This window comes from Lactuca saligna, chromosome 8, assembly GCF_052625555.1.
Source record: "Lactuca saligna cultivar CGN05327 chromosome 8, ASM5262555v1, whole genome shotgun sequence".
Taxonomy (NCBI): domain Eukaryota; kingdom Viridiplantae; phylum Streptophyta; class Magnoliopsida; order Asterales; family Asteraceae; genus Lactuca; species Lactuca saligna.
This window is the reverse complement of record NC_136424.1, coordinates 89,229,393-89,301,481: the sequence shown is the minus strand read 5'-3', so window position 1 is coordinate 89,301,481 and position 72,089 is coordinate 89,229,393. Positions and strand designations below refer to the sequence as shown.

The 72,089-nt window shown below is 35.4% G+C and overlaps 3 protein-coding genes and 1 long non-coding RNA gene across 6 annotated transcripts in view; all 4 read right to left on the bottom strand.

Moving 5' to 3' along the window:
* Window positions 1–18,660: 18,660 nt before the first annotated feature.
* LOC145009874 (uncharacterized) lies at window positions 18,661–19,266 on the bottom strand. The gene has a single exon (XM_078968504.1). The coding sequence runs from the start codon at window positions 19,264–19,266 to the stop codon at window positions 18,661–18,663; it is 606 nt and encodes a 201-aa protein (XP_078824630.1).
* A 29,736-nt stretch (window positions 19,267–49,002) lies between these two features.
* LOC145009873 (uncharacterized) lies at window positions 49,003–58,413 on the bottom strand. Its single transcript, XM_078968503.1, has 5 exons — window positions 58,081–58,413; window positions 49,890–50,359; window positions 49,705–49,812; window positions 49,305–49,651; window positions 49,003–49,223 (listed from the first exon to the last, which is right to left on the bottom strand). The coding sequence occupies exons 1-5, from the start codon at window positions 58,411–58,413 to the stop codon at window positions 49,003–49,005; spliced, it is 1,479 nt and encodes a 492-aa protein (XP_078824629.1).
* A 6,817-nt stretch (window positions 58,414–65,230) lies between these two features.
* On the bottom strand, window positions 65,231–69,261 carry LOC145012277 (metal tolerance protein C1-like). 3 transcript variants are annotated; one of them, XM_078971071.1, is made up of 9 exons: window positions 68,866–69,261; window positions 68,466–68,784; window positions 67,839–67,939; window positions 67,673–67,757; window positions 67,018–67,162; window positions 66,825–66,944; window positions 66,641–66,721; window positions 66,135–66,371; window positions 65,231–65,443 (listed from the first exon to the last, which is right to left on the bottom strand). In XM_078971071.1, the coding sequence occupies exons 3-6, from the start codon at window positions 67,874–67,876 to the stop codon at window positions 66,883–66,885; spliced, it is 330 nt and encodes a 109-aa protein (XP_078827197.1). In that variant the 5' UTR covers window positions 67,877–67,939; window positions 68,466–68,784; window positions 68,866–69,261; the 3' UTR covers window positions 65,231–65,443; window positions 66,135–66,371; window positions 66,641–66,721; window positions 66,825–66,882. The 3 variants fall into 3 exon arrangements, with proteins under 3 accessions (XP_078827197.1, XP_078827195.1, XP_078827196.1); XM_078971069.1 differs by having other exon boundaries at window positions 66,135–66,721; XM_078971070.1 differs by having other exon boundaries at window positions 66,135–66,721; window positions 68,888–69,261.
* Window positions 69,262–71,092: 1,831 nt separating this feature from the next.
* Window positions 71,093–72,089, bottom strand: part of LOC145008681 (uncharacterized) — a 1,425-nt gene continuing 428 nt past the window's right edge. Inside the window, exons 2-3 of the long non-coding RNA XR_013663586.1 lie at window positions 71,645–71,965; window positions 71,093–71,144 (exon numbers count right to left, since the gene is read on the bottom strand). This is a non-coding gene — a long non-coding RNA (uncharacterized LOC145008681). The remainder of the gene's footprint in view (window positions 71,145–71,644; window positions 71,966–72,089) is intronic.

The window sequence follows — 72,089 nt, the reverse complement described above, 5'->3', positions numbered from 1 at the left end:
CTAGTATTTTTCCTAAGAGAATTTTGTTGTGTTACAAGTTGAACCAGTCGTCGCAGATTCGCTCCCTTTATCATTATACACTATTTTAATGTGCAATATTTAATGTATTTATTTGTTGGCTTCGACAACCACCACCACTACATTGCAAAACTATAATAAAAATGTTGAATTAAAATGGAAATTTAATTAAGTTAGGAGTTGTATATGATTATCTTAATCAACTAGCTGACATGTACAGATAATCAGTTCAAACTGATTTTGACATGAACAACTTTGAAATTTCCATGGAAGAATTGCATGACATGTTGGTATCTCCATTTTGGAACTAACATGACCAATCATTGAAACTCAAACATCAAATGCTCCTATAATCACTATCATTAATGGAACTATCAAGAATAAGAAAGTTAGTTTCCCATGACTTAAAATGCGATTAGTGTTTGTATACATAACTCGACCCTAAACACCAAGGACAATATGAAGGATTATTTTGAGACATGTTCTGATAGGCTATTTGTTTCCAAAACAAGAGAATGACCGATAGATCATAAATTCCCAATATATCTAAAGGAAAGTAAAGACTAAAACACGAAGAAGATAACTTGAACATGGATTATGAGTCCATGCTACCATCCATAGGATCAAAATAAAACTCGTTCCTGAATGTTTACTCTACAATAAGATGTATGAACTCAAAATACCATTAGAATATTACTTCTAATCCTTTGAATACTTTACTAAGGATAAACTACTATCATTTGAAAAAATGTGTAATGACCAAAAGAAGTATTAAGACTGAAACACAATGAAGATAATTTGATCATGAATACCGAGCCCTTGCTACTATTAATAGGATCAAAAGACAACTATTTTTCCTAAATGTTTGGTCTATGGTATTATGATTCAAATTGTTTATAAATGTATGAAGATATCGTTCCGACTTATTTAAAATTTTAACATGTTAAAAGAAAGTCAAGAAATTTGTGACACAAGTATATTGACAATAGTTCATAGTTGATTCAAATATTTGAATAAAATATATTATCATGAAATCATCTTTGTGGACATAGATGATAATTGCATTACCAAATATCCAATCAGATATGATTTTGTAATTCATTTGACCATAAGTCTTATGATAAATGCAAGTTTCATTTGTTAAGATGGATAACAAAAGCATTGTGCGATAGTGTGAATGTCTATTGGAATTAATCTAACTAATGTACCATTTAGATTAACCATAATAAATACAAATTCAAATACATCTAAAAGTTTCGGTGAAATGTGTTTGTGGAATCATATTCTTGGACACATAAACAAGAAATGTGTTACCAAGTATTCAGTTGGATCAGATTTTGGATATCATTTGACAACAAGTCTTATGATAAATGCAAATCTTGTTTATCAAGATAGATGATGAATACATCACTAGCTGATGCGGATATTTGTTGGAATTAGTTCACACTAATTTACCGTTCAGAATAACCATGATACATGGTAAGAACAACTTTGTATGATCATGTTTATATGAGTTGTAACACTCTGTTTTCACCTTACAATATAGACAACTAATTACGAAATTTGAAGTATTGATACATTGCATTTTATCCAATGTATTCTTAACAAAAGATGTAGTAATCTTAATTTGGAGAGCGTGAACATAAAGAACACCTAAACCCGACTTCGTACGAGGAAGTTATTATTTTTCGAAGTTTCAGAATAGTAGTTTGCAACACAGAAATCGAAATGAAGATCGGTTGCGTGTTAGCTAAAACAATCTAAACGAGAATCGAAGTGCTCGTAGATACCAATTTGTCGATATAGAGAACATTGAGAATGGATTTCATATGAATAAGTTTTGAATTTTGCATGGTCTTTTGCAGTGTAATCACCTTAGTTTGTAAATTTAAAATGGATTGAGAAGTAACCGACAAAGTCAAAATGATAGTTTTAGTACTCAAAAATACCTATGTGTGAATATAAAGAACGTTGAAAGGAGCTCGTTTGTGAATTATATGAGCTTTTTAAGATTCATGATTTTACCTGGCTAGGGCACCGCAAAACCATTCACACCGTGCCATGTGTTACGTCTAAGAGCCACCCTTGCTACCTAGCTTAGCCCCCTGCCCCCCTCAAAAGTCTATAAATAGCACCTTAAGCTCATTAACTCCACACACTAAAAACTCACTTATATCTTTCTCTAATTCCGACTTTTCTGGAGTTTTTCAGGAGTCAGGGAAGTTTCACTTTAGTGAAACTTTGGAGCATCAGAGAGCCCAGAGGAGCAGAAGCTTTCGGGTCAGATTCCTACCTCTGATCTTCTCAGTTTTCACTAAAAATTCGTGTAAGTTAAGCTGCACTTACTACGCTTTACTTGTAACTAATATTTATATTCATAGTCGTTGTTATGAATGTATAAATAAGATTTATCAGTGATTCCAGTCATACCACTAATTGATCTATTTACGGGATTGATGTTTAGGCTAGATCTAGAGAGGTGTTTAAAGTGGGATTTCCAAACAGTATACAAAAGAGGCCCTACCTCCGATATGATCCTACCTGGTTTTTCCTTATCTGCTATAGATCGGTATTCACTAGGATTAGTGAAAGATCTAGCTTCAATACCTGACTACTATAGAGATTAATAATTTATAGTATTATAGGTTAACACTTGTTTGGTGCATTGCTCACCAGTTGAATCACCCAAATATTTATATATATCCTTTGAGTAATTGTCCAGTTGAGTTTCTCACTATACTATGTATTACAATATATATCCATGTATGTTAGGATATAAGAGTAGAAAGTATAGCCTTTATGTCCATAACGTCAGGTTTCAATATCCTCCTAGGATGTGATATGCTGTGAGACTAATAAACTTGTTAGGTCGCTTCTTGTAATACTATTAGTTTATATGTAAATTAGATGCATTAGGAGGACTGAGTCTTCCCTACTTTGTGTGAAAGGCCAAGATGCATGCAGACCAACTTTATGCTGAAGGCCAAGGGTTGAGTTGATGGCAAGATCAACATTAAGAGTTGTAAGTTTAGATATTCACTAAGTAGCGGACCAACTTTATGATGAAGGCAAAGTAGTGGACTAGCTTTATGCTAAAGGTAAAACGGTGGACCAGCTTTATGCTGAAGGCCATTATGTGTATGCATTGTATACACATTGTGATCTATGGTATTTTGGGGAATTCACTAAACTTCATGCTTATGTAGTTAATTAAAAATGTTTTCAGGTACTTCTTCAAATCATGAGAAGGGCAAGGCTCAACTGTAAAGGCGCATTGGAAACATATTTTTCGTATAAATTAATTTTACTTTGATTTAATTGAATAACTAAAAATGAAAATTTTTATGGTGAAAAATCAGGACGTTACATGAATAAACATAAATTTGGAACTTTTCAAGTGTTCAGAGCTTTCATAAAGCGAGGTTGAGAATTAACTGGGCATTAGGATGAGATACACATATTTAATAGGGATAGTGAGCATCTTAGTCATAAACTTTATCGATCATATAAGGAATTGTGAAATAGTTTCATGAGTTTTCTCCACCCAGAACAATGTCACAAAAAATGTTAGTTTGAAAGAAAAACAATTCATTGTTTGATTTGATACCTGATGTGCCGAATTATGCTTCACAAAACAGTTCATACATTGTACCACAAATAGTTTTACAAGAATCCTTGGTTTTGAACCAACTAAGAATGTTCATGAAAGAATCTTTGAGATGTGGATTAGGGCTCATCCCTTACAAACACAAATGGAAGTCAACGATTAAGAGGCTTACACATGTCGTGAATCACTCGAAAATCTAGGACATAGTATAAAGATGCGTTATCTCGTTGAATATCCTAATTAGACTTTTAGGTAATTGTTTTATAAATCTTCTTAGAAAAAAATGTTTATTGCTCAAAGGACAATCTTCCAAGGGAGGGAGCTAATATCCAAAAGTGCTAGTGGGAGCCATATTGATCTTGATAAGATTCAAGAGTCAATCAACAAAGAACATAAAGTTAGCTCAAGTATTTTATTCGAGATTGAAAGAGCTATTGAGGCAACTGACGTATAGAAACCTCTTCCTTATAGAATTGATAGGAGAAGTCATAGACCTAGTAATATAAAATCTATATTACTAAGGATTATGAGACATTGGTAGATGGAAATAAGATTAGACCAGCTATCAGAAGCAATAAAAGACCCTACATGCTTCAAGATAGAAGGAGGAAATAAAGAGCGAGATTCAACATGTAAGTTTTGAAAATTGGTTGATCACACACTTAGCCTTAAAACATTGAGTTTAATTAGATCTCCAAGAAGGACAAAACGAAGATGGGAACAAACACATATTCAAATCAAGATATGTTGTGAAGATGTGTAGGCTTATGAAGTTCATTTATGAATTGAAACGAGCATCTCACAAATTGGAATTCTTGTTTCAATGAGGGAAATCAAGATTTGGAATTTTGAGAAACAATGATGAACCATATATATGTCAAAGCCAATAGGAACAATTGGAATTTTTTTTCAATGACATAATTCAGGAGTTTGAATTTCGAGAAACGTAGATGAGGCATATACATGCCAATGCTAGTCGGAGCATTGTCTTAACTTTGATCATATACATAAACTATGTACGAATTCATTGGAAACAATGTTCTAACTTAGAAAGTGTAAAAGCTTGGCTTGGTTTTGGATTTTCTTTCAATGATAAACATGGGATACGTAACACACATATATAATATAAGGATCTATAGAGATAGATCTAAGTGATTCATTGGATTAAGCTAAAGTACATAAAGTCTTGATGAAACTCAAGATGCAAACTCCAATAGAGTATGTGCTTACAATGTATGGCATTTCATTAAGCAATACTAATGTACTAGTTCTAATATCGAGCTAGAGAAAATGAGTAAAGCCCTACATGTTTATTCTATAGGATTGATCATGTATGATGTAACATGAGTTAGATCTAATGATTCGTATGCCTTATGCATGAAAGGCCGAATCAGATCCATTTGACAAGAATGAACGAATCGAAATCAAGAACATTCCGAAGTTTCCTAGAGGGAAAAAGGAAAATATATTGTTAGTATGGAAGATATCAATGTAAATGTTGCATTGATGCTAAGTTCCACACTAATAAAGACAATTTTATTTGTAGTCAGAATAGTCTTAACAAGAAACTTAGAGTATATTTCAGCTAGTTACTGAATGGTGAAGTATTAGCTTGGATGAGTACCAAGTAATACACCACAATAGATTTAACAAGAAACTTAGAGTATATTTCAGCTAGTTATACTGTAAACGACGACTATATGACTAAAAGAGATTCATTAGTGATATCGATATTAAAACTCAATCATTGATGGTCCTTTTGAAGTTTCTTTGTGACTATAAGGGTGAATTCACCTTAATTATGGATCTTAATTCATACAAGATCACATAACACATACTCAGTAAGTACAATCATATTTGATAGTTGTTTAAATGTGAAGACATGATAGTCAATAGAGTCGTATAGGAAGATAATCTTGAGCACACTTAGTTTAGTTTGGTGATTATTAAGTAAATATCTTAATATATGATGGAAATCGGTCATTTTATTTATCTTATCACCATGTTCTCCTTTTGAATGTTTAGAACCCACTTCTCGAGTATTAAGTTATTCAAACCTCCACAGTCGGTTATACTCTTGGAAGAAAGTAGTGATTTAAGACAATCATGAGTGTTAGTGGATTGTCCATAGAGTTTAGACATAGCATAGAGATTGCACTAACATTAATGAGTACATGAATAGAGATTTAAGTATTTGATCGGCTTGTACTTAGAGATTACTTCATTCATGAACGCATGAGTAATTCTTTTATAATAATATCTCTTATTCTTCAAATTTAGATGCATGTGGGATTTTTCTTTAAAAATATGTTGTGTATTGGTTTGCTCCAATGTTATCTGTAACTGGTAGTGATAAAGGGTATGTCCATGTATGATATGTTGAGTAGACAAAAACTATGAAGTTAAAGTTTATTTGTTCCTCTGCTTTAACAAGATAAGTGATATCTATAGGCCCCTTGATGATTTGGTGCTGATATCTAAAGTGCTCGGCCTAGACCCGACCTAAATTAACATGTTTAATTTAGTAGTTATATATGGTCGCACAAATCTTTATCGGTAACATAATCTTGAACACTGAGATTGACCTTTTTCCATGTCTCAGCTTCATACAAATATCTAGAAGAAAGGAATAAATGATCACTTATCTAAGGATTGATTCTTGATTAGATTAGAGTTTAGCAGTTGCATTGTATGGTATATGATGCTTATCAGGGAAGTATTGTACCACACATAGTTGATGACTTGTCCAAGTGGGAAACTGTTGGATTGAGTGTCCAATATCATTAATTAAATGGTAATATTTCTAATATTAATAGGGTCCTTTTGGGTTGTCCTCTTGACCCAATTAAGCATTAAGGAATTAAGATAAAAATAAGTTGTTAATTTATTATGAATTCCATTATAAGGATTCATTGTTGTTGTCACGAGATGTTAGAAGTCAAGAGATCAAAAGGTTTGTAATTCCATCTTTTGTTTAATCTCAAAGTAGGTTGCTATAACTAGTAAAACCTAGATCCTTGGAGTGTATGTATACATAGAGTTTGTTTTGATTATTTCGCTGTGTAGATCTAATGTGTTTAGAATGCCTTAATTCCCAACTATATATATATATATATATATATATATATATATATATATATATATATATATATATATATATATATATATATATATATTCCAAGGTGTATTGGTGGATCATCGGGTAACACTTGGGCACCCCCATAGGGGAGGCACCCAATAAGGGAGGTCCCAAGTTCATATTTTTGGGGTTTCAATCAAGGGTTGGCCGGAAGAAGGTGTGCGACGATAGGAGCTCCCTAGTATCATCGCCATATGCGGGTCTTCTTCCCAAACCTCACAATATCGGGGAGTCGCAGTACATGTGGGGGAGGGGGCCTTTTAAAGTTTTGGAAATTTGCTTACAGATGGATTAGACATAAGAATAAGGAAAATTTTATTATCAATTGGCAAAAATCAATATACCTTTCCACCATGAATGAATTCAATGGTAGGGCCACCACTGATCTCCACAGCAACAATGCCTGCAAGCTGCCAATAGACCACTTATTGTTCAAGTACGTAATTTAAACTACACATGAACCGAAAACCTTTAGTCACATACTGTCTAAGTCGTTTGTACATCCACGGAAGTGTAGTTTGTCTGACTTAGTTGGAAGTAAGTTAAGTGACCCGGAATCAGTTATCGACCCGATGAATACATTGCACTTTCACATTGTGCTAAAAAGGTAGGCAGGCACCAAAAGGAAAACACCGATTTTAATATATCACCTTGCTCATAATCGACAGATTGCTCTAATCTATTAAAAAACTTATATCAATAAGTAAGATTAAAATAACCTGATATATGTCTGCATATGAGATCATCGGATGCTTTAGCTTAATTTCTTCTGCAGTGGACCAAAAAAACGTCAATTAATAAATTGAACTAGTTTTAATTACATTGTTGTTGTAAAGGAAAGTTAACCATGGAAATGCAAATGCTAGCAGAAAATGTAAAACATTTGTATTGTAAACCATTTGATTTAAGCTAGATAAAGAAGTATCAAAAAATGTGGAGAAATTAACCAATTATTTATCGACTATAATTACTGATAAGGCAAGAGGCGATGAAGCGTGATGTTATAGACAGAAATTGGAAAATCGATTTTGAATAAATGAACAAACAAAACCTCTTTGTTTCTAACATCTGAACGAAGGATTTTCCTATGACACGGCTAGCAAATCATTTTATATAATAATCCATAGTAAATATCATCAACATATATAAGCATTTTACCACAAAAATCAATGGCTGTTTTTAGTCCTCTATTACAACTTTGTTCAAACTCTTCAGGCTTCCTGATGGAGCCATTTGGACCTCCAGTCCCCGTACGTTTGCAATACGTTCCAGCATCATGAAATCTACATACAATACAATCATCAATTTCAATTCGATCATCAATGACAATATATATGTGTGCGCTATACAAGAAGGATCTTACGCTAAACGAAGCATGATTGGCGCGCATTCTTTGCTGAAGATAAAATAACGTAGGTCTCTGCGAGCTTTCTCTATTTCTTTTCTGTACCAATAATCGGGCAGATTTGTTAAATCATAATTCATTTTCTGATTTGGAAGAGATCGAAGATGGTGAAGAACAACGAATTGTGTGTCTTTGTTTATGCAAAGTCGAGTTATTTATGACCTTTTAGATCTCACTTGAATATATATTTTTATTAATATTAATAACGAAGTATTTCATTATTTTAAAGTTTATAAACTATAAAGAGATTATGATTATGTTTCCAAAAGATTATAAACGAAATTCTTGGGTATACTAATATTAAATAATTAAATGTTCAGAATTTAAATATGATAAAACCTTAGAATTTTTTTTATAAAATGTTATACAAATACGATTTGAATTTCAAAAAAACTCACGTGGTGCTTGTTGCCGATGATCATGCATAATGAATTAGATGATTGATTGTTTTCTTATTGCCTAACAAGTGCTTGATCAAATGCATAAGACAGAAACATTGTCGTCGAGTCCGGGATCCGATTCGTCGAGTCAATCACTTAAGTCCCGCGTTCCGTCCCGCTTCTACTCGGCGAGTTGGTCCTTCAACTCGCCGAGTCCAAGGCCAAAAATGTAAAACACTTAAATAAAACAAAAAGAAATATGTACCAAGAATCGGGTGCTACATTAAGTCATTAAAGAAAATGACAATTCATGATAATAAGAATGGATTATTTAACTACAAATTTTTTTAACAATTCATTTAGTATTTTCAATATTTAATCTTTAATAATTAATACCCTTTTAGTTTCCAAAAACATTAATTATCAAAGTCTATGATCCAAGTTGCAAAACAAATAAATGGTTAGGTATCATTTATCCCATCCATTTGAATTCAACCCAGTAGATATCGATTATCAATTATATCTCACCATATAATTCCTAGATTTATGGGATCACTAATAACAAATTTGATTAGATATCTTTGATCTCATCTATGCCTCGGAACTCTCTTGCTTAGGTATCATTATCACAAAAGATTTCCGATCAAATCGTCCAATTTGAAAAACTTGTGTAATCGGCCTAGAAGTTGGTTATAGAAATCGCAAATACACCCCGGTCATCAAAAGATAACACTAAGCGGTTAGGTATCATTTATCCCACTAGTGCATACAAGAGATGTGCGAGTGTTCTTCAAAAGGATTACATATATTTGGGGTTTGTAAAAAGGGTCTCTACATGTTTTATAATTATAGTTTAAAAAACATATGATATAATGGTTATTACATGCATATAATAAACCATGGTATCAATTTTCAAAAGAAAATTACCTGTTAAAGGTTCTATATAAAATAGAGTAAATTACACGAATGGTCCCTATGGTTTGGGGTAATTTGCACGTTTGGTCCCTAACTTACTTTTTTAACTCGGAAGGTCCTTACTGTTTGTTTTTGTTACGTGTTTGGTCCCTTCTATTTGTTTTTGTTACGCGCTTGGTCCCTGTCTTACCTAAAAAGATTATTATTTGATTAGAGAAAGATGATGGGATAGGTAGGGTAAGGTGAGTGGAGTGAGGTTGGGAGTGTGTTTATTTAAATAAATTAAAAAATCAAGGGCAAAATAGTCTTTTTAGGTAAGATAGGGACCAAGCGTGTAACAAAAACAAACAGTAGGTACCTTCCGAGTTAAAAAAATAAGTTAGGGACCAAACGTGCAAATTACCCTAAACCATAGGGACCATTCGTGTAATTTACTCTATAAAAAAAACTATTTTTCATATAATTTGACGCAATTTGATTTCAATAACCGGTATTAAGTTTGAATGCATTTGAACCTTTTATATCTCTATTAAAACTTCATTTTATTAATTGTATATTTGGAGTTTATATATGTTATAAAAATCACCATTTTAAAACTTTTAATGAATTATTTCAAAATTTGCCGTTATTAACGATTTTATCAAACCGGGTTTTATTTTATTATTATTTTTTTTAAAAATAATAACTTGTTACATCTTATGTCTTATTTTGAAAACCCCAAACTCCATGTGATATTTATTTTATCCAAAATTATTTTAACATGTGAAAAACTAATTTATCAACCATGCATAATAATTGCATAGAATAAACAACACAAACATGCATAAAAAGATATGTGCATAAACATAACAAACTAATGATATTTTTGTGAGCCAACACAAAAATATCAAATCCATTCCTAAAGGGACATTTAAGGGGACCAAAAATCTTCTTGTAATGTTGTTATAGAAGCTCCCACTTGAGTAAACACTCATTGCTTGCAAAATGTTTGAAAAACTTCTTTAAAGGAAAGACTTCAGCTTTTATGACACTTTTCAGAAAGTGTCATCTTTATGTTCAGCACATGTGTAGCATTCATGACACTTTTCAGAGAGTGTCATATTTCTGCCCAGCAGTATGTACTCAAAAATTGCCTTTTTGTCCTCAATAATGGCTCCAACTTCATTTCTTATTATATCTTTGTACAAATAAATTATTTCTAAAAACTAATCTATTACTTTACAAAAATAAACAAGAAAAACTAATATATTTAATTATTACATACCATATGAATAAATAAATTATTACAACCATTTTTACAACAAACACAACAACATAACAACACATTGGTCCTTGGCTAATTTATGCACATCATACATCAACATATACATAAAACAACCTTGGTTTTTCTAAGACAACTTTAAATGACAAAAGATGCATGAAACTTTTGTCACATTAGTTAACAATTAAAAGTTGTTAAAGAAAATATGTATGAACTTATTTTTTATACAAAAACAAGTTATCTATATTCTCCAAACCAAACTTGCAAGATGGCTCTAATACAAGTTGTTGGGTTTTAGATCAAAATAGTTTCATAAACTAGAAAAATATGGCAACGGAAGACTTTAATTTTTGAAATAATATAAACATTTTATACCCACCACGGTTCTTCTTGCAGGTTATAGAAAGATTAAAACACCAACCAAAGAAGAGGTGATGAAATAACAAACTTTGTAGTTCTTTGGGTACTCTTGGGTGGCTTGGAAGTTGATGAAGAATGTGGAACCTTTGAGACACCAACAATGACTCAACTTGATATGGAATGCTAGTTCTTTGTATAAAACTCTTAAGTTTTTGAACCAAATCCAAGTATGGTTCAAAGAGAGCAAAATGCAAGCATCAAATCTTCAAGTGTTTAAAGCAAGAGAAGAGAGGAGGAGAGGGAAGAATGCTCTCGGCCATAAGCAAGAAGAATGGGGAAAAGCATTCAAGAATGCAAGCCTTATTATATAGTGTCTTAAAGTGAAGTCTTTACCCATTAGGTATTTCCACTTTAAACAAAAATGTCCCCTTGTCATAATCATGTCCAAGCATGCTTTTAAATCATGGTTTCTTTTGAATAAACTAATGGAAAAGCAATACTTTTCTTACTTTCATGCAAATATCGAAATTATACATAAAAAGAAGAAAGAAAGTCAAACTTTTATAAACTCCTTTATAAAATATAAACCTTGTCTTTTAGGAAAAAAAAAAACAAAAGGACTCAACTAGTCCAAAATTTTGTACATGACTTAATAAATCATACCATATGATATATTATGTAACTTGTAATGAAAATTATTATTTAAATGAAATAAATAATTTCCAATTTAATTATAAGAGTTTTATTGAATACTTATCAATTTCTAATAAATAATCAATTGTATCAAGTTGTTTTTAGTGTGACCAATTAGTATGATATGTTATTTAGCAATATCACTTTAATATGACTATTGAACATACTAGATCTTTCAGGCAAATTGAAGGCTTTCTGGTGATCAGTTTTATGTTCAAAGGAAACATCTCTCCCTTTCTTTTAGATTTTGGAAGCACTGCCTTTGTCTTCTTCTCTTTGATTTCTGACTCCTCATCATCGAGTGATACTTTCAGCCCTGTACCTACAACCAATTACGAAACACTTATCAGATTATGTTACAGACCTTCCACATATGTTACCTTCCAAATGGAGAATTTGTCATTCGTAATTATGCCATATCCTTTGATCTCTTGTGTGTCATTATTTTCGAACTTCACTTTGCCTTCGTCTTTCAGTGATCGAAATTCCATCAGCTCTTCTCTCCTTCATGTCATGTGACGTGAACAGTCATTGTCGATGTACCATTCCGAATCGTACTGTTCGTCACTGATCACCTACAAAAATCAGAGAGATTTAGGAACCCAAACTTTCTTGGTTCCTTTTGAGGTTTTCTTAAAAAGTTAAATTTGTATGAGTTTAGAAAGTTCTTTTGATCAAAACATTTTTCTCTCCTTTCAATATTTTGAAAACCTTCATTTTATCTTCACCAAGGTTGATTTCAACCAGATTTGATTTTTGTTAAATAAACTATTTGTACAATATTATAAGTATAAGCAGGTAGATTTTTCAATTTTATACGTCTTAATAAGACAGAAAGGACACTACAATGGCGTAGTACTATAGTAGATTTACATGAAAGTAGGGTGTTATTGCTATAATACCAGTGTGGATGCAGAACGTTTTAGTAGGGGTGACACTAAAAAAAAATTTCCGAAAAAATCTAAATTAGTAGTAGCCCTCGTATTTTAAGCCGGTGCACCTAATAGAAAAAAAACATTAAAAAAAACATAAATTTTTTACACTACGTACCGGAATCGAAGCAGTGGCCCGGGACCCCGGGCTCGACTAAGGTCTGCCACTGTATAATACATAGGTACTTAAAAGTGTGTGGCTATGTTTAATGTTTTGCATTTAGTCAGATTTCCTTCATTTGTTTCCTTAATTAATGTATATATTTTTTTTCTGCACGTTATGTCATTGTATTTATTTCAAACATGTCTAAATTGTAATCATAAATACTTTAATTAAATTGAGAAATTTAACCAACATTCTAATTTAAAACAATTTAAAATTTTTGCTAAGTATGTTTGTTAAAAATCTTTACTATAATATATATTATTTGCAGAATATATATATATATATATATATATATATATATATATATATATATATATATATATATATATATATATATATATATATATATATATATATATTCAAATGTGTAAACTGATTAATAATTTTTTTTTATCTAATATGCTTTACAAATATTTAAAAGCAATGGTATTTTAAACTAAAAGTTGATGCGATGAAACAACAATGTGTTTTTGTCAAATGACTTACGTAAGATATTTTTGAAAGGTAAAGTAACTAATACTTTCAAAAACGATGACTTGCAATAAAAATATATGTTCTCATGTATAAAAATATCTAATGTATACAAATATTTTGCTTTTCTATGTACCTTTCTCAATTCCTAAACTTAAAATTGGATAACTGTATGTATGATAGGCTTTAATGACAGGCTCTTCCAATTGGATGGGCGGGTTAACTGACGAGGGGGTTGGCCCACTAATTGTGTTGCAAACTTGCAATGTGATAATACTTATTCTTCATAAATATGGGGTTTTACTTAGAAAATTAATTTTCGGAAAATTTTTAATAAAGTTTGAAAAGTTTTTTTTTAACAGAAAAAATCATATATATATATATATATATATATATATATATATATATATATATATATATATATATATATATATCCGGTAAGAAATTTTTTTTGTAGGAAGGTAAGAAGTTTTTTTTATACATATTTTTTTGACGAACAAAAAAAATGAAAAAAAATGAATCACTAGTTGATTCATTTGTAAGATAATTCACAAGAAAAAATTCTCAAAAAAACATCTTTATGATTTATTTTTAAGTAAATTAAGAAAAAATTTACTTTTATGACATTTTTAGTGAATAACAACAAAATCATTATATAAATGAATCATCGAGATGTTTTTTTGAGATTTTTTTTCTTGTGAATCATTTTACAAATGAATCATCTAATGATTCATTTTGTTTGTTCGCGAAAAAAATATGTAGAAAAAAAACTTCTTACCTTCCTACCAAAAATTTTCTTCTTATTTGATATTGACTATATATATATATATATATATATATATATATATATATATATATATATATATATATATATATATATATATATATATATATATATATATATATATATATATATATATATATATATATGACATTTGTTCTATTAGTATTCTAAAATATCATTAAATCTCATTAAATGAGTATTAAATATTACACATGTTACCATTTCATTGGATAGGAGGATATGTACTAACAAAAAGTAGGAAGATATTTAATCTCTCATATTGAATATCACATAATCTATCATTTTTTGTTCAAATATAAAAATGATTTTTTAATTAATTTGGGTAAATGTTAAACAACCAGGACTTTTATGTTAAAAAAAAAAATAAAATAAAATAAAAACTTTTAGAATTTTATTAAAAAATTTTCAAAATAATTGAATTTTTCTGCATAAAACCTTTATAATTATTGCTATAAATAAATATATGTTTTTTGCATTTTCATAGAAAATATAAAATCTGTTTGATATCAAAAATCACAAAACTAATGATATAAAGGCAAAGAAACACGTAAATCAGTACATGTTTAAGCATGAGTATTTTACATATCAAAACGAACTTGTGGAATCTAAAGTCCACATATGAATAATTTAATTTGGCTCATTTGCCCAAACTCTTTTAAGACGTAACTATAGATACATTTAATGTTTATTAGATGAATAGATCGAGCAATTATATATCGTCTTCGGTCAATGAGAAGTTTAGAATAAAAAACCGCTTGGTTCCTAAACTAGTTTATCCAGGTTAGTTCAAAAATAAAACTGTTCAATTAAAAAAATAATTGTTATTTGACTAAAACCAACTTGACTCAAAGTAAGCCGATCTAAACCAAAGCTCAACAAACTTATGGTGGGAAAGTGTGAAAAATGAATTGTTTATCTTCTTTAATAAATGAAGGTTTTTTTTTACAACATGTCTTTTTCTCTTTCATTTTGCTATATGATATTTTCTAGAATTTTTGAATTTTTTATTTTTCACTTGTCATTTTATTGTATTTTTCATTTTATTAAATTAAAATTCCACATTTAATATGTAAGTTAATATATATATATATATATATATATATATATATATATATATATATATATATATAAGGTATTTATTAGAAATTATTTATATAATCATTTAGTCAAGGAGATATATATGAATTGCATGTTGAAATGGCTCAACATAAGGAAATTCTGTATATGGGTCCATTATTTGCGTTCTTAAATTCGATTATGATTACGGCATCCCTTTTCATAATCTGAATTATGAGAACTTGGCAAATAGAAATGGAAATGTTATAGCAAAAGACTGGTTTAGTCTTTATGTGAGACATCATGTATCGTGTCCCATATGCTTCGGATATAGGATCGATTACATGTGCTATATTCATCATTTCTAAAATTTTCCAAATGCCTGGGGCATTAAGTAGGGAAAAGGTTTAGAACTGGATATGACTAAAAGGATTAAACAATTGTCGAGGACAATCTAAGGTTTACCAAAGATTGGTTGCTCAAGGATAGTTAGAAGTATAGTGATAATTCTGGAAGGACCATATTGACATAATCTGTAAGGAGGCAACTCTTGTTCAGAAGTGATAGTCAAAATGGAATCTGGAAATGTTTCAAAGTTAGAATTTTCAATCTGTGTAAGATTAAGGAAACTTAATGCAAGAAGGATGTTTCCAAGGAATTGATCTCCTTTGGAATACTCTGTAATGATTGTTTCCAAGTCTTTGTGAATTTGTGCATAATCGTTACAAGAGGATCAATGCATATAAGTTTAGAATCTAACAGATTTCAGTAAATGGCATGAATTTGGAATTCTTGCATTTACAGTAAGGATTTGGGAGGGTGAAAAGAGAATCATTGAAGTTATGTTCAATGGATCTAGTTCACAAAGTAAAGATCATAGACAAACATAGTATGCATACTTGGTGTATGGCATGACTAGTGTTTAGAAAACATAGTGTACATGCTTGGAGCATGGGACAACTATTGTTGTAAATTCAAGAATAAAGTTGATAGCTGAAACAGTATACAATGAATAATGTGTAATCATATGGTGATAAATAAAAGGTGTTTTATTTATGTTCATAGGTTTTGATACCATATTGGATTCAATTATTATTGTGTTTCACTTTGCATGTTTTGACTTCCCGGATAAACTAGGTTATTCTTCCGGAATGACTAAGTTATTCAAACCATCCACAGTCGGTCATATGTTGGAAGTAGATATGAATTAAGACTGTCATGGGTTGGCTTGTAGAGGTCTAAGGTATTGGACAAAGGGCTACAACACTCATGAGTGCTCATAAGTTCTGAGTATTGGATTCAACCCGCGCTCATTGGAATCACTTCATGGATTTTATCACGAGTGATCATGAGACGATACTATCTTATATTCTTCAAACCTAGAGATATGAGTTGTTACTATGAGTTGATAGTACATTGATTGCACGAAAACGCATTGGTAACTCGATGTTATAAAACGTGTCTTTGTGTATGATTCAACAAGTAGTAGAACAAGCCATATGAGTCGAAGTTTATCCATTCCTTTTACCTTCGGGATAAAAGCGATATCTGTGGGCCCCTCGATGATTTGATGATGACAAATGGAAGTGCTCGGCCGGGCCAGGATTGATTTGATTTGTTCAATTAGTCAGTCGTCATAAATCGGAAATCGGGAAACAACAAATGGACAGAGAGAATGATTATAATCCATGTCTCAGTCCATATGATATCTAGAGTGGAGGAATATATGATCCCTTATCTAATGGACAAGTCATTGACAAAGGTCAGAGTTCGACAGAATCATTTGAGAGCTATGATTGCCAGTCGGTTCCTGAAGTCATACGCAATAATAGTTTTAGACTTATCCAAGTGGGAGACTGTTGGATTAATGTCTAAGTCCATAACTATAATTGGTAAGACTTGACCCGACCCGACATGGTCCATTTGGGTTGCATGGCATCATGCATTTGGATAGACTATAATGAGAGAAATAGGACACTTATGGTTATTAATATATTATAAGTTCTAGTATATTAACCATAAGAATAATAAGATTATTTAATTAGTATTGATCAAGAATTAATCTAGGATTAATTAAGTGATCAAAAGAAGACTAATTAAATATATGGGTTGATTGTGCAAATCATCCATACTTATATAGTGGGCTAATGCTCCATGGATTATCTAGTTGGGCTAAAACCCATATGATGCTCCATGGATGCTCCATGGTGTTTTTGTACCCATGGATCATGGAAATGAAAGGCCATGTCAATTAGGGTTTGCATGATGTAACCCTAACTATTAAAGCATCTTATTCTTGACCAAAATCGGTCACTAGAGAGAGTAAGAAAGGGCTAGCCGATTTTCATGAAGTGTAGATTTCTCTCAAGTTATTCCAAGTGTATTTGGTGTTGTGTGAACCATTTGAGGTGTCACACTTGGGGCACTAGGCACTCAAGCTTCATGAAGACATTCTACATCAAAGAGGTATGTATTCTATCTTGTTATATTGATAGTTTTGTATGCTGGATTAGGATAATACCTTGGATGTTCATATTTGCATGCATAATAGAGAAAACATAGATCCAAGGTATTTAGGGTTGCATGTACACTTAGGAGTGTTAGAATGCTCATAACCCAACAGTGGTATCAGAGCCTAGGCTTGTTTTCTTGTTATACTTGCAAAACTGCTTAAAAAATCGAAGTTGTTGCTGTCTGATCATCAGACTCGGCGAGTCCATCAGGAGACTCGGCGAGTCCATGCCTAAAAAGTGATCTAATCGATCCAACTCGCCGAGTTGGTTCATGCACTCGACGAGTTGACCCCCAGACAGCATATTTTCGAGGTTTTTGGCTAGAAATGGACTAGGAACATTACCCTAAGTTGTTTTGAACTTATAAACTTGTTTTTGAAGTGGTAATGTTCATGCTAATCCAATTTCAAAGATAATTATCAATAGATTCATGTTTTGTATTAGTTTAAGGTTTAGACTAATTACATGAAAAAGTTTGATTTGAATTATCTTGTTCTTATGAGTTGCTTAGATTAATAGAAAAGTTGAATGAAATAGTTGTTTTCAATCCAAATTAATCTAAGAGTTGATTCTAAAATGTGTTTTTGTAACTTGTCCTCAAGTTATATGAAAAGTCACATTTATACTTGCAAAACTGCTTAAAAAATCACATTTGTTCTTATGAGTTGCTCATAACCCAACAGTGGTATCAGAGCCTAGGCTTGTTTTCTTGTTATACTTGCAAAACTGCTTAAAAAATCGAAGTTGTTGCTGTCTGATCATCAGACTTGGCGAGTGCAGTCATCAATAAAAGTGACTACATACTTTTTATTCCCTAAAGAAGGAGTGGAATGAAAATCACACAGGTCACTGTGTACAAGTTCCAAAACAGCTGAATTTCTAGTGACACTAGGAAAGGGTTGTTTTGTCACTTTTGTAAGCATGCATGTTTTACATTTATCAGATGTCACTTTCCTTCGCACGAAGAGATTCTTCAATACGAATGTGGCTAGCAAGTTTAACCATTGACAGTTCCTCCTTTTGATGTTTCAAGTTATGTTTAAAGTCTTTCCAGGATGGAGGCAGTTTGTCAATGATAGTGGACACAGCTATGGATTCATCCATATTCATTTTGTGCAGTTTAAACTGTCCGTATATGCCAAGGAGTTCATTGTACTGTTCAGTGATAGACCTTGAATCTTCCATCTTATAATTATTAAAGTCACTAACCAGAAAATTCTTGCTAGAAGCATCCTCAGTAATGTATTTCAGTTCAAGGGTATCCCACAACTCCTTGGCACACAAGGCTTCACTATGGATATCAAATAAAGCATCAGACATACCGTTCAGAATGTGAGCTTTGCAGATGTAGTCATCATTGTCCCACTTCTGTCTCTTTCTTGTCTCTTCAGCCATCTCAACAACACTTTCCTCAGGCTCTGCTGGTCTTGGAGTAGTCAGCATGTATGGTGCTTTCAGAGTGGTCAGCATGAAGTGCATCTTTTTCTTCCAGCGCCTGAAATTGACGCCTTCAAACTTCTCCAGCTTGGCAAACTTAGTGGTCATCTCGCGGATTGAGTCACCCATCTCCAGAAACAGAATATTAGTTCGAATGTTGGGAAAATTAGGGTTTGTGGTGGAGATCTGGATACTAACTTGGATTGTGATATCACTTTCCGAACTGATATTTCTACCCTATGCCTGGGTTACACGAAATTCAGCCTAGGATAATCCAAGCGGACACTTACGTTTCTAGGCACAGAAAACGTAAGCCAATATGCTAAAAGGTTTTGTGAATGTGAAGAAAATGAGAGCTAAAAAACATAACCACCTTCTGGAAAGGAAGAGTTGTTTATATATTAAACACGATTATGGTTTCATTAGGGTTTGGTCGTCATTAGTTTCTTTGGAAGCAAATAATATTAATCCGGATTAGGGTTACCAAAAACTAACGAGTTTCGTTAGTTTTACCATAATCACACTCAAAAAATTGAGTTTTCCATTATGTTTCCACATGCAAAACTCGGTGAGGTTTTGGGGCGTTGCCCCAAACGCCCGCTGGGGCTCAGCGGGACCCCAGCTAGGGGCTCTGCCCCTTAGACCCTGCTAGGGGTGCTGCCCCTAGACCCCGCCAAAGGGGTGCTGCTCATTTGGAAACCTCGGACCCCCGATTAGTCTTCAAACCGGCTTCTGACTCGATCTTATACATGCGTGCACTCCGCACAACCCGTGTACATGTATTAGAGTACAAATCATGAAGCCCCTTAGCTCACATGTTAGTTCTAGTTACTTAAAATGACATGGTGACACTAAAATCACCAACATATTTGAGGAAATATATTTTACTAAATGTTCTCAAATCCACCTCTTCTTTCGTAACTCATAAGAATCGTTCATGCACAAACTCCTGCTTATTCCTATCAATCATGACGGACAAAAAGATGTTAAAAATCTGAAATTATAGATAGACGGAAAAATTACAATGAAAAATAGCTACATACATACAAACAAAAAAAAGGATGACATTTTACATACTTATTAACCTTAATCTAATCCATTAACTTTCATGCATACTCATGAGAGAAAAAAACACTAGAAATTTTACAAATGAAGAAATAAATAGTGAGTTAATTACCTGCTTCTTACTTACTTGGACCAATGTAGATGAAATTTGATGGATGCAACAACACGTTGGGAATGAGAGCAGCAACAGAAGGTCGAAAACAATAGAACAGAATTAAAAAGCAAAAAAAATCCTAGAACTCAAATCCATAGTAGTCTAATCTGCAACTTGATCATGTATAAATGCCAAATCCATTATAAATTTTGTAAATTGGCACCTCTAAACAACACCCATATATATTACAAAAGTCATAAAAATTCAAAATACAAATAGTATTATATTATAATAAGCACAATAGCATATCTAAAAAGCAAAACAATCATTGATGACATATATATTTGAGAACTACTTGCATTCCAAAGGATCTATGTAGCTTCTCGTTGTCTCTTGATTTTGGCAACTCTTATCATGACTGCAACATATATCTTGTCTACCATTTCCTCAGCAAACATGAAAAGTTTGTGTCTCCACCGCTTCTTGAACTACAGAACTCCAATAACCCCCAAAACCTTATTGCAAAACCACTCATGATGTCCACGTAAAACAAGAAGTCCGATTGCCCGAGATTGACAGCAGTAACAGCAACGCCAATGGTGGCGCCCTCTCCAGTGACCCTGCAGATCACTGATGGCTGGCAGGGCAAGACAGAGGCTTCGGTGGTGAGAAGACGAGCCTTCCAGTTGACTACCGAGGAGGCACACGCCACACCCAATGTGGTGACGGGTATGATTTCTTCTCCGTAGCTCTTATTATATGTTGCTTATGATATTTATGTGTCATATTATGTGTTTTGTTTTGGATCGTTCCATGTGAACAGTATTCCAGTTCAGGTGTTGTTTGATTCGGGTGCTACTCGATCATTTTTCTCTCTTGCGCTTAGCAAGGGGTTCCCTGAGTCTTCGAGCATGTTGGATTGCCCTCTAGAGTTCGAGATTGCTGATGACCGATCAGTACGAGCTTTAGAGGTTTTCAGAGATTGTGTTTTGAGGCTGTTCGAGGAGCTCTATCTGGTAGATTTGGTTCCCATACCATAGCGTGGGAACAAGGTTATCATCGGTATGGACTGGTTGACCCCTAATGGGGTTGTGATCGACTGCGCACAACAGTTGGTACGTGTCAGGACCCCAAGTGGGGGAGAGCTGGTGATTTAGGGAGAGAGGCCACAACGTGGACCGACTTTATGCTCAATAGCGAGGGTTAGGCGCTACCTTCAGTAGGGTTGCACCGAATATGTCACCTATGTCATGGATACTCGGGATGCGGGCAAGGCGTCTGTGAGTGATGTGCCAGTGGTGCGAGAGTACCCGGATTTGTTTCCAGAGGAGTTGCCTCGGATACCTCCAGAGAGGCAGGTGAAGTTTAGGATCGACCTAATCCCTGATGCAGCTCTGATAGCCAAAGTACTGTATTGGTTGGCTCCTCCCAAGATGCAGGAGTTGTTTACACAGCTGTAGGAGCTGTTAGACAATGGGTTCATCAGACTGAGCAGTTCACCCTCGGGAGCCCTGATTCTGTTCGTGAAGAAGAAGGACGAGTCGCATCAGATGTGTATATATTACCCGGAGCTGAATAAGGTGATGGTGAAGAACCATTACCCACTTTTGAGGATTGATGATATATTCGACCAGCTGCAGGGAGCATCTTGGTTTTCCAAGATAGATTTGCGTTCAGGCTACCATCAGATGAGGGTCAGATATGAGGATGTACAGAAGACTACTTTTCGGACTCGCTTGGCCACTACGAGTTTGTGGTGATACTCTTCGGTCTCATCAATGCTCTTGCCGCATTCATGGACCTCATCCAAGATAGATTTGTATGCCAAGTTCTCCAAGTGCGAGTTTTGGTTGCACGAGGTGCAGTTTCTGGGGCACCTTGTCAACCAGAATGAGATTTTGGTCGATCCGGCCAAAGTAGAGGTTGCGATGAGATGGGAGGTTCCGAAGTGTCCATCTGAGATTCGTTGTTTCCTTGTATTGGCAGGTTATTATCGGATATTCATTCAGGAATTCTCCAAGATAGTCGTACCTTTGATCCGGTTGACGAAGAAGGCTGTGGTCTTTCGTTAGGGGGTCTGAGTAGTAGGCAACATTCGAGACAATGAGACAGAGGTTGTGTGAGGCGCCGATCCTAGCCCTGCCAGAGGGCGTAGAGGATTTTGAGGTATATTGTGACGCATCCAATTCAGGATTGGGCGCGATATTGATGCAGAGAGGGCATATCATCACCTACACTTCGAGGCAATTGAAGCCTCACGAGGCGAACTATCCGACGCATGATTTAGAGTTGGGGGATGTGATTTTCACCCTCAAGATTTGGTGGCATTACCTCTATGGGTTCATTTTACCATCTACACGGACCACAAGAGTTTGAGGTATCTCATGGATCAGCCGAATCCGAACATGAGACAGCGTCGGTGGTTGGATGTGGTAAAGGATTATGATTGTGAGATTTTTTAACACCCGGACAAGGCCAATGTGGTGGTCGATGCCCTGAGGCGCAAGGCAGTACCAACTTCGATACAGGATATTTGTCTTAGGATGCTTCTGGAGAAAATTCCTAGAGGCGCAGGTAGAGGGCATGAAGGAAGAGCACCGGAAGTGTGAGCAGATCATAGGCCAGGTGGCCTCTTTTGACTATGATATTTGTGATGGGTTTTAGCCATAAGAACTTTCCTATGTGCGCATGCAAAACCCTAATGCTTGGATCTAGGCTTTCTAATAAACATGCTTTTGAATCCAAGACTTCTAATGGCTAATTAGGTTAAATAACAATATTGAAACAGATCTAGAATCATACCTTTGAATTCCTTGTTAATCTTGTTTGTCTTGGAGCTTCTAGAGTCACAATTGTCACTCCTCTAATGGCTTACAAACACCAATAGCAAGCAAGATGATTTAGGAGAGAGGAGAGGGGAGGAATTCGACCAGAGGTTCCTTGCTTAAGGTTGTGTGTCGAATTCCCTCATCCATAGGGTCTATTTATACTATTAGACTCCTTAAGGGTTTCACCCTAAACCCTAATTGGATAATCTTCTCTTAAGGCTATCCAAATCCATTCCATAGATAACCCTATGGACGATTTGAGCTATCCTAAAGCTCTTAGAATCCGTCCAAGGTATATCCTAATGGATTTACAGTCTAAAGTCTAACTATCAAACAATTGACAGTTTATACTCTCTTATTTAATTAATCTCTTTAAGTCTCCAAATTAATACCAATTAATTTATGACTTATATTAATCAAATAGCCAAATATTATTCCTTATAATATTTACTCTCTCTTAACAAATCATCCTTCAAGTTGCTATGGTGAAGGAAACCCAAAAGGACCATGCACCACCGAATATAGTTATAGCCTTAGACACAATTCCAACAGTCTCCCACTTGGATAAGTCTAGTAACTATACAAGTACAATACGGTTTGCAATCGTAGCTCTCAAAGACGCTGTCAACTCTGATCTAATCAATCTTGTCCTTTAGATAAGGGATCGTACAGTCCTCTGTTAGATATCATGCTGACAATCCTATGGAATGGTTAGTCTAGCATTTAGATTTCTCAATCTCCGATTTATTTGACATAGAACTTAATCGAACACATCAATTCAGTTCTGACCGGGCCCAGCACATAAGTAAAATCAAATCATCGAGTGGCCAAGATATCTCTTCTATCCTCTTAGGATAAAATTTACAGATAAACTTCGACTTATATGCATTTACTTATTCATTAACCAACTATACACAACAATGCGTTTTATAACATCAAGTTACTGATGCGTTTTCGCATTATCAATGCACAATCAATTAACAAATAATAAACCATATATCTAGGTTTTAAGACCATATGATATTATCGTCTTGCGATCACCTTTTATATCGTATTCCATAAGGTGATTCCAGCAAGCGCGGGTTTATTCCAATGCTCAAAACCAGTTCATAAGCACTCATGAACGTTGCAGCAACCCTTGCTATGTCTAACACCATTTAGACATTCTACACACCAATTCATGACAATCTTCATTCATACCTACTCCCAACATATGAACGATTGTGGACCATTTGAATAATTCGATTATTCCTAATAAACTCAATTATTCTGGAAGTCAAAACATGCAAAGTGAAACAATAGTTAAACAACTAACATGTGACAGTAACTTTACTCATAAATAACACTCCTTTATTTAATCATCAAATGTTAATTACATTTATCTATTATGCATTTCTAATACTATCTAATCTATACTAATATCATCCTTCAGCCCAATACTCCTAGCATGCTGCAAGTGCTTAACCCTACTCAGTCCCTTCGTAAGCGGATCTGCTGGGTTATCTTCTGAAGATATCCTCTTCACTACGAGTTGTCCTTCTTCTACACGATGTCTAATGAAGTGATATTTTCTGTCGATATGTCGAGATCTACCATGATCCCTCGGTTCCTTGGTCAAGGCAACCGCACCTTCGTTATCACAGAAAATCTCCATGGGCTCCTTTATGGCCGGCACAACTCCAAGATCACCGATGAAGTTCTTCAGCCATATTGCCTCCTTCGACGCTTCGCTCGCTGCGATGTACTCTGATTCGCACGTTGAATCAACTACGGTTTCCTGCTTGGAACTTTTCCATGTCACTGCTCCTCCATTTAGGGTAAAGACCCAGCCCGACTACGAACGGTAGTTGTCCCTGTCGGTCTGAAAGCTGGCGTCACTATACCCTCGCACCTTCAAGTCATCACTCCCTCCAAGGACTAAGAACCATTCTTTCGTCCTCCGAAGGTACTTAAGGATGTTCTTCACCGCAATCCAATGTGCTTTGCCAGGGTTTCCTTAATATCTGCTAACCATGCTCAAAGCGAAGGCTACATCAGGGCGAGTACAAGTCATAGCGTACATGATTGAGCCAACTGCGGAAGCGTATGGTACTCGGCTCATTTCTGCTATCTCAGCTTCGGTACTCGGACTTTGAGTCTTACTCAACTTGGCATTTCCTTGTATCGGTAGTTCTCCTTTCTTTGAGTTTTCCATACTAAAACGTTTTAGTACCTTCTCCAAGTAAGTATTCTGACTAAGTCCAATTAGTCTCTTACTTCTTTCTCTTACTATCCTTATTCCCAAAATGTAAGAAGCCTCTCCGAGGTCCTTCATAGCGAAGCACTTCCCGAGCCAGGACTTAACCTTCTGCAGAGTCGGGATGTCGTTTCCTATGAGTAATATGTCATCGACATATAGAACGAGGAAGCTTACTATACTCCCACTGGCTTTGACATATACACAAGATTCGTCTTCGCTTCGTACAAATCCAAACTCTTTGACTTTCTCATCGAAGCAAAGATTCCATCTGCGAGACGCTTGCTTAAGTCCATAAATGGACTTCTCAAGCTTACACACTCTATTCGGATGCTTCGGATCCACAAACCCCTCTGGCTGAGCCATGTAAACATCCTCAGCCAACTTTCCGTTAAGGAAAGCGGTCTTGACATCCATTTGCCAAATCTCATAATCATGAAATGCGGCAATTGCTAGCATCACTCTAATAGATTTAATCTTCGCAACTGATGAGAAGGTCTCATCATAGTCAACTCCGGGAGTTTGAGTAAAGCCCTTCGCAACCAATCGCGCTTTATATGTGTGTACGTTCCCATCCATGTCGTTCTTCTTCTTGAAGATCCACTTGCACCCTACGGTCTTACGTTCGGGCACGTAATCAACCAAATTCCAAACTTGGTTATCGTACATGGATTGGATCTCGCTATCCATCGCCTCTTTCCATTTTGCAGACTCCAGGCCTGCCATGGCTTCCTTATAGCTATTAGGTTCATCAAGGTTTACTAGTGTACCATCACTAATATACGTGTCCCCTTCGGTAGTAATATGAAAACCATAAAACTGAGGTTGAACTCTAACTCTATCGGAACGTCTAAGAGGTAAGGATTCGTCAATCGGTTCAACCGGAGTTTCCTCCTCGGGTTGAATGCCAGCGGTAGAGGTTCCTTCATCTATCGATTCTTGAATCTCTTCAAGTTCGATTTGCCTCCCACTGTCTCCTTGGCTTATGAGTTCTCGCTCTCGAAAAACTCCTCTCCTTGCAACAAAGATAACATTATCTTTCGGTCTATAGAAGAGATATCCAAAGGAAGTATGCGGGTAGCCGATGAAAATACATCGCTCACTTCGAGGTTCAAACTTGTCGTGAGTATCTCGTCTTACGAAAGCCTCGCAACCCCAAACCTTGATATGTGCCAACGAGGGAGCTTTCCCCGTCCACATCTCGTGAGGTGTTTTGGCAACCTTCTTAGTAGGGACTCGGTTAAGGATATGGGCGACAGTCTCTAAGGCATACCCCCAAAAGAAGATAGGTAGTGAAGCACGACTCATCATAGAGCGAACCATATCCAATAAGGTTCGATTACGCCTTTCTGCCACACCATTCAACTGCGGTGTCCTAGGAGGCGTCAATTGCGAAACTATTCCACACTCCTTGAGATAATCGTGGAATTCAAGACTTAGGTACTCTCCTCCTCGATCGGATCGAAGCATCTTGATTTTCCTGCCCAATTGATTCTCCACTTCGTTCTTGAACTCTTTGAACTTTTCAAAGGTTTCTGACTTTTGCTTGATTAAATAGATATACCCATATCTACTATAATCATCGGTAAAAGTCACATAGAAGCGGTTCCCATCGTTCGTGGTTGATCTAAAAGGTCCACATACATCGGTATGTATTAGGTCTAATAGTCTCTCACCCCTTTCACAAGTACTCGTGAAGGGTGACTTAGTCATCTTTCCAAGTAAACAAGACTCGCATGTGTCATCTTCCCTAAGGTCGAATGACTCCAACACTCCATCCTTTTGGAGTTGGGCTATGCGTTTCTTGTTGACATGTCCAAGACGACAATGCCACAAGGATGCTTTATCCATACTAGTGGAAGAATCAATATTCAAAACATCATTTGCTAAGTTATCAACAATCATAACAGTTTCATATATTCCATTACATGGTATAGCTTCAAAGTAAAAGACACCATTTAGATAAGCCAAAATAGAACCATTCTCATTATTAAAAGAAAATCTAAATCCTTGTCTATATAAACCATGAAATGAAATGATGTTTCTAGCCATCTCTGGCGAATAGCAACAATTGTTCAAATCTAAAACTAAACTATTCTTAAGCACTAAAGAATACACTCCAATCTTGGTCACAGGCGACGATCTTCTGTTCCCCATGATTAGATTGATCCTTCCTTGCTCCACATCCCTACTTCTTCTTAGTCCCTGCACATTAGAACAAATGTGATAACCACAACCGGTGTCAAGAACCCAAGAAATAGCATGATTAGAATCGTTAGATTTGATTGCATATATACCTGCGAAAGATGGCTTGATCTTTCCTTCCTTGATGGCTTGCAGGTAATCCGGGCAGCTTCTCTTCCAATGTCCTATCTTGTGGCAGTGGTGGCACTCTGCCTCCTTCGGGTTAGAGCAGGGCTTAGAGGGATCAACTTTGGTCCCACTAGAAGAGGAACCATCTCGGGCTTTCACCTTTCGATAGTTATTTGAAGAAGCTTTCCTCTTCTTTCCCTTCCCTTGACCAATAGCCAAGACAGGAGCAGCGGATGGATTGGGAGTTGGTGCAACAGACTTGTCCTTGAAGTTGCTCTCAACAACCCTCAAGAGACCTTGGAGTTTGCTTAGAGTGACCTCCTCTTTGTTCATGTGGTAGGTCATCCTAAATTGGTTGTACATCGGAGGCAAAGAGTGAAGCACCATGTCGATCGCCAAGTCTTCGCCGAAGTCAACATTTAACTTGCGAAGGCGGTCGACATACCTTTGCATCTTTTGCAAGTGCACGGTAAGAGATTCTCCATGACCCATCTTAGCGGAAATCATGTTAGTGAAAATCTCGTAACACTCTTGTCTCGCGTTTTGGTGGTACCTCTCCAACAAGTCTTGATGCATCTCGTATGGATACATGTCCTCGTAGGACTTTTGGAATTCGGAGTTCATGGTGGCGATCATGATGCAATGTACCTTCGTTGCATCTCGCTCATGAGTTTCAAAGGCGGTGATTTCTTCGGGAGTAGCAACTTCGGGGTTGATTCTCTCGAGTTTCTCATCGAGGACATACTCTTTATCCTCATAGCGAGCAATGGTGCGAATGTATCTTATCCATTCGCTAAAGTTCGTTTCATCGAAGGTGATCTTTTGGCAAAGGCTCATCAACGTGAAAGAACTAGCAGCAGCGTTGTTTGCGTTTGACATCTATAGAAAGGACAAAGATTGATTAGAATAAGAATCCCTAATTATCACCCAATAAGAAAAATTAGGGCTAGGATCCAACAACAACATTTACATACTAGAAAAGGGATGCCGTAATCTAACATGCAAATAAATTGAAGGTAAGTGAATTACGATTCACTAATTCTCCATCACAAAACTTAAACTATTTAGTCCTAAGTGTTTTTTGAGAATTCCTAGGTTCGGATGAGATTCATTGAACTATTCAATGACATGTTTAAATCTCGATATGCCCCTCTTGTTTGTGACTGGGATGCCGAGGATCACAAAGCGGGTGTGAATTACCATGCAAATTCACATGGTGCCTTCATTGTAACGATCACCTATTCGATGTGCCGGTAAACCACACACGCTCCATCGAACTATGATGAACAATGAATCACCTTTTTCCACCTTCGCTTAAAACCAATTAGTGTGCCGGTAAACCACACACGCTCCACTAACATCTTAGCAAGGTGCAAAGTGTAATTTCATGGGATTGCATCAATTCACTTTTCCTAAAGTAACTAAGATTGGGAAATTTTAAAAAAATTTAGTTACTTCGTATTTCTTATTATACTTTTAATGAGAGGATGAGGTTGCCCTATCCTACCCGTTCGGCTAACGACCTTCCACCAATCAAGCAAGCGGTGGGTGTGAGTATACACACATTAAGCGCCATTTTATAGGCCGCAACCTCATACCCACCTTATAGATCGGCTTCGTGAATGAGGCCTACTAGCGGTAAGACTAGCATTTAGTTATACATATATATATATATATATATATATATATATATATATATATATATATATATATATATATATATATATATTATTCTAGTAATATCATATAAGTATAGGGTTGCATTTTAAACTTTTCAAAATCTAGGGTTTGAAATTTAAGTTGTCTAAATTAAAACTTTTAATCACAAATATAAATTTCAAAACTTTAGGGTAGGTTTTAAACATTTAAAACATGAAGGATCAAATAACAAATAATTCCAATTAACAATTAATATTCTAATTATCTTTATTTGATTTATCTTGATTTCTTTGAAGATAATTACCAAAATAATTAATCATTATCATATAAGGAAATTAAATATTTTATTAGATGATAAATATCTTTAATTAGATCAAGATAATAGTCATATTTATCAAAAAATCGGATTTAGATTGATCTAATATGATTAAGGTAAGTTTCCATAAGATAATTATGAAAAAATCCCGAATCTGGCCCTTCCTGACGCCTGGACTCGCCGAGTGCACAAGGGGACTCGCCGAGTCAGGCCTACTCGACGAGTCCACCTTGGAACTCGCCGAGTCAGTGACTCAAAACCCAAAAAATCGAATTTTGCAGGTTTGTTTCAGTTATTCAAGCAACAATTTAAAGAAAACCAATCTAGGCTCTGATACCACTGATGGGTTTTAGCCATAAGAACTTTCCTATGTGCGCATGCAAAACCCTAATGCTTGGATCTAGGCTTTCTAATAAACATGCTTTTGAATCCAAGACTTCTAATGGCTAATTAGGTTAAATAACAATATTGAAACAGATCTAGAATCATACCTTTGAATTCCTTGTTAATCTTGTTTGTCTTGGAGCTTCTAGAGTCACAATTGTCACTCCTCTAATGGCTTACAAACACCAATAGCAAGCAAGATGATTTAGGAGAGAGGAGAGGGGAGGAATTCGACCAGAGGTTCCTTGCTTAAGGTTGTGTGTCGAATTCCCTCATCCATAGGGTCTATTTATACTATTAGACTCCTTAAGGGTTTCACCCTAAACCCTAATTGGATAATCTTCTCTTAAGGCTATCCAAATCCATTCCATAGATAACCCTATGGACGATTTGAGCTATCCTAAAGCTCTTAGAATCCGTCCAAGGTATATCCTAATGGATTTACAGTCTAAAGTCTAACTATCAAACAATTGACAGTTTATACCCTCTTATTTAATTAATCTCTTTAAGTCACCAAATTAATACCAATTAATTTATGACTTATATTAATCAAATAGCCAAATATTATTCCTTATAATATTTACTCTCTCTTAACAAATCATCCTTCAAGTTGCTATGGTGAAGGCAACCCAAAAGGACCATGCACCACCGAATATAGTTATAGCTTTAGACACTATTCCAACAATTTGTGGGTTATTGACCCTGCATGGGAGGGTTTGGGTCCCGTACTGGGGCAGAGTACGGCAAATTCAGATGGATGAGGCCTATAAGTTGAGGTTCTCTATCCATCCCGGGGCGACGGAGATGTATCGGGATCTTCGTCCTGATTTGGTGGCCCTACATGAAGCGGGACGTAGCATGGTATGTAGAGCGGTGCCTGACTTGCACGAAGGTGAAGGCCGAGCACCAGAGGCCACATGGCAAGATGCAACCTCTAGATGTTCCCATGTGGAAATGGGAAGATATCACGATGGATTTCATCACCAAACTTCCTAGGACCGCGCGGGGAGTAGATTCCATATGGGTCATAGTGGATCGGTTGACCAAGAGTTCCCATTTCATAGCTATCCAGGAGAGCATCTCGGCCGAGAAGTTAGCCGATATCTACATCTGAGAGGTAGTAGCTCAACACGGAGTGCCGTCTCCGTGATTTCAGATAGAGACATGCAGTTTACTTCCAGATTCTGGAAGAAGTTTCACGACAAGTTGGGTACCCATCTGCATTTCAGTGCAACTTTTCACCCATATACAGATGGTCAGAGCTAGCGGACCATCCAGACCTTGGAGGATATGATGCGGTCATGTGTCTTAGACTTCGGAGGTAGCTGGGACACCTACCTTCCCTTGGCAGATTTTTCCTACAACAATAGCTACCACACAAGTATTAATCATCCTCCCTTCGAGATGTTATACGGGAGGAAGTGCAGGACCCCGATATGTTGGGGTGAGGTTGGACAGAGGGTCATGGGGAGTACCGAAGTAGTACTCAAGACGACGGAGAGGATCCAATAGGTCCATAGCAGGCTTCAGACTGCTCAGAGTCGGCAGAAAAGTTATGCCGACAAGCGCTGTTCGGACATGGAGTTCCAGGTCGGGGGTATGGTTCTCCTGAAGGTGTCACCTTGGAAAGGTGTCATCCGGTTCAGGAAGCGGAGCAAATTGGGTCCCAGATACATCGGCCCTTTTAGGGTTGTAGCCCAGTTGGGCAAGGTAGCGTACAAGCTAGACGTGCCAGTCGAACTTACTCAGACTCACAACACCTTTCACGTCTCCCAGCTACAAAAGTGTCTGGTAGACGACTCACCGGTGGTACCACTAGAGGACATTCAGGTGGTGACAACTTGAACTACATTAAGCGACCAGTATCTATCCTCGACAGGAAGTCAAAGAATCTGAGGAACAAGAGGGTCGAGTTGGTGAAGGTGCAATGGCAGCACTGCAAGGGCTCAGAATGGACTTGGGAGCCGGAGGATGAGATGAGAGAGCACTACCCCGAGCTCTTTCCGGATGCAGCAGCAGACTTCGAGGACGAAGTTTGAAAAAAGTAGGGTAGAGTTGTAACACCCGGTTCCTGGTACGTATTTTAAATTTAAATAATTGTATGTTTTACACTGGGAGTCGGCGAGTTGGAGGCCCAACTCGTCGAGTAGACTAGATTTTGGATGCGGGTTTTAAGTAACCTACTCGATGAGTCAGGAGCCCGACTCGGCGAGTAGGACTGTCTGGATGAAACCCTAATATTTAGGGTTTGCACCCTATTTAAATGCCTTATCTTGTCCCAACCCAGCCTCCATCGTCTCTCTCAGTCCAGAAAAGCCCTAACTCCAAACCCTAAAGCATTTGTAGTGTTCTCGAGACATTTTTATGTGTTTTGTATGTGTTAGAAGCTTGAGAAGAAGGAGAAGGCTTGGGAGATCAAGAGAAGGCAAGTAGATATAAAAATTTTGGCACATTTCCAGCTAGTTTAAGTTAAAAAGCTTCAACCTTGACCATCTATCTCTTAGATCTCTACTTATGGTTCATTTCTACCTGTTCTAAGCTTTAGTAGAGCTATAAGGATTTTGTGGTTCTAAGGGGGTATGACTTTAGATCTAGAACCATTGAGTGTTCCCATGGCATAAAGATGCTAACTTTATTGCCATAAGAGCCCCATGCATCTTGTAGAATCCATTATAGGGCCATTTAAGCCAAATAACCGATGCATTAACATCAAGTTTGTAACTTTACGTGTATTATGGACCCTAGGAGGTTTGATCTATGTTTTGGATGTATTGAACTCGACTGAAATTAACTATATGGACATGGACTTTGGGGGACTCCGCGAGTCGTTTATAGGACTCAACGAGTCGGGGTATGGTTCCCCCACCTTTTCTGTTTTGATCGAACTGGTTGAGTCTAGAAGAGGACTCAACAAAATGGATGTGAATATGGACCTAAAGATCATGGAACTCAGCGAGTTCAATAACAGAACTTGGTGAGTTCAAGACAAGTCTTAATTGGATGAAGACGAACTCGACGAGTTCATAAGGAACCCGACGAGTCCATGACTAAATGTGTCTTCTTGCATGAAGAAGGACTCGATGAGTTCAAGGATGAACTCGGTGAGTCGGTTGTAGAAAGTCCCGATTTGTATGAAGGAGAACTCGGCAAGTGCGTACAAAACTCGGCGAGTAGAGTCGAGGTTTTAGCGTTTTGAGGATTTGGGGACTCGGCGAGTTTTTGGGTCAACTCGGCGAGTTGAGTCAACTAGATGTTGACTTTGACCCAGAGTTGACTTTGACCAAGGTGTTGACCTTGACTTTGGCTTTGACCTGAGTAACCCTTGTAAGGGTTAAGAGTATGTAATGGTAAATTAAGGAAGGTTGTTATGTGTAGGAGTTAAGAGTAGTTGATCCCGTCATCGAGGACAGTTCGGTTACTATACAACATTGATGAGTTACCTTCCAGTAACGGTAGGTCTATGACGATAATGTAGGCCCACTAGTAGGAGTTGTATGCTAGATGATTTTCTTTGTGATAATTATCTAGGTTGCTACTACTTGATATGTTTTATGTGCTAGCATGATATGATGATATGTGATAGTAACATTAGGGGAGTAGTCCCTGTGACACGGTTGTAAGGACCTAAGGATAGGTCGGGCACCCTAGAATTTCCTGGTAGGGTAGGTCAAGCACCCCAGAACTGCTTGACACGGGTAGGTCGGGCACCCCAGAAATGCCTGGCAGGGTAGGGCGGACACCCCATAATTGCCCGACAGTATGTATGTTGTATGGTATGTGGTATGATGGGGGAACTCACTAAGCTTCGTGCTTACAGTTTTCAGTTTTGTTTCAGGTGCCTCTTCATCGAAGGGGAAGGAGCCCGCACGGTAGCAGCGCATGTCACACCCCAAAACCGAGAACGGCGGAAACGTTCTGGGGCGGAGGACGTCATGTAATGTATCATAACAATGCTAAGTAGTAAACAAGCAACAACATCATCCATTGCATTAATAGTATAATTGTAATTACATTTGAGTTCTTTCATAGTATAATTCTACAAAAATGAATATTCAGAAATAAAAGACGAGTCTTGATCGCTCCGTCTTCACAAAACCTGGTAGTCGTACCTGTCTATTCGTATCCTGGGAATACAAGTTATTTTGAAAGCGAGTATCAGCAATAATGCTGGTGAGTTCATAAGTATTTATGTGACTTGATTTGTAAAGCTGTAAAGAAAGACATGTAATTGTTTGAAAGAAAGTTTGTACCAAAGAATATGTTTGTAAGTAATTGTAAACGTTTGAAACTTCTAGAAAATCCCATATTTTCTACTAGTATAAAGTGTAGCCTTCTACCAAGGCTCGACTGTTTTAAATGTTTGTTTCAAAAATCCAATATGTGTTCGTATGTAGATGGTACATTAAAAGTCCCAAAATGAAACTACCGTAATGTTTTTCATGTCTAAAATAGTAGATTTGTGTACAGTTATAATTGCTAAGGTATATGAAAACTCCGTAAATCAATCCTGTTTTTATACTTTTTATGTGAGTTTTATAACCATGCTAATGACCCTGATGGCCTGTAACAACGTTCTTCAGGCGTTGGAACTGTTATGACATTTGTCACCCCAGGCCTGCCGGCCTAGCTGTAGCTAACAGCTTAGATGTGGGATTGTCAATCCCGTATAGATCTATACACAAGTATCACGCTCCCCCTCCAAGGGATTATGGTATATAATACAGGACTTAAAATGCATACTCGAACGTACGTGAAGCTGAAATGTCTCACAATTCTTAGTACTAAATAGATTTACGTATGAAAGTCCATTTTGTTTTTGTATATGAATATACCTTCTTGATATGGTACTTGTAATATATAAAATGTTATGAATATCTAGTATACTATCTCATGTAATTGTATTCCTTGAAATGGTATGTCTTGAAGTTGTAAGCTTCTGTAATTGTATGTCTTAAGATTGTATGCCTTTTTAATCGTATATAATTGTATCTCTTCGCACAGTATGTAATGTATTTGTATTGACTCATGAATAGACTGAATCTTGTATAACTCTTGGTACTCGGAATGGTAAATAGTATGTCTTAACTATACCTATTATAGTTACTGATAATGTGTGTGTATAATTCGAAATATGCCTTTGCTACTCAAAGGTACTGAACGAACTGACGGAAACTTTCATGTCTATATATGTACATATATATAACTAATATTTAGACGACCTTCAGACGGATAACCGATGCCCTAAGGCCACATCCCAACGAGGAAAAGGAAATAAAGCGAGCTAGCCGTCCTAAATCCTTCAAACATTACTTATATAAGTATACACGTATAGGCAAGCACAAAAATATAAAATAAGTTTTGTAAAACCTTTGAAAAGTTTAATAAATAAGAAAATGATGACTTGATGTCAGTTTCTAAAATGATTTGAAAGTAGTTTGTTTGATAAGAACAGTTTTAAATATAGGAAGACCTTTGTTTGAAACATGATTCTAACAGTGTTTGAAAGGAATCATAAATTATATAAGACAGTTTGATAAAGAGTTTTTAACATGTATAAATGTTTTTCGTAGACTATTATAGTTTTTCCAAAGGTTCGTTTCGTTTGTATAGTAACCCTAGTGTAATGCTCACTTGTTATGAAATGTGTAACTTTTTGTAGTGACATAAATGAACACCTGTACTCAAGGTATAAATAAACTGTTTGATTCGTATACGTATAACAACATATTTAATTTCAATATATATCAGACGATATCTTGTTATGTTTTCCGTACGAAAGATTCCATATAATGGTTGTGAATCACATATGATTTACTTGATAGAAATGAGTATTTTGTGAAACTTTGAGTTACACACGATAATAATCGTGTGTTTACTTGTATTCCCCCCCTTAAAAGTGTATATTAAAACAATATTGATAACACATTTAAAAATGTAGATTATAGGGGTATGAACTCACTCGTTAAGTTTGAAGAGAGGGGCTAGGGTTGAGCAGAACTTCGATCGCGGATGGTTGCGTCGTCGGCTCTTCGGGGATCTCTGCAGCGTAAATCTTTCGTCGGGGGCTCGAGTGCGGAAACCGCGGTGATGGAATGGTCTCTGGTGCTTGGAAAGGGGTGAGAGTATCTAGAGGTTTGAGAATCTGTGCTTAAATTCGCAGCTGAACCTTTCTATTTATAGGCTGGAATTGCCTCGTACGCGGGGCGTAATTTTGGAGTACGCGGGGCGTACTCACGTACGCAGCGCGTACGTCGTTACGCTGGGCGTAAAAATGCGTCATGGCTTACGACTCGAGTCTAGCTAAGCGTAGCTTGGGCGGGCCGATGGGACTCGACTCTGGGTCTAGTACGCGGGGCGTAATCCCTGCTTCCGACTTCTAAATTCCGTAATTTTCGCGTACGAGCTCTGTTTTTCGCGTTCTTTATATCCACGCGTAGGTGAGATTATGCTCTACAACTTTCATTTAGACTCCGTCGGCTAGTTTTGACTTTTTTTTTAATGATATATTTTTAATAGGCCGGGCCTCCTAAAGTTCGTTAAAAATTCATAGGTTCTTTATTCGACGTTGGTTTTCGTTTGTCTTTTATTGTTTTATTACTATTGTGGAGATCTTCAACTCTCATTTAGGTTGCGTTAGCTAATTAACACTCGATTTTCAATTCGAGCTTTTAGCCCTCTACTACCGTTACGAAACTTTGAAAATTTGTAACTTCTTCATACGAGGTCCAATTTGGGCGATCTTTTTATGCACGTTCACCTGTCAACGAGATCTACGACTTTTGTTTAGATACTTAAGGCTAAAATGCATTTTATTGATATTTTACTTTCTACGTCCAATAATGTTTTAACGGCGGGTCGTAAATATACGAGTGGTTATAATTTCTTCAATATAACCCGGTTTTGAGCGTTCTTTATGTTTTTGGAAACCTTGGCATGATATCTAATATTTGATGCATCCCAACTTAGATACTTGAACACTTTATTTTCGAGGTTAATTTCGTTGTTTTTAGCTTTCGAGTGTTTACAATGCTTTTGGGAAAAATAGGGTTGTCACATCATCCCCCTGTTAAGGGAATTTCGTCCCGAAATTCGAGTTTTAAGTAGTATTAACAATCATACTACCGACATGAGTTTGCTTCTTGTGTTCTCAGGTGAACTCTGGTCCCCTCTTGGCATTCCAGCGAACCTTTTACTATCGGGATACGACTTTGCTTCTGTCATTTGACATTTCTGGGATGATAACTCTCCTTGGTTGAATGTATGTTGAATGTTTTTGTGGTTTGTGAACATAGTATACCTTGTACTCTACAAATAGTGTCTCTAGATCTTCGGAGCAATCCTCGCTGCTCCTGAATTAAGGTCATGTGTTGAACAGTCAAATTCTTGGGTCTTAAACTGTCTTGAGGTATAGGTAGTGATCTTTCCTCTTGCATAATAATTCAACCAAGCCCTTGGTTATATGTATCGCATTACACCATGCAATATTCTATCCCCTTTTTGGGAGGGATAATATTGGTGCGGTGCATCAGACTTACTTTAGTGTTTGGAGCGCTCTTTCTTGTTTACAGACGAATCCGGTGCTCTTCCAAGTGAAAAACTTGTCCTAAAGAATCCCCTTCTGAGGAGTTTGTTAAGTTCGTTAGGAAGTTCTTGCACCTCTGTTGGAGCTAGAGAATAAGGTGATTTGGCTACTGGAACTAAGTCGACTCTGAATTTGACTTGACGCTGTGTTGGTAGTCTCGGTTGTCCTTTCGGAAAGGTGTTGGGAAAAGTCGCGTACTTCTTGGATGTTCTGAATGTCCTCCACTTCTAGGCATGTCTCGGCGATGTGTGCAAAGAATACATGATATTCCTTTCATAAGCATTTATGAGTATGCATACACGAAATGATGAGTGGGTTCATACTTGGTTTGTCGCGGTAATTAACTAGAGCTTCGTTGTTTTAGGACGAACTGTTTTTACCAAAGCGCCTGATGTCGGTTCAATGTAGACTTAACCCACTCTAACTGATCATGATGTTGAAACTTTGGGGTGGATTAGCTGTCGTAAAGATCTAAAAGAACGTATAACTACTCATGAATTAGGAAAAAGGGTAGGTATTTCTGATGCACGATCACTCGTAGTCTTGGGTAGTCTCCGTCCTGAAGTTCATAGTAGAACTCATACCTGGTCCATCCATTACAGACTCGGGTATACGAGTCGTATATAATTAAGATTGAAAAGGTAGTCGAATAAATGATTCCTTTTTAAGCTCACATCCCAACGAGGAAAAGAAGTTAAAGTGGAATCATCAATTCTAAACCTGTAGAATCTTGATTATATACCACCCTTATGTATACATTCTTCGGAAACCGATCAACCATATGGGTCTTTAGATTGAACTTGACGTACTGTACGAGTGATACTTCAGGGAGGTTTGCTGCGGTTTCTTTGGAAAGGATGAGAAGCAGGAGGTACTCTATGCCTGAGTACTTCGGAGTTCTGGAATGACGGCTTCGCTAGAAAGACGTTTTCGGAGAAGGAGAAGTATGCACGAAACAGATATTGTGAGGATCGAATTGAGTCAAATTGTATGATGATATCGGACTTACTTGGAAATACAGTATTAGGTTTGATTATAAGGGTGTTACAGACAAAACACAATAGTGCAACTTTTAACAGAGTTACAGTACTTTGGTTCTACTACAAGACTATTGTTGCGAACAACGTATACTACAAAAGGCAAGTATATGCAACATGAGGGTCCCCTTATACTGACGGGATCTCTCAAAAGGTAAGACTCGAGTTGCACTAGTTTTATGCGAGTTTAACGACATACTTAATGCTGACGATTGGAAGTGAGCCCCTATTATAGTCGGGTCCTTCATTGCCTTTTTCCATTCTGAGGTCAAACTCCTCCTGTTCTACGGTCGTTCTTCTCTGTTGGGCAATCCCTCTTGAAGTGTCCCATTAAACCACATAGATGGCATATCCGAGAAGTTTCGACATTGATAGTTGAAGTAATGTGTTTGACCCGAGTCCTGCAGAAGTGGGTAGTGTGTCCGTTCTTGTTGCAGGTCTTGCAGTGTAACAGACGACAACTGCCTAAGTGATGGAAGTTGCACTTATTGCAATTCGGTAGGTTTCCAGCATACTGTCTGGCCGGGTTAGGGATAATTGGGATACTTGTAGTGTTGGTGGTAGGAGTTAAAGATGTCGTGGCTGCGAAGGCTGCCACTGGTGATGGTTTCTTGTTAGTCCCTCGTGGTGATTTGTCTTTAACTTTATCCCAAAATTTTCGTTTGTTGCTCATTCGTTTGAGGTTCGGAGCATCGTGGTAGTTTGTTACTCGTGGGTGTACTTGGTTGTTACTTGGATTGGAATTATTGAAAACCATCCCGCTAACATTTGCATAGTTGGCGTTAAGGTGATTCAGAACAGTTGTCACGGCAGCTGAGACTGCAGCTTGAAAGGTAGCTGCATCAATCTGAAGAGTTGGTGTTTGGCTGATGGGTTGATTACTTTTCTTCGGCGACATGATTCTGTAACATGAAAGGAAAAGGAGTTCGTGAGATATTAAGGTTGAACCTAGGTGGATTTTGATCGCTTAAGTAAAGAGTAAGAGTATGTTCTCGAAAGTTTTGACCTACATCCCTATGATGCAGTCCTAGTACAGAGTAGAAGTATGTTTGTTGTTCAAGCCGAGGTATTGTTGGTTGGTGGATAACATGATCCAACCACTAGAAGAGACATGGAAATGCCTCCGGAGTTAAATTACTATAGTCCAATGACTTGACTAAAGCATATTAACGAAAGTATGATGAGGGTTTTTGAACAAAAGGTGACACGGGAGTTAGTCGACTGTCAAAATCATCGATGCTTTACGATGTAATAAGTTTTAGGAAAATTTGTCCTTGAAGAAGGTCTTACATCTTATCCAGAGTAGAAAGGTTTTGGCTGCATAAAGGCCCAACTAACCGTACATATAGTACAAGATAGTTTCTTAGAAAATGCTGCATCGGGCACAGACAGAAAAATAATTCTTTTAAAAGGGAAATTAAAGTAAGGCATCTATTTTTGGTGACGGTCATCCCTCTGGTGGATTCTCATCCCAGTCAGTTGACATTCCATATCAAGTAGGTGTCCTTTGTATACCCTTCGGAGTTCTATGACTTCGGCTTGTGTTTCAGCCAATGCTTGCAGCAGGGTCTCATGGTCTCTCTTAGATCTCTCACGAGTGTTTTCAAGATGATTGGTGTAGATGGTGTGCATTCTTGCATTGGTATTTAACTTCTTTGATATAATGGAGCATTGTCCTGCCTTGAATTTCGTTTTGATCAACTCTGCGGATCAGTATTGTTAGAACTTTGTCTGCTGAGCTCCCTTTGCTTAAGTGGTAGTAGCTTCGGTCTCCTTTTGACGACTTAGGTTGATCTTGCTCCGCGCTCCATGTTTCTAGGCATACTACCCAAGGAAGTGTCGGGTAATGAAGAGTTAGATGAGGGTTAGGGTTTTAATTGGAAGTTACCGGGGGTAGGTTCTCCTTCTTGAGATCAGGGTTATCATCATCCGAAAGGTCTTCAGTATGGTGATCATTCAAAAGGGATTGGGTGATCATTCTCTGGCTCTTCTTTGAACCATCCAACACTGCCTTTGTTCGGGAAGTACGAGTTGTCGTGGGGATGGGGTCCAGCTATGTTATCTATACGGTAATTTGGGGTATAAGAATCTAACACATAAGTAGTTTATAGAATACACAAAATACTCCTATAGTATTTTAGGTTTACGTTCTATTGTTCCCATTGTGGTGTTGTGGGTAAGTTTTTAGACTTGTTGCAACTCACAACCACACTTAGGCACATGCTAGTCAACCCTTGGAAAATATAGTTGATCAGGCTATATCATCCCAGTTTTGACTATATGTCTCTAAGTCTACTTGTGTTGCCCAACAATCGTAATACTTTTGTTCCGTCCTAGTGATACTGATTTTAGTATGTATGCAGACACGTTTACTTAAATATTTTATTATTTAAAAGTATAATCTCTTTATCAGAGTATTTTAATCCCTATTGTATTTATAGTTCGTATATCTTTTATGGGTTGATATACTTCATTCACTATAAACAATGCTCTGATACCAATCTGTCACACCCCAAAACCGAGAACGGCGGAAACGTTCTGGGGCGGAGGACGTCATGTAATGTATCATAACAATGCTAAGTAGTAAACAAGCAACAACATCATCCATTGCATTAATAGTATAATTGTAATTACATTTGAGTTCTTTCATAGTATAATTCTACAAAAATGAATATTCAGAAATAAAAGACGAGTCTTGATCGCTCCGTCTTCACAAAACCTGGTAGTCGTACCTGTCTATTCGTATCCTGGGAATACAAGTTATTTTGAAAGCGAGTATCAGCAATAATGCTGGTGAGTTCATAAGTATTTATGTGACTTGATTTGTAAAGCTGTAAAGAAAGACATGTAATTGTTTGAAAGAAAGTTTGTACCAACGAATATGTTTGTAAGTAATTGTAAACGTTTGAAACTTCTAGAAAATCTCATATTTTCTACTAGTATAAAGTGTAGCCTTCTACCAAGGCTCGACTGTTTTAAATGTTTGTTTCAAAAATCCAATATGTGTTCGTATGTAGATGGTACATTAAAAGTCCCAAAATGAAACTACCGTAATGTTTTTCATGTCTAAAATAGTAGATTTGTGTACAGTTATAATTGCTAAGGTATATGAAAACTTCGTAAATCAATCTTGTTTTTATACTTTTTATGTGAGTTTTATAACCATGCTAATGACCCTGATGGCCTGTAACAACGTTCTTCAGGCGTTGGAACTGTTATGACATTTGTCACCCCAGGCCTGCCGGCCTAGCTGTAGCTAACAGCTTAGGTGTGGGATTGTCAATCCCGTATAGATCTATACACAAGTATCATGCTCCCCCTCCAAGGGATTATGGTATATAATACAGGACTTAAAATGCATACTCGAACGTACGTGAAGCTGAAATGTCTCACAATTCTTAGTACTAAATAGATTTACGTATGAAAGTCCATTTTGTTTTTGTATATGAATATACCTTCTTGATATGGTACTTGTAATATATAAAATGTTATGAATATCTAGTATACTATCTCATGTAATTGTATTCCTTGAAATGGTATGTCTTGAAGTTGTAAGCTTCTGTAATTGTATGTCTTAAGATTGTATGCCTTTTTAATCGTATATAATTGTATCTCTTCGCACAGTATGTAATGTATTTGTATTGACTCATGAATAGACTGAATCTTGTATAACTCTTGGTACTCGGAATGGTAAATAGTATGTCTTAACTATACCTATTATAGTTATTGATAATGTGTGTGTATAATTCGAAATATGCCTTTGCTACTCAAAGGTACTGAACGAACTGACGGAAACTTTCATGTCTAGATATGTACATATATATATAACTAATATTTAGACGACCTTCAGACGAATCCGATGCCCTAAGGCCACATCCCAACGAGGAAAAGGAAATAAAGCGAGCTAGCCGTCCTAAATCCTTCAAACATTACTTATATAAGTATACACGTATAGGCAAGCACAAAAATATAAAATAAGTTTTGTAAAACCTTTGAAAAGTTTAATAAATAAGAAAATGATGACTTGATGTCAGTTTCTAAAATGATTTGAAAGTAGTTTGTTTGATAAGAACAGTTTTAAATATAGGAAGACCTTTGTTTGAAACATGATTCTAACAGTGTTTGAAAGGAATCATAAATTATATAAGACAGTTTGATAAAGAGTTTTTAACATGTATAAATGTTTGTCGTAGACTATTATAGTTTTTCCAAAGGTTCGTTTCGTTTGTATAGTAACCCTAGTGTAATGCTCACTTGTTATGAAATGTGTAACTTTTTGTGGTGACATAAATGAACACCTGTACTTAAGGTATAAATAAACTGTTTGATTCGTATACGTATAACAACATATTTAATTTCAATATATATCAGACGATATCTTGTTATGTTTTCCGTACGAAAGATTCCATATAATGGTTGTGAATCACATATGATTTACTTGATAGAAATGAGTATTTTGTGAAACTTTGAGTTACACACGATAATAATCGTGTGTTTACTTGTATTCCCCCCCTTAAAAGTGTATATTAAAACAATATTGATAACACATTTAAAAATGTAGATTATAGGGGTATGAACTCACTCGTTAAGTTTGAAGAGAGGGGCTAGGGTTGAGCAGAACTTCAATCGCGGATGGTTGCGTCGTCGGCTCTTCGGGGATCTCTGCAGCGTAAATCTTTCGTCGGGGGCTCGAGTGCGGAAACCGCGGTGAGGGAATGGTCTCTGGTGCTTGGAAAGGGGTGAGAGTATCTAGAGGTTTGAGAATGTGTGCTTAAATTCGCAGCTGAACCTTTCTATTTATAGGCTGGAATTGCCTCGTACACGGGGCGTAATTTTGGAGTATTCGGGGCGTACTCACATACGCAGCACGTACGTCGTTACGCTGGGCGTAAAAATGCGTCATGGCTTACGACTCGAGTCTAGCTAAGCGTAGCTTGGGCGGGCCGATGGGACTCGACTCTGGGTCTAGTACGCGGGGCGTACTCCCAGATTACGCGGGGCGTAATCCCTGCTTCCGACTTCTAAATTCCGTAACTTTCGCGTACGAGCTTCGTTTTTCGCGTTCTTTATATCCACGCGTAGGTGAGATTATGCTCTACAACTTTCATTTAGACTCTGTCAGCTAGTTTTGACTTTTTTTTTAATGATATATTTTTAATAGGCCGGGCCTCCTAAAGTTCGTTAAAAATTCATAGGTTCTTTATTCGACGTCAGTTTTCGTTTGTCTTTTATTGTTTTATTACTATTGTGGAGATCTTCAACTCTCATTTAGGTTGCGTTAGCTAATTAACACTCGATTTTCAATTCGAGTTTTTAGCCCTCTACTACCGTTACGAAACTTTGAAAATTTGTAACTTTTTCATACGAGGTCCAATTTGGGCGATCTTTTTATGCACGTTCACCTTTCAACGAGATCTACGACTTTTGTTTAGATACTTAAGGCTAAAATGCATTTTATTATTATTTTACTTTCTACGTCCAATAATGTTTTAACGGCGGGTCGTAAATATACGAGTGGTTATAATTTCTTCAATATAACCCGGTTTTGAGCGTTCTTTATGTTTTTGGAAACCTTTGCATGATATCTAATATTTGATGCATCCCAACTTAGATACTTGAACACTTTATTTTCGAGGTTAATTTCGTTGTTTTTAGCTTTCGAGTGTTTACAATGCTTTTGGGAAAAATAGGGTTGTCACAGCGCATCGCACACATATGATTTCCGCATTTTGAGATCCATGGGATTGTACAATGACATTATTACTATTTTGATGATATGGTTTGACACATGTGACTATGGTTTTATGAATGGAAGTAACTCAATGATGCTCTCTGATAAATTGATTTTATAAATTGTTATGTTAAAAATGAAATTTTTGGTCTTGAAAATTGGGATATTACATGGTTGAGGCCTGTTTTAAACATAATTTCCTTAAAACAAATTCACCTTATATGGGTGTTTGTTACCCATAATACAGTAGCATTAAGTGACTCTTCTAGGTCACACAAACCCTCACTGACCTAGAAAATACCTTGGTTGCTGCAAGAGGCGGCAGAAGAAGCAGCGTCGTAAGAGAGGAAGAGATTGATTTCGTTTTATTCGGTGTCTCTGAATCAGTCACATAGGTGTTGTATTTATACTACACAACTAATTTATAACCCGTGGGAACCACGGTTACAAAATAAATTAAATTTTCATAGTAAAAATTCAAAAATTATTTATCAATTATATTAAATAAATCATTAGTTATAAGATATACCAAATTTTTAAAGTTATTATAACTTTAAATTTAACATATAATTAGAAAAAGTAAATTTGAATTTTAAAGTGTTGCCTAATATATATCTTTCACTTGTGGCATAAGATTAATGAAAAGTTGTATTAGAGTGACACATGTCAAATGGAGATTAAAACTATTGTTTTATTATAATATGGAGATGTAACTGATGTGATTAATATGAAATCGTAATTGTCACAATTAAATAAGACATTTAAGCAAGAAATCAAAACCAAATTCTATGATTAATGGCTCTCAATTTATATTTGTAAACGTTAAACAAAAATAACACAAATGAAAAAGGCCATTGAACTTTTCTAGTTGACCGGTGGGGCATTCATACCCCATATGATGTGCGCATGTACACACAAATTAAATAAGACATTTAAGCAAGAAATCAAAACCAAATTCTATGATTAATGGCTCTCAATTCATATTTGTAAACGTTAAACAAAAATAACACAAATGAAAAAGGCCATTGAACTTTTCTAGTTGACCGGTGGGGCATTCATACCCCATATGATGGGCATTCAGTGAACCCAAGCCAAACCGGCTCGAATGTGAACCCCCCCCCCCCCCTGCGTATGCGTCTAAGAGAGAGCCTTGGTTCCTTAAGTCTTACAAAGTTAGCTAAACTTTATAGTTATAAACAAATTTTCTTCTCGAACTCCCACCAATGTGGGATGATTCATTTTTAATGTGTTTTCGACATATTATATATAAACACGAAGGTGTCATGGAGGAGAACACAAATTTGTCCCTTTTGATTATATCTAAAATTCGAAAATCATGCTTAAAAATAGGAAAACCCCACTTTTGGAAATCGGTGACACCAATTTTCTAAGAGAAAATTGTGACTATTTAGGTTATTTTCCATTTTTGTGGGTATTTTATGGTAAAATCTTTAATAATTGGCTATTCTAGTCATTTTCTCTTTAAATATTAGATCATTTTTAGTAAACTAAACAATGCCTTGAAAATATTTTAAATTTTCATATTTCTTTTATCGCAAGTAGAATATAAGCATTTTTCTATAAAACCCAACACTTCTTTATTTTTATAAATATTTTCAATAATGGAAACGTTTTGAAAAATAATATCTACTCCTTGTAACTTATAGCTTTTAATATATGCATTTATGAATAAAACATTTTCTTGTCACTCATCCAGACGGTGAGCAACTCGGGCGATCGTTCAGGGCCCATCTCTAAGAGGGCAAAAAATTAAGGATATATATATATATATATATATATATATATATATATATATACTTAAATGATTTTTAAGGTTTAAAGTTGATTAAACCTCAAACTAGCATAAAAGATAAACAATTCCGTTTGTTTGTTATTGCTAATTATATGCGTTTATAGTGAAGAATAAATGATATTTTTTTGAATCTTTATGATATTTATCTTTAAAGGGTCATTTTTTTTCTTCTCTCCTCGGGCTCCATATACGTTTGGACCGGCCCTGCCTATAGCAGCCAAATTAGGGACGTAATTAAATAGAAGACGTTTTGAATGTAGAATCAAAAGCCATTACATATGAATTATGATACTGTGGACGCATTTGACTCAAACTTGAAGGTCCACGGTTGAATTCCTCTTCATCATTTACAAGTTGGCTTTTATAATTCTTATCCAATGCCATTTTTTGATTTTTCCAAACTTATTAATATAAGAGATTACATGTATTGATTTTTTAATGTCTTGTTTAAAAGGGCATTGGTTCCTTAAAAAAGAAAATCTTGAAAATTAACTGCTCATATTACTTAGTTTTAGATTGTACTTTTTAACCCTTTTAATGGTATTTATGATTTAATTTGACATTATTGAAAATTATTTAATTGTGAATTTGTCTTTATTAGCTTTGAATTGTAGGTGCTAACATTGTTAAATTGCCTATGTCCCCCAAAATATAAGGAGCGGCCTTGATCGGCACTTTAAATTTCTAAAGGAATAATTTGAATATTTCATTTTAAAGGACGCTACATATGAAAACACCGTAAAACACAAACAAGTATGGATTATTTTCTTTGTCGTGATATTAGGGTATTATTGTTAACTAATATTTATACTTGCTAAAAATGAAGAAGATATGAAAACAACTCGAAAGAGATTAACAAGTGTGAATTATTTGATAACCATCATATTTAGATATTGTGGCAAAACCAATCATTATACTTGCTAAAATTCGAAAAGACAATCATGATTTACAAAGTAATATATCTTAAATAAATAGTTGTTTTGTTATAAAAATATAGGGAAAATGACCTTTGAGGGTAATAAAGTGTTCTATAAGTACTTATTTGGTCCTTTATCTTTTTTTTTTGTCTTTATTATACCACTGTACTCACTAATCATGTTCACCAAAACCCTTGATACCGGTTGTTGTAGGTTACTAGTTATGTGGATATTACGTGGCATTATGTGCGATAAATTGGGCTTATTAATTGCAAAGTTGCAGTATTGCATCGTTCTTGCCCTAGATCGATATGGATGCTTCTTCTTCTTCTTCTTCTTCTTCTTCTATTTCTTCCAAATGAAATGCTGAATTTCAACCTGAAAATCCTTGTTACTGTGGGTTACCATCTCGTGTACGAACTTCACGAACTAAAGACAATCCAGGAAAAAAATTCAGATTGTGCCCTAACTCCATGGTAAAACAAATATTTTTTACTTTACGTTTAATCTTCTTTACGAACCAAATGTTTTTTACTTTCGTTTAATCATCTTTCTTTAACCAATTTGTTACTTTTTTCAAGAATGAAGGACCAAAATGCAAGTTCTGGGAATGGTTGGAGCCTAAAACCCCTGAAAATGAAGTCAATTCTGCGAAGGACAAAAAAGAACTGTGCAATTTAACCCTCAAAGTTTCTATATTGGAAAACGAGATCAACATTTGTAAGATGAAGATGGAACAAGAAAACTTGGTTGTTAGACAAGAGTTTGAAAAACTCAAATGGAAGTTATTTACTCATAAAGTTGTGATGATTGTGTTGTTTTTGTTGTTTGTGTTTAAGAAGTAGTTAGTTTAGCTGTATTCAAAGACTAAATGTAATCCTTAATGTTGTAATTTGTTTGATGTATTAAGACTAAATCTCTTTGATTAATGATAGTTTGATGTTTTGAGTGCTTTCCAAGAAGTATTAATGTGTTTAACATGTTAGTGAATTGGACATGATGCATGGGTAAAATGGTCCATATTAAAGTTGGCAGTAATTAATTGTTAATGTCTTGATGTGATCCAAGGGTAAAATGGTCAAGATTAACCACATTGGATACATCAAACATTTCTTAATGTATTAAGACTAAATATTGCCATTAATCAATTGTTAATGTCTTGATGTGATCCAAGGGTAAAATGGTCCAGATTAACCACATTGGATACATCAAACATTTCTTAATGTATTAAAACTAAATATTAGCATTAATTAATTGTTAATGTTTTGATGTGATCCAAGGGTAAAATGGTCCAGATTAAATTTGGCAGTAATCAATTGTTAATGTCTTGATGTGATCCAAGGGTAAAATGGTACAGATTAAATTTGGTAGTAATCAATTGTTAATGTGTTGATGTGATCCAAGGGTAAAATGGTCCAGATTAACAACAACAATAACATCAAACATTGCTTAATGTATTAATACTAAATCCACTTGATTTATGATAGATAATATAAGATTAAACAATCTATATGCAAATAACCGTACACCAAAGCATATAGATAAAAGATAAAGGTGTAATATTCCATCAGCATGTGCACTATTACAAAAGTAGTGCCCATAGTTGTCCTAATATGTCAAAAGATGTGCCATGTGCCATGATTCTTAAAGTTTTCCCAATTACATAATTACAAGACTAAAAGTTTGTCTTTCCAAAAAAAAAACATAAAAATATTCCAACACCATTGGGTTGTGTCCAGTGCTTCCTTCTTTCTTCAAAACCTTCCTCCTCAACCCTATCTTGGTAATTATTTATGAGTATTTTTGTATCCTCTTCCTAGTTGCAACTGGTTGAGCAGGGACATCAACATTTGGATGTGGATCATCTACTTAAACTGGTTCAGCATGTGGAGATGGATCATCAACTGGTTCAACATGTGGTACTTGAACTGCATCCACTGGATCTGCTTGAATTGGTTCAACATTTAGAGCTGGTACTTGAACTGGATCCACTGGATCTGCTTGAACTGGTTCAACATGTGGAGTTGGTACTTGAACTGGATCCACTGGATCTGCTTGAACTGGATCCACTTGAACCGGTTCCACTTTACCTGCTATACAAATATGTAGTTAATGAGTTGGATGTTCCATTTAAATTATATTGTTTTAATAGCATACCTTTCTCTTTTTACATTTTTTAGGTTTCTTGTTTTTTGGCCTTGAAGTGGATGCTACATCTGCTGGTCTAGTAGGACATGTTGATCTATTATGGCCCCTTTCTCTACAAATAGTGCATTTATTAACTGAACCTGCTTTTGAGATAGTATGCCTTCTTTTCCTCTTGCTTTCCATCTCAGATTGATCCTTTTTCCTTTTAAGGGTTGGCCTTCCTAGTAACCTTCTTTTTTGAGGAGGCAATAGCTTCATGTAGGGAGCTTCAGGCCACATGGAACTACCATTAAGTGGATTAATGGTATGGTTGTAACAAGTCAAGAACATGGTTGTATGGAACCATGGTGCAACATAATCCTCTGCATTCCTGTTAAGGTATTAAATGGCTGCCACTGCATGCACACATGGGATACCTGATACTTGCCAAGATCTACATCCACATGTGTTGTTGTTAAGGTCCACAGCATATCCCTCATTTCCAATCCTAACCTCATCTTTTTGTACCCCAGAAGGTATAACTCCCAAAATCTGTCCACAAAAATAACAAATTCTATTAATCTACTAGATGACATATTAATACATATAAATTACAAGTTATATCATACCTTTGCTGTTTCTTTAACTTTGATATCTTTAATCTTATAGATGGGAATATTTTTAAATTACACCAACTTTGTCCCTCTAGCAGCATTCTATACATCCTCTCCATTGCATAAATCTGAATCTCTTCCAACATGGTGAGGAGTGGTCTCTTCCTAGCAAGATCAATAACAGAGTTGAAACTTTCTAATATGCCATTCTCATAAGCATCACAAGCCCTGTCCACTTTAAAGAATGCCCTGCACCAACTTTTAGGGTCCCTTTCCATGAGGTGTTCATAAGCAAAAGGATCAATTGTTTTTATGGAATTCATTTCTGCCTCAAATTTAGGTTGATTAGTACTTGCAGCAGCTGCCCAAAACAACTTCCTATATTGTTCACCTTTGAATCTTTTCTTGAAGTTAGCATAGATGTGCCTAGCACATTGTCTATGCTCTGCTGCTGGAACTCTTTCTTTGACAGCCTTTACCAATCCCTAAAAGAAACGAGAAATGGATGACATAACAAAAAACATTGAACTCAAACAAAACATAAAAGAAAATATATCTTGTGTTGGTCTGATATGAGGGTCAATCCTGTTGGATTAGTGTCTAAGTCCATAACTATTTTGGTATGTACTTGACCCGATGGTGCATGGTCCTTTTGGGTTGCCTTCACCAAAGCAACTTGATAGGATGAATTATGGAGAGAAATGATTAAATATGATTTATTAATATATTATGAGAATAATATATTAAAAGAGAAATCATATTGTTTAATTAATATTAGTCAAGAATTAATTAGTAATTAGTTTTGTGACTAAAAGAGATTAATTAAACTTAAGGGACTGGAATTGTAATTATAAGATAATTGCAATTTGGGCTATGGATTGTTTCAAATTAAGGAGTGGACAAATTCTATGGGGAAGCCCATAAGGAAATCGTCCAAGGCCTTAATTAAAGGAGTCAATGGGTTGCTTAGGGCTTAAGCATCCAAATTAGGGTTTCCTTGTTAGATAACCCTAATAGCCTCAATATATATAGAACCCTTATGACCCAAAAACGTGGGTAAGCTTTGTTCTAGGGTTTCACATGTTTTTGGGCAGCCTCCATCCTCTCTCCTCTTCATCCTCTTCCTTATGGTGTTTGTGAACCATTAGAGGAGTGACATTTGTGACTCTAAGCTTTCTAAAGTCAATACAAGGAGATTTGGGATTGTTATTGCTACATAACAATCAAGGTATGATCTTAAACCTATTCTCATGATAGTATGATTTCTTGAATGCTAGAATTAGGGTTTATAATATTGGATAACTTGCATATACAATAGAGAAACCTAATATCCGAGCATTAGGGTTTGTATGATCACATAGGATGTTCTTATGACCAAAAACCCATCAGTGGTATCAGAGCCTAGATTGGTTTCTATTGTATTGATGCCTTGTATGTTGAAAAAGTTTGATTTTTGTGGTTCTGCATGATGGACTCGGCGAGTCCCACTGTGGACTCGGCGAGTTGCCCCCTACTCGGCGAGTTCGAGCGTCAGATGGAGCTATTTTCGGGATTTCTTGCTGTTTATCTTTGAGATACTTGCCTTTATCATATTAGATCAATATAAATCCGATTTTATGATATATATGAGTATATTCTTGATCTAATTGAAGATATTTATCAATTAATAAAATATTTGTTTCCTTTTGTGATAATTGATTAATTATTTTGATTAAATTGGTAAATTGTTTTGCAAGAAATCATTAAATATATCAAATATGGATAATTATGTGATTAAATGTTAATTTAGATTATTTGTTACTTGATCCTTGTTATGAAAAGTTTCATATTTTCCCCTTTAGATTTTATAGTTTAAATTTGAACCCAAAAGTTTTGTTGTTTTGAAATTTAAATGGTTGGAACCCTTATGTTTTGAGAAAGGTTTCAAAACTTGCCCTCAAGTTTTGGAATTTAAATTTTGATTAAAAGTTTAAGTTTGATGTATGTTTAAATTCTAAACCCTAATGTTTTGAAATGTTTCAAAACTTGCCCTCAAGTTTTGGAATTTAAAAGTTGATTAAAGGTTTAATTAGGAATGTTAAATTCTAAAACCCTAGTATTGTTTTGAAAAGTTCAAATCACATCCTTATGGTTTTATTAGTTAATTAAGGTGTATAATTAAAAAAGAGGTTTAATAAATCCATAAAAGTTTAGGTTTACAATTTAATTGAATTAAAAGTATAATTGTTAAATTTGACCACCTAGTATTTTAAAAGTGTAAAATACACCCTATACTATATATAACATTAAAAGTCTAACATTATATATATATGTATGAGTAAAAGTCAGTCTTACCGTTAGTAGGCCTCATTCACGAAGCTGGTCTATAAGGGGTGTTTAAGGAAATTGCCTATAATATGGCGATTGAATGGGTATCCACTCTTACCCACCGCACTCTTGACTAGTGGAGGGTCGTTAGCCGAACGGGTAGGATAGGACGAAACCTTCCATTATAAGTATAATGAAATACAAAAGTAACTAAATGTTTTTTTTACAAATTCCCAATCTTAGTTACTTAGGCAAAGTGAATTGATGCAATTCCATGAAATTACACTTTGTGCGCTTGCGAAGACGTTAGTGGAGCGTGTGTGGTTTACCGGCACACTAAATGGTTCTAAGCAAAGGTAGTAAAGGGTGACTCAATGTTTGTCATAGTTCGGTGGAGCGTGTGTGGTTTACCAGAACATCAAATAGGTGACTGTAACATGTGAGGGCACCATGTAAGTTTGCATGGTTATTCACACCCGCTTTGTGATCCTCGGCATCCCAGTCACAAACTAGAGGGGCGTATCGAGATTTAAGCATGCCATTGAAATGTTCAATGAATCTCAAAGGATCTAGGAGTTTTCATAGATTTAAAACTTAAATTTCTTTTTTGTTTTTCATGGTGGAAATTAGTGAATCGTCATTCACTTACCTTCAAATATTTTGCAACTAGATTACGTCATCCCTTTTCTAGGTTGTAGCGTATTGTGTTGGGTCCTAGCCTTAGTATCTCATTTGGGTGATTTACTAAGGACTCAATCAATCAACTAACTTGAATTAGTTTTCTCCTGTTTTGTAGATGTCAAAGTTCGACAACTATGGTCTTCCCAAATCCCATGGAACAAGCATTCCACATGAAGATGGTATTCCAAGATTCGATCGAGGAACAAGAAATCATGCTTCACTTCCTCCACCTCTTCCAATTGTTCTCCCTAACCCACAAGATCGAAGAATTGAAAGGTTCAACATCACTAAAGCCCTATTGGAAATGAAACATGAAGATGGTAAACCCGTGTGTGCCCACGTTCTAGGAATGAAATCACACATTGATAGGTTGATAATGTTGGGTGTGTCATTCCCAAATGAGTTAGCTGTAAATTGGGTTTTGCAGTCACTTCCTGAATCATATAATGAGTTCAAAAGAAAGTCTTATATGATGGATCATGACGACAACCTCACTGACCTAACTTACATGCTCATTGCTGCTGAATTAGAAATGATTTGGCGAAGCAATGGAGCGTATTTGTTGGGAAAGTCAACCGAACATGCTTCCGAGGACGTTCTAAGAGAAGCGACTTGCGTTTGCTGCCAAGAGAAAGGGCGTTGGATAGAAGTCTGCCCCAAGAGCCTAAAAATTCCAAAGGTGGGAGAGTCAAAGAGTATGACTGCACTTCAGGTAAAATCCACTATCTAACTTCGATAAGTTCCTATTCATTGATTCAAAATACATAATGTGATAAGATTGCATTTGAATGTTTTTGTAGGATCGGTGAAAAGAAAGGAAGCTTGGTGAAAAAGCAATATGAATCTAATCACAAGAAATGGATCTTGATCGCATGGACTTGAAGATTAGATTTTGAGCTTAGATAGTTATGATAGAGTTGTTAGAAATTTTCTTTTTGAAATACATAGTTTTCACTGGATTTTGCATTGTAAGGACAAATGTTTTCCGCTGCTTTTATAAATAAAATAAATTTTGGTTTGACTTATTTATTTATTTGTTTACTTCCTTGCAATGAAATCGTTATGAAAAATTGATGTTTTCATATTTCTACAACGAATGGATATGATTCTTGTTTATGTTATTTATGGAAATGTCAAGAATTTACCAAATAGGGAGAGTTTCTCATCGCCCAAATTTCAATCGGACAGAAATTTGGAATCACGCAACTTGGTTGCATGATGAATGAGAAATTTCATGTTTGGAAATTAGACTAATTCGTTGACAAAGTGTCAAGTGAAAGGACTAAGAGATCGAGCACACAAAGTTGTGTGTTGATCAAAGTCTACCACAAGAATAACAAAGATATTCGTCATGATTTACTAAAGGTTTAGTAAATATGATTATACTTATAAGATTAAGTGTAATTATGAATTGATTGAAAAAAGTTTAAATCAATAGCAGCACGAATAAGAAGAATCAAGTAGGCAGAAAGATAAAAGTTTCTCCATCCTAAGAAGAAGGGAGAGTACCTTTTATGCTTTATGATAGGTCTTAATGATTAAGAACCATATCTTAATTGATACTCTAAGTGAGTCTTAGCACAATTGTATGTCTAAGAAGAGAAATCAAGAATTAAAGAAATGGTTAAATCAAAAGGTCAATCATACTTCGTTCCAACAACAAGTCTTAATGTTAAGATTGTAACAATGAGTGAAAAGTATTAAGAAGGTTTATAACATTCATAAAATGTGGAAAGTTGTGATGTCTTGGATAAGACAAAGGCCAACTAGGACCAATTTATGAAGTGTTTTGATAAAAGCTACACTAACTCTTGAATATTTGTTTTGTCAAGAAATGGTTATTGACAAGAGAATCTTATATGTCAAGGAGTCAATGGGAGTCTTAATGGTCTTGAAAGGTTTCTAGAACAAATCAAATAAACCTTATTGATCATCACTAGCGCACGAGTTGAGGTTTACAACTTATCGTGTTGACATTATTTTGTTTATGTGTTGTTTCCAATTGAGTTAATTATGCATGTGAGTTCTATGAATTATGCATGTAAGTTCTATGAGTTCTCATTTTGAACGCATAAAAGGCAAGGCACCTAGATCAATGAAAGCTACATTGATAGGAAAAGGTGAGCTGCTTAACTACTTGGAAGACGTGGTGGGCAGTTGTGCTACCATAAGGCAAGAAAGCAAGATTAAGAAAGTTCGCTCCATATGAGTTTGAATTTGTCGTAAACTTTGGTTTTAACAAATTCACATGGATAGGAACACATACACCATTTAAATCTAAGTGTCATAAGATTTCTTCCCTCATGAAAATGATTGTGAGGAAATGCTTTCACTAAGAAAGATTTTAAGAAGATAGTGATTGTAAAATTGCATTCTCGAATTTGATTATGGTTACGGTATCCCTTTCCATGATTTGAATTGTGAGGTTTGGTAATTAGTCTTAATTGTTTAGACACACATATAAGCTATCTAAGGCAAAGGTGTATAAGTTTAAGAGGCCTTGATAAAAGATTATCAAAGCATTAAGTATTAGAAACATGGACTTAAGAAATTCAATAGGCATTGTTTTTCTAAAAGTTAAGCTGTTTCTGAATACATGTCAAAGCTAGTGGGAGCATAAGTGTTATGTTTTATAATAATCATCATGATAGTAGGAGAATAAATGTTATGATTGTATGATTATTAAGGCACGTATTGCAAGTTGGCAATATTAATTATAGAAAACAAGAGTTATATGTTGCAAAGTCGTAAGGATTGTAAAGTTGTTTTGCTATAATTAAGGGAGAGAATATTATGCTTCGTTTCAAATCTAAAGGCTTAGGTTGAGAAATGTTAATAAATTTAGTCAAAGGTACATAGTGTGTTCTTAAAATTTCGATTATGATTACGGCATTCCTCTTCACAATTCGAATTTTGAGAACATATCAAATAAAACATTATGCATCGTGTCCCATACGCTTCGGGTATATGATCGATTGCAAATGCTTTAATATTTGACCATTCTAAAATTTTCCAAATGTCTAGCGCATTTAGAGGGAAAAAGGACTAGAATCGGTTTTGACTAAAATAATTAAACAACTATCAAAGGACAATCCAAAGTTCGACGAGGATTGGTTGCTTATGAGTAGTTGGAAGCATGGTATTGAATGGACCATATCGACATTATTATGAATAGAAAAGATTCTATTAATAAGTTGTCATTTGGAAAATATGGAAATGTTTCCATATTGGATGGACCATATTGATATTATTACGAATAGATAAGATTCTATTAAGAGTGAGTTGTCATATGGAAAATATGGAAGCGTGTCCATATTGGGAATTGAATATTGAAATCTATGTCTATATTAGAATCTTTTATGCAAAAGGATCGTTGCATAAAATGTTAGAATCTAGCATATTCTATAAGTGACAAGAATTGATATTCTCACATTTATAAAATGGATTAGGAGTTGTGAAATGAGAATGATTGGAAATGTGTTCAATTTGATCTATTTCACAAAGTAAGAACTATAGGTAAACATTGTGTACATGCTAGGAGCATGGGACAAGTGTAATAATTCAAGTAAGAAGTTGATTACCCGAAACGACAAATAATGAGTAATTGATATGGTGATAAATACAAGGAGTTTTATTTATACTCAAAGATTGAGGCCATATGGGATTAGTATTATTCTTGTGTTTCACTTTGCATGTTTTGACTTCCTAAATAATTTAATTGGTTAAGAACAGTAAAATTATTCGAACAGGCCACAGTCGTTCATATGTTGGAAGTAGATATGAATGAAGACTGTCGTGAATTGGTGTGTGGATTGTCTAAAGAGCATTAGACATAAGCAAATGTTTGTTGCAACGTTCATGAGTGCTTATGAATATGAATTTGAGCATTGGATTAAACCCACGCTCACTTGGATCACTCCATGAATTGTATCACAAGTGATTGGTGACGATAACATCTTATATTCTTGAAACCGAGATGTGTGAGTTGTATCTTGCAAATCAGTTGCACATTGATAATATGTAAACGCACCAGTAACTTGGTGTCATAAAACATATTATTGTGTGTGATTCGGTGAGTGAGTACAAGCAAGCATTGTATCAAAGTTTATTCGTTCCTTTTATCTAAAGTAGGATAAAAGCGATATCTTTGGGCCCCTCGATGATTTAGTGATGACAAACGTAAATGCTCGGTCGGGCTACGGCTAATTTGATTTGTTCAATTAGTCAGTCGTCATAAATTGAAGATCGAGAAATAGTACAAAGAGAATGATTAGAAATCATGTCTTAAGATATCTAGAATGGAGGAATTTATGATCCATTATCTAAAGGACACGCGTATCTGATAGGATCAGAGTTGACAGCGGCTTTGGAAAGCTACGATTGCAGATCAGGATCTGAAGTCACACGCAGAATAATTATTAGACTTATCCAAGTGGGAGACTGTTGGATTAGTGTCTAAGTCCATAACTATTTTGGTATGTACTTGACCCGATGGTGCATGGTCCTTTTGGGTTGCCTTCACCAAAGCAACTTGATAGGATGAATTATGGAGAGAAATGATTAAATATGATTTATTAATATATTATGAGAATAATATATTAAAAGAGAAATCATATTATTTAATTAACATTAGTCAAGAATTAATTAGTAATTAGTTTTGTGACTAAAAGAGATTAATTAAACTTAAGGGACTGGAATTGTAATTATAAGATAATTGCAATTTGGGCTATGGATTGAGGAGTGGACGAATTCTATGGGGAAGCCCATAAGTAAATCGTCTAAGGCCTTAATTAAAGGAGTCTATGGGTTGCTTAGGGCTTAAGCATCTAAATTAGGGTTTCCTTGTTAGATAACCCTAATAGCCTCACTATATATAGAACCCTTATGACCCAAAAACGTGGCTAAGCTTGTTCTAGGGTTTCACATGTTTTTGGGCAGCCTCCATCCTCTCTCATCTTCATCCTCTTGCTTATGGTGTTTGTGAACCATTAGAGGAGTGACATTTGTGACTCTAAGCTTTCTAAAGTCAATACAAGGAGATTTGGGATTGTTATTGCTACATAACAATCAAGGTATGATATTAAACCTATTCTCATGATAATATGATTGCTTGAATGCTAGAATTAGGGTTTATAATATTGGATAACTTGCATGTACAATAGAGAAACCTAGATCCGAGCATTAGGGTTTGTATGAGCACATAGGATGTTCTTATGACCAAAAACCCATCAAATCCATGACCAATTCCCATTTCAATATCATATAGTAGGAGGTCAAGAAACCACTTCCATGTTTCCTTATTTTCTACTGCCACCACAACCCATGCAATAGGGAAGATGTGGTTGTTTGCATCCCTACCCATAGCTGCTAACAGTTGGCCTCTACATATACCCTTTAAAAAACAACCATCTACCCCTATTACCCTCCTACATGCTGCAATCCAACCATCCTTCACACCCTTAAAACAAACATACATTTTAGAAAAGTAAGTGGTGGAATCAGGCATGACATCCACATCTATCTTTACTGTTGAACCAGGATTTGTCCTCATTATTTATTCACCATAACTCCATACTTTACCATAATGTTCTATCAAGCTACCCTCTATCTCATCCAAAGCATATCTCCTAGCATTTCTACATTGAGTCACATTAACAATCAAGTTAAACTTTGTACTCACTTTGGCTTTCATTTTCCTTATGCTCATTTTGGGGTTCTTCAAAAGTTGATTTTTAAAATGTTTTCCAATCCATTTATATGTTACAATGGAACCAAGTTTGAAGACTCTTGAACAGTTATGGTCATCAACTAAGGACTTAATCTGGAAAGACCTTTCACTACTCATCCAGGAAACCCACAATCTAAAAGGACAAGAGGGGTTCTTGCTATCTTTACAACATCTCACTAATAACCTCTGACTATCATTTTTCTCATAATAAAGATTGTACCCATTCTTCACTGCATAGTTAGTCAAACAAATTTTCAATTCCATAGGGTTAGAGAATCTCATACCTAGAATTGGCACCATTTTGTCCCATTTCTGGTTCTCATTATGGACAGGGTACACTGGTTTGTCATCCCCATTGTTGGTTTTAACCTCATCAGTTTCAAGCTCATCATTTTTATCCTTAGAAGTACCCGACACCCGGTGTAAGAATTCATCACCAACAGTTTTGTCAAGAGAAGGAATGTAACCATCTGCTTCATGCTCATATGGAATATCATCAGAAAGTTGTGACTCTTTATCATCATCCACATCTGGCTCAGAATAATGCCCTTCATCATCTTCTACTACTTCCATATCAGTCCAATCAAGTACAGGTTCATTTTCGTGGTCTATATACACATTCATTGTTAGACCAACTTCATCACTATAACCCGTTTCAATAAACTCATAGTAGTCAGCATCATTCCCAATTCTCCTAATACCCTATGCCAATGGTTCATTTCTAGTGCAATAATATACATTATCACAACTGCCTTCAATCAACTTTTCAATGAACAACTTAAAATCTTTGAGATCCATTGCACCAAAATCAACATCAGCGATTGAAACAACAACAGAGTTCAAGTAACTAATGGTTTTAGTGCGAATAAACCATTATAATGTACATAAACTGTCAAATACTTACGAAGTTTGGAATCGGAGGCCATCTTCTTCACTATAACACTCGCATTCACCACTTCTCTTCGATTTCATAACTGTATTCTTCGATTAAACCGTAACTGTAACGAGAATTGGGGGTGAAAGAGTAATGGGTTTGCAACATGTCATCTTTACTTAAATGAGATAACCGGCATAACAGGTGATAACCGGTATCGAGAGTTTTGGTGAGCAGGATTATTAAGTTCAGTGGTATAATAAAGACAAAAAAAAAAAGATAAGAGACCAAATGAGTACTTATCTAACACTTTATCACCCTCAAAAGTTATTTTCCCAAAAATATAAGAGTAATTCACATTGTTTTTGGCCTTCACTAAGAATGTCTGACATAATAAGCTAAACTTATTCTTACATGTGATTTAAATGATATGGATCAAGAAGAAGCATCTATTGACTATTAGCAAATTAAATGTGTAGAAAAATTTGTACTTTACCCGTGTACATATTAATTATTAAAATATACTTTTAAATATAAATTATTATTAAAATATTTTCGAATCCAATCTAACACATTAATTATTAAAATATACTTTTAAATATAAATTATTATTCATAAAATAAAAAAGAAAATCATATATAAGAAATATGTAGGTACAAAAGCTGAGAGTTTGTTTAAAAAACTTATGCCACTGCCAGGACTTGAACCTGGGACTCTTGATTTAGAAGAGCCGAGTTTGCCACAGTCTTGAAAGGAATTCTGCTACAGCAACTTTTATGATATTCTTAGCCAGTTAGCCCCATATGTTTATTTATTAGTAAGCTTTAATTCGCCTACGAAAGCAAATACTTACATTTAGGCATGAATTGTGTTTCGTTTGTATTCATCTCGCGCCACCTACGCTTCCCCTTGTTGCGACAGCTCTCCTGTTCCCTTCTGACGCCTCTACTTTCTCGTTTATCTGTGTATTGATTATGTATTCTAATTATTGCAGTTGTATTATGTTTCCCTTATTTAAATGAGTCCGCATCTTTTATGTACTGAGGTTTCCGATGATAACTGTTAATTACAGTCTATTTTTTTTTTTTTAGATAGACAAAACTGCACAAATGATCCATATGGTTAGCTGAAAATTACCACTTTGATCCAAAAAGGTTTGGATTAGCACCGTAGGTCCAAACTTATTATTTTGTTGCGAGTTTGATTCAGTTTTCTATAAATTTTTTCATAATGACTAATTTACCCTTGGTACTTTCTTTTCCTATTTTGTTTATTTATTTAAATGTTTTTTCTGATTAAAAGAAAAATAAAAAAGAATCTCTCTCTCTCTCTCACACACACACACACACTTAATACTCAACAATCCAAACACCTCACCATCGATCAAAGCTGCTGCTTCCTCCCTTCGCCATCCCTATCTCCGTTCACCTCCTTTCTCGGTAACGAGCATCAGCACGACACACGACAGGCAGTTGGGAACACTGCCTACCACCACCATCTTAACCCACCTCCTCCTTCGAATACCATAACCCCTACATCACCGGTGTCGCCTCTCACTCTCTCCAATGGTTGTTCACAAACCGAAGAAGAGGAAGGAATAGGCAAAGCTGCCATCGCCACCTCCCGTTGCTGCTTTCGATCTGCTTCACCCTCCCATGTTCTTCCTGTTTTCTGTTGGATAAAAGAGAGACAGCCAAGATCAATGACTACTGTTGCTGTTTTTCTTCGATTGGGTCTTCGTCTTATCAAATTAAAACCGGGATCGTTGGCGATTTGAAACTACTTATCATGGATCTGGAAATTGGGTCTCGTCAAAATCATCAAGGGTAGGATCAATATGTTTATATGCTACAATTTGTTGATTTAGGGTTCTTCGAATACACCCATTTGAGTTTTTGTGTTGTTTTCTTCTTCTGATTTTTACAGAAATAGTCATGGAGGGCAGTTTTGAATTGGCGTCGGACTTCCCTCCACTGCCGGCTTTTTCTCTCTTCTCTTGGTAAACAATCAACGAACAGAAGGAGAGATGGCGGTAGTGTTGTAACCTCGATAGTAGCTCATCTGATTTAGAAACCCTAAAATGAAGACATCTCTGTTTGTTTCTTTATCTTCTGATCTATTTGATGGCTGGAGAGATGGCCGATGGTGTTTCCGGTGAAAATGATATGGTGGCCGGCGGTGTTATCCGGCAAGAATGGCAGGTGGGCGGCGATGTAATAATAGTGGGGAAGAAGAAAACGAGAGAGAGAGAGAGAGAGAGAGATTTATTTTTATTTTTATTTCTTGTTTTTTTTTCTGAAAAATATAAACAAATAATAAAAAAGAGAAAATCATATTAATAGGGGAAAATCCGTCATTTTGAAAAAATTCATAACAGATTGGATCAAAAATGCAACAAAATGAAAGTTTTGGACCACTGGTGCTAATCCAAACTTTTTTGAACCAAAGTGACAATTCTGAGCAAACCACAGGGACCATTTGTGCAGTTTAGTCTATTTTTAAAGACAATTACAAGAATAGACAAAATTGCAAAAATGGTCCCTGTGGTTGGCAAATTTATGTGCTTTTGGTCCAAAACAAAATGTTGGTGCACCACTGGTCCAATTTTAGATACATTGTGTGGTTTTGGTCCCTATGGTTGTATTTTCTTGTGTTTTTGGTCCACATCCCACCTAAAATGACTAATATGCCCCTTAAATAATTATATTTTAATTTCTTTTATTTATTTTCTTATTCTTATAATAAAATGAAAAACAAAAATAAAATAAACCCACCACTCACACACACACACACACACACACTCTCTCTCTCTCTCTCTCTCTCTCTCTCTCTCTCTCTTTCTCTCTTTCTCTCTCTCTATCTCTCTCTTTCTCTGATCCTCCCGATAAAAAAGAAACCCAACTCGTTCTTGAAGGTGTTCTCTACCGGATCAATATTGTAGGCTTCATCGCCCCATGCTTCTCCTTCGCACCACCAATAACCACCCTTCACATCTGTTTCTTCAACGACCATCGTCCCACCGTTACATTTGAACACCTGTAACAAAAACCCCAAATCTCCACAGTTTTTTGTTCTAAAGAAGAAGGAGACGAACATGAAGGGTCGGGGTTTGGAAGTTATCTCAAAATTTGAAGACAAAGAAGGTGATCGGAGAGGTTGGGTTTTTTCTTGCCCTATATCACCTTGGTTCACCCCACGTCTCTAGTTTTTCACAATTGATCGACACCTACCTCCCATTTCTTTTTCTTTGTTCTAAATAGAGACGTCAAGTCAAATTTATGGTGGTGATCGGTGGCTAATTTTGGAGGTGATTGGTGGTGATTTTCGTATGATCAAGAAAGGGGTGGAGGAGTGTTTATGGTGGTGATTGTTGGCTAATTTGGGAGGCTGTTGGATGCGCCGACACCATCGACCTCATATGTTCCCTTTAATCCACCTTCTTCCACATTGAATATTCGATAAGAAAATCAACATCAAGCCACATTCAACACTCACCTTCTTCTTTAAATCCATCAATTTTCTGATTTTTCGGGTCTTTGTGGATGGTGAGAAGTTAGCAGAGCTTGACCAAGCTTTTGGTTTGATTTTTCCGGCAACATCTGGGGGTGGTTTGGTGGTTGCTGGTGAAAGCTTATCAGGTTAAGGAAGGAGAGGTGGGGGTGGGGGAGATGGAGGTGGTTGGCGGCGAATGGTGTTGGGGAATGTAGATAGTGGCAAGAGAGAGATAAAGAAAGATTTTGGGTGTGTTCTTAAGCGAATGGTGGAGAACAACGATGGTTGCAGGCGGATGGTGGTGGTAAATGGCGATGATGGCAGACAAATGGTGGTGGTGAACGTCGTTGGTAGCAGATGGATCTTGGTGGTGAACGATGGTGGGATATGTTGGGAGTTCTTGAGAGGGTGGCATCTGGTGGGTATTCTTGAGAGAGAGAGAGAAAGAGAGAGAGAGAGAGAGAGAGAGAGAGAGAGAGAGACTTTTTGTATCTTTAATTATTTAAAAACATTAAAAAAAAATAGAAAATACAAATCTAAAGGGCATAATAGTCATTTTAAGTGTATAGGGACCAAAAACACTAAAAATATCCAAAATTGGACCATTCATGCACCACCAAACTTTTTTGGACCAAAACTGCAGAATTTTGCCAACCACAGGGACCATTTTTGCAATTTTGTCACAAGAATATCATTTATTTTCAAAGACTTTAAATTTTGCATATAAACTTTGTTTACACTCCAAATTTGAATGTCGAAAATTCATATTTTTTAGCTCCAGCATAGGGAGTTCGCTGAAAAACATGAAACAAATCGCAACTTTGATATTTCAATAAATTTGATATAGGAACTCTGTTTGAGTTAATTAATTTTTTCATTGTGTTCTTATCAGTGTCAATCTTGGACATACGATGATTCCAAGGGGGTTTATTGGTAGGCTGTTTAAGGGGACAACATTTACATTGTGTCTTCCATATGATTGGTACAATGACTTTTCTGGGTTCTTAATATGCATTGTTACCATAGCAATGAATCCGCGTATAAATATAATCATCAGCCAGGAGGTAGATGAAGATAGTCTACTGGTGCTTTGGCAGGAGTCTAGTGAAGTATCAGATCCTAAATATACGGAAAGTGAGTCAATCATTGGATATGTTTCCTTTAGTTCACTGAGGCACACACCATTGTTGAATTCTTCGTACAATATGATATCATTTTCCATAGATGGAGGGCATCCGTGTGGTTTACCAACTGACAGTTATGCTGGATGTGAGCTCATTCCTTGGGGAAGTAAAGGCGGTGAGGTGAAAACAACAGATTGCTCAGAATTATTTTGGGACAAGGAATATGAAGATGGTTCAAACTTAACACATTTAAAATCCGACAACATTATTCAAAGTCTTCCGTTGAGATCTTATGGCAGCCTTGCGACATACGGGTCGATAGAATTAAAAGTCTAAAAGCAAAATCCTATTTAGCTTCGCAAAAATTCCGTAACAAATTAAAGATGAAATTCCGTAGCTAAAGGTTAATAACTACGGAATTCGTTAAACACATTTTCAATTAGACTCCGTAGCTATATTTCTTGTAGCAAAATTTTTAGCTACGGAATTATAATTCCATAGCAATTTTGCTATGTCTGTTACTACGACATCTATTTCCTTGCAATTTGAGTTCCATAGCACATTCGTAGCAAATTTCGTAGTAATTTTTCCGTAACCAATTCTGTAGCAAATTCCGTCGCGATTTTTCAGTAGCAAATGTCATAGCAATTTTTCCCTAACCAATACTATAGCAATGTTTCCGTAGCAAATTTCATAGTGATTTTTCCGTAACAAATTCCATAGCGATTTTTCCATAGCCAATTCCGTAGCAATTTTTCCATAGCCAATTTCGTAGTAATTTTTCCGTAACCAATTTCATAGCAATATTTTCATACCATTATTCAATAAAATCCATTTAATTCCGACTATTTATATCATTTTATAAAAATACAATTAATATAACACAAAAAGTAACGAACATGTTGAATTACAAACTTACACATTTCTAGAAAGCTTTGTTAAATCCTTTTTGTTAGGGTTCAGAACGTCTTCTTTATGTCTAAAGAAAAAGGCGAATCAGAAGATTAATAGTCATGAGAGAGAAACCTTAAGAAGCAAAAAACTAAGACTGCTGTACTAATACTCTAATATGCATAAATTCAAAAATATATTTACAGATTTTCTTCTACTTACCCAATATGATAGATAAGTTAAAAAAAAAACAATGAACTAAAAATCAGTAGAAGAACCATTTTAAACCATATGTGATATGTCCTAAGCTTTATTAATTTATCTTTATACATCCACTACATCATAACTGAATCCAACATATCATAATATAAAACGAACATTAAAAGTAATGGTGCGTGTTGGACCTGAGAACAATGTTTCATATTCTTTTTCAAATGGGATCCTTCTCCCTCTGGTAATTTCCTCTTCAAACCTGATCCTCCAGATTTAATAAAGCATGAGACTATCAGTCTATAACCTCAACAATAAAAACAAAACAAATTATTATTAAAATCAAATAATGGTAATACAAATTGTTACAAATTATGGGACAGCTATATTTTTTTTAACAGTCTATAACCTTCCTTTTCATAGCACAAAAGTTGCTGTCAGAAGTAGAAGGGGTAAGAATTTGATGAACAAGTATTTTAACAGGAAGATTTTCTGTTGTAATTGAAGCACGCAACCTTGATGACTCATTGATTTCCATCACCTTAAATAAATAAATAAAAATATCTAAAATAATATAGGAAAATTCTATATGCCACCTCCCCTGTATTCTTTTTAAATAATGTAGGAAAATTCTATCACCTTAAATTCAGTGATGTTTAAGACTGAAGGCTGTAAACACCACCCCCAACACATTTTGCCAGTGGCAAATCTCAATGGTGAATTGTGACAAAAATGGTAAAAATCCCATTTGTCAAAACAACTACCACACACCTTTTAGCCTTAATTAAGTAACCATGCATGTTAAAACTAAGACTTTTCTAAACAAATTCAAATTTATTATATCATCAGTATAGATGCTCTTTGTGATAAATGTTCAAAAACTGACTTTAACCCTAAAAATAGGGCTTATAATTTAATGTTGTTTGACAAACTTCATTGTTTAGAAAATTTACCAGTACATGCAAGCGGGGTCCAAGGTGTGTGAGTGGTTGTAAACAAGCCAACTGTTGAGACATGGCAGAGCACTGCTGTGTGTGCCCAATTTCAGGAAGATGTGATGATTGAGAATATTGACCATGTTGACCATGAGTCAGCGATTGAATATGAAAGTGACCCTAGTGTGGAAGACTTTGCATATGTTGTTTTGATGATGTCTGCTGATGTTCATCATCTTGTGGAATGTGGATGTGCTGAAAATAATTATTCACCAAAACTTATTATCATAATTATTCAAAATTATATAATCAATAAAATGGTGAAAAGTAAAAGATGTGACTTCAGTAAGAGAGCAGTGTCCTTGAGCAAATTGACATTGGAGAAGAATTATCAGCACCAGGAAAAGTATAAACTCAAAACAATAATATATCATCATTATTCATTATCTTCAATATTAATATAAATAAATAAAATCAGCATAGAAAAACCAGAAATGCTTGAAACAAAATTGGATGAAGAACACCTATACTTATGTCTCAGAGCATAAAACTTATAGTCACGAGGTGAAACTGCCACATCACTTCTACCAGTCAACCTTTTGAACCTACATACATCAAAAAAAATTGAATCATCATCATCTATAATAATAATAATAATATAAATGTATTACTATTAATTATTTTTAAAACGATAATGAATATTGTTACCACTCTGCATCATCTATATGTGTAATAGTTGGCTTCTCCATGATATCCAAACCATTGACTACAACAAAATGAACTCGTTTCTAGACACAAACTCATCCGGAGACTTAGATATGTATTTTTCTGGAAGCAACCCACTAGAGAATTAGAAACATTACTTCCATATAAAAATTAAAAAGAGGCTCAACAAATATACCTGAGAGAAGTTGGAAGAGGCTCAACAAAAAATCCATGTTGTACGTAAGTGTAATTAAGTAAGTACGAGATAGGCCAGTCACCTGGATCTTTACATCAAGATAGAGATATGAACCAACTCTCCTTCCCCTAATGTGTCTGCATCCCTGTAAAAGTGTAGAATATTTTTGTATCAGAGTCAGACCATAGTCGTATACTACAACAAACAGGTTAGATTATGATGCCCGAGACAACAAGACCAATTATCAAGGTGGAGGAATTCACAATTATCTTTATCAATTAAAATCATTAGATGAATTATCTACACCAACACAGATTGAGGGTATTAATATCCTTGGTAAACTTCAAATAACATGGCGTACAAATTTAGGTGAACCTAGCTCGGCGTTTACAAACACAACAAATTCTTGGAAATGTAAGTTGACTTTCTTCAACACATGATATTATTTTATCTATAAGTTTAAGCATTTGATTATTATTATTATTATTATTATTATTATTTTAATCATTGTGTAGCCCATTGCACATAAAGAGATTGAATTGAAAGCTATCAAGGTGCCACCTGTCATCATTTTAGAATAACCGTTCAGTAAGTACAATTTATTTTACTTGTATTATGTTTAATTAACTAGTTTTAGTTGTGTTAGTCAACTTGCCTCCACTCCTTTGACTTGTAACACCGTCTTTCTGATTGGGTCCAAATGATGAGATGGTATTGCAGCATTCACCAGCTCCAAAATACTGGACAAACAATTTGATTCTTATAAATACTACTAGTAATATAGTTTCCAATTTTCTTTTATATCCAAGAGTAAAAATTACCTCTGGTAACCAGTTTCGAGTCCAGCCCTTAGTATCATGTACGAGACAACAAGACCAGCAAGGGTTTATCCAACTCAGATAACATATCCAACCCTTTCTTCCTGTAATTAAACAAGTCCTTATAGTTATAATACGATGAAACTTCCATTTGTGTTTTGCAATCGGATATGCATACACCAAATTTCCTCTTTTATACCCTTAAGAGCCACATAAATGGTCTTACAGTTCAACGAAAGATATAAAATCTCAGGGTTCCTTGTAAAGATTCGTCTAAGACCCTACCAATTCTTTTCTCCATTTAACTCACTTTATCAAGATTTTAAGAAGAGGCAGGCAGAAATACGACTAAAATTACAACATTGGCTATCTATGGAGGGTGAAGGATTAACAGGAAACTCCACTAAATCTTCAAAAGCTTCCAAGTTTTGTATGAAATTAATCAGTGAAACTTGGAGATGCTAAATTTTGATAGCTCTGTTCTAGAGGATTAAGAGAGATACAGGACAGAGAAAGCCCTAAAAGAAATTGTAGAAGATTTCACTTCAATATTGATATGGCGATGTTGGGATGAGAGAGGAGAAAAGGAGCACAATCGAGATTTATATAGGTAAAAGGAAATAATCTCACCTGAACATTGGGAATCACTCTAACTTCATCATTCGCATTGTCGGTTCCTATTTCAACCTGCTTCAGAAGGTGGTCATGGACTTACGAATGGCGATGAGTGGTTGTCGTGTGGCTGTAGACATAATGGTGGTAAAGGGGGATTTATGGAGAACAGATGAGAAACTTGGTGGAGAATTGGATGGAACTGAATTCGAAGCCATAATCGCCAAAATCAGTGAGTCTTTGAGTAGATGGTGATGAAGAAGAAGACCAATCGGAAGGGCTGATGAAAGAAACAACACCTAGGTAGAAGGATGACCGGAAAAAGGTGTGCGAACATCTGCAAAATCTAGGAATTGAAATTAGGGCTATAAATCATACAAATCGAGATATGGAGTGAGGTTTATAGAATGAAAAATACATCTGTTGGAAGAAACACTGACAGATAAACAGGAGATTATGCGATGTTCTGATATGCGAAGTTGGCGGGATGCTTATCAGAAGCTTTAAGAAGCATCTGAGTCGGTGTTCTTATCAAAATCTTTGAGAAGCATCATAAGTCGTAACAATAATAGGTGTATTCTTCATGTTTCTTCTCTTTTCGTCTCTGTCTCAGAGGGAGACTAGGGCTTGAAATTTCTTGATCTTCAGAGTTCCACTAGAGTAGAGATCCGATGAGACGATTAACAAGTAAGGTCACGAGTAGCGGAGAAGCGGATCGGAGAGGAGGGAAAGGGGAGAATCGATTGAGAAGATGAAAGATAGAAAGAAGGTAGAAAAGAACAAGGCGGGTTTTCAAAATTTTGGGGATATCAGTTTCCCCCTATCTACTAAATGCGTGTTTATTAAAAGTATAAAGCCACACTTATAGAGGATGCACATTTAAGATATGGTGCCCTCCGTGTTTTTAATTTTTTTCTTATGACACTAATTTAAGGGCACGCAATAATACGTGACCTAAATCCTTAAATTTATAGAAGAGGTGACACTTTTTTAATGTCACTCTCTTTTGCATAACATAAATCAATGAGTGTCATGGTTTACGCATCGTAAAAGTGTCTTTTTCTTGTAGTGAACATAATATTTATATGGAAACTTAGAGAAATATCCAACACATCAAAAGATACATACATCAAAATCAAAAGTCACTACAAATTAAAACGTTGTTCGATACATAATATTATATCATTGATTAATAAAAGATTTGACTTGTTAGCTCAAAGTATTAATTAAAGTCATTGTTCATTGTTCGTGCAAGTTGTTATTCAAAATTTGCTTGAGCATCCATATTTTTATGTTGAATCTTCACATTGTTTTGTTGAGCATCCTCGTATTTTTGTTAAGCGTCCTCATACTTTTGTTGAACAATGCATTAAGCATCTTAGAATCTACAATCTTAGACAAAATATTGAAGACAGTAAACAAAAATGTATAAATCTATAAATATGTATTGTGTTTATAAGATATACATTAAAATATTATAGACATCCAAGATAGATTTTGAAAGATTACAAATATCAATAACATGTCAAAACTAAAATACATGATCACTAAATGTGCTTTAGAGTCAAATTGTTGATATTAAACACTTTTTGGTCTATAAACTTACTATTAGTTTGTACTTAGTCCACACTGAGGCTTTTGTTTATACAAGGGTAAAGCATACCATGTAAAAAACCATAAATCGCTTCTAAATCAAAATTACAAAACTACCCTTTAATGAGCTTTAATGACAACATGTCAACTAAACCAAGTATTAAAACTTTCTTGATAAAAAAAAAAAAGAATAAAGAAAGTAGTGTCAATCTACAAGTTCAGAAAAACAATAGACATTGTATTGTTTTTATAATAAGTTGTAAGCCTTCAAGTACCACAAAGCTTTTAACCCACAAAAGATCATGAATTTTTTCTAAAAAATATATTTTTAAGAAACAACTAATAATGATATAATATTACTACCTTCAGATAACTCTTTATCTTTGGTTTGTACATGTTGTTTGTTCTATATTTCTGAAATCAAAGCAACAGAAAAACATCAAAGATGAACTTTGACTCTGGTGGTCAAACCGACTATTTTGAACACCTTTATCCTAAAATGTCAACATGTCACACTCTAAAGGCCAAGATTTCCTTTTTAGGGGTTGTTTATGAGTAATGATGTTAGTTTGGATAAAGCGTTGTATACATAAAGTTAGAATATTTTCGTCTGAATGAGACTAATTGACCATTTTACCCATACGTTCTAGAGACAAATTTCACAATAGTGTCTTAATACATTAAACCAAGTATTTTCCAACTTAACCATTAAGTCATTGTCCAGATTGAGTAAAAAAGAAACAACTATAAATAAATATCCAAATTAAGTTCTTAACCAATCAATTGCTCACATACCTGCGGATGACTTTTCACATGATGAATTGTAAAACATTCAATATTCATGAGCTTCAAAACTCCTTTTGGTATAGCTCCTTCAAGGTTAAAGACAAAAGTCAACAAAAATTATAAGCATACACTCATGACTTCTTAATAAAAATATTTTTAAAATTTATATGTAAAATAAATACTACAACAAAAACATTAATTAATACACACTTTCACTACCACCAAGTTTGTTGACTCTTTCGACAAAGAATTCATGGAGTTCTACTGTCCAACTCATGCACTCCTATTGCAAAGCCAAGATACTTGGCACATGCACTCCTATTACAAAACCATATATCTACACAAAGTATAAAAAATGTAAGAACTTATATTGTATTTATAAATCCATATTTAGCTAAAAATTTTACACATGAATAACAAATTTGTGAAGTTATAAGTGTTACCCGTAGCTAAATTCCAAATAAAGAAGCTAAATTTTCAACTTCATGATAACCAACCCAAGAACCATCATGTCTTTCAAGGTAAAGCAAATTACAGGACTAGGTCTACCATACAGTTCTTGAAAATCAAATAGCTTAATTTAATAAATCAGTCCTAAAAATCTTATTGGTAAGCTTTATTAATACTCTCACTAACTTTTAAATAATGCATGCCATATAGAGTATATTGAAAACCATCTCTCCGATTACATCTATTAATGCCAAAAACATATTTTTCATATATCTACAAGTGACAATCAATGTATGCCTAAAGAAAATATACAAACTTTTGTTACAATAGATAAATTCATGAATTCAAAATCTTGTATGTGTTAGTACCTTAATATGGTTGATGTGATGCTATATTCAAGAATGATAGTGTTCCATCTTCCAATGATTCCTGAATACCTTCTTTTCTTTTCACAAAGTCAATGGCTCAATATCATTAATTGATGCATCCACTATGCTTGTAATTATTTTTAGAGGTAAGCCAATTTTTATTTTTATGAGAATTTCAGAAAAACTGACTTTTTGGTTGATAAAACGAACATCTGCTAAAGTAGGTCGTTAGTAGCTTTGCAGCTTCTTCTTTAGCCATAACAATAGCACTATCTTATTAAACAAAGCGAATCCCTCCTTTCAACATTATCACCAACCGAACTGAGAATTGAAAAAAGAAGAAATTGATGGTTAATTATAAGGTAATTTACTTTGCCAGCTACTGTAACAACTAGATCAATCTACACACAATGATTTCAATCCAAAAAAAAGATGAATCGAAACA

What these genes read in the sequence shown, in the direction of transcription:
- LOC145009873 (XM_078968503.1), bottom strand. Translation starts at nt 58,413, where the DNA reads ATGAGGACAAATCCTGGTTCAACAGTAAAGATAGATGTGGATGTCATG. An exon ending in ATGGATTTGATGGGTTTTTG is followed by an intron (nt 50,360 to 58,080) that starts GTCATAAGAACA and finishes CGTTTCTTTTAG; the next exon opens with GGATTGGTAAAGGCTGTCAA. An exon ending in GTGGATGTAGATCTTGGCAA is followed by an intron (nt 49,652 to 49,704) that starts GTATCAGGTATC and finishes ATACCTTAACAG; the next exon opens with GAATGCAGAGGATTATGTTG.
- LOC145009874 (XM_078968504.1), bottom strand. Translation starts at nt 19,266, where the DNA reads ATGACCACTAAGTTTGCCAAGCTGGAGAAGTTTGAAGGCGTCAATTTC.
- LOC145012277 (XM_078971069.1), bottom strand. Translation starts at nt 67,876, where the DNA reads ATGATACTAAGGGCTGGACTCGAAACTGGTTACCAGAG. An exon ending in CTCGAAACTGGTTACCAGAG is followed by an intron (nt 67,758 to 67,838) that starts GTAATTTTTACT and finishes TTGTTTGTCCAG; the next exon opens with TATTTTGGAGCTGGTGAATG. An exon ending in CCTCTTCCAACTTCTCTCAG is followed by an intron (nt 66,945 to 67,017) that starts GTATATTTGTTG and finishes GGTTGCTTCCAG; the next exon opens with AAAAATACATATCTAAGTCT.